Below are 70,488 nucleotides of genomic sequence, written 5' to 3'. Positions count from 1 at the left end.
CTGATAAGCTAACAAGTGTTTTACGACGAAGATAGGAAGATTGCCATTTTGATCATCGTTGCTCGCCCACGATCGTTGGCCACTTTGTTTTGATTGGCAAGGGTTTTCGCACTGTGTTGCATCACGCAATGCGCTGTGTTGCAGCTTTCCAATGCAGAGTGATGATTTGCAAAAATCAACTTTACCGTCAGATCATCGCAGAATAATTAATTTTTCATTAATTGTTGTTCCAATCATAACCACTTCCTGCAGTGGCCATGTGACTTAACGCTTTTGCTGATATTGGAGTGTAAGTTTACAAAATATTTAAATTACAAAACAATTCATTCTGAAAATAAAAATATTTTTTTTTATTAACAACAGTTAATAGTTACCCACAGTGATGCGTTTCGGATGCTTCAGTGTCATAAACTAAATAGAAAAGACAAAGTTCAATGCTATCCGAAGTCACAATACGCAGCAAAATACGCACATACGCACTGTATGTACTCTATTGTCTAAATATCATGTCGGATGATGGCAATTACAGAAACCAGAAACGACAGAAAGGTTGAGTGAACCGCTGTTGCCCTAAAAAAATTGAACCAAAACGATAGTAAACCATTACCGTATGTAAGGCACTTCGACCGTTTTGGTTCACAACGAGTGCAATGATTGTTGTGGCACCTCTGCAGTTTTTAGATCTTGTAAAAACAATAAGCACCAAAAAACATGTTAAATCTCGGTGATTGATTGGCCAACCAAAATAACATTGATTAGAATACAAGTTCCGGAAAATATTATGGAATTTTAACATTGCCTCTAATTATACCGAATAGGTTCGGTATTCGGTATTCATTTATGCCGTTTGCTCAGTGCTCAGACACCTAATTATAACAATTGATACAAAATTTGATCTATACTATTAATGGGGTAAATTGTCGTGATTAGGACTATTCACATTGTATTGTTATGAACAAAAATGCTAGAACAAAAATTTAAATCAAACATTTATTCGTGCATTCGTACAAAATGGGCTGAAGGGTCAGAGATTTCCATGAAATTTAAACCAAACATCGTACAAAAATCTGAAATTAAAGAAAAGAAAAAAAACATTTTCCAATATAAATTCTACTAGGGTAACCAACCTATTTTGGACCCCACCAGCAGCTGTACACAATTTGGACACTACCATTTGATTTTTTTACTGTAAGTGTCCAAATTATGTACAGCCGCTGGTGGGGTCCAAAATACGCTGGTTACCCTACCTATTAATATTTATTCACAACAGATACGTATTTCGCCTACGACTTGCAGACTTCATCAATACCTGATCTGCATGAGTATTAGTATGCTCTCCAAAATTCCGTATTGGTGTTTAATCTGAATATGTTAGCAAGGCAGGATGAATATTAGCACTTACTCACACAGATGCATCCGGGGAGCACCTTGGCCGGCAGAGCGATCTACCATCAGTGTCTCCCGAATATTGGCAGAGTTGCTAGTCTTCTAGTTATGGGGTCTTCGCTACAAGTGTAGAGACAAGAAGGTGTAGCAATACAATTGCGTACCAATCCAAATTTATTCTTATTGTGGTTGCCTATCAAACCGCAATAACTCTATAATACCCTGACCAAACAGATTTATTGCTGCTACAATGCAGTATACTCAGTTAACATTTTCGTACGTATATCAAAGAAAAAAATGAGAAATATGTACCGATATATATCTTGAAAATTCCTACTGGATGCACGAAACCAGCATGTATCCGTATACGATCGAGTATCCGACTCAACATGATTAGTTCCTTAATGCTATACAATTCTGTGAAGAAAATCGTATGTAAATCAGTCGTCATCATTTTGTACGATTAAATATAAACTAGGGCGCGATTTAATAAGCTTTGTGTACGATTTCGATTTGGTTTAGAGACATTTACGATTATTATCATATATTGATATACGACTTGTGGTTTGCTGGGTATTAGTGTTGAAACCCGAAAACATTTTAGAGAAAGTTTAATCAGGGAAGGAAAGAGAAGGATTAATCAGGGGTCACCTATTTAATCAGTTGAACATAAATAACCTTAAAATGCAGTATTTTGTACATATTTTCAGAATCTTATGATAAGTATATCATCTTAATCATAGATCATTTAACCATAGATGTTATTCATACAAACACAATTTACTGTGTTTTCGATAAGAAATATGATGAACTTGCATTTTTTCAGCTGCTGCAGAGAATCGCCGCCTCACTACCGCTGAAAAGGATCTCCACCTCGCTACTTTGAGTACTGGTGACAGCATGTATGAAAGTTAAGCACTCAATTTTCATATGCCACATTGTAGTTAGACATGTGCGCGCTTGCGTCATTTGACGGTATGGTCACAAATTTACAACAGTAATAATTTAGGACAAGTCAGCAAAATTCTGGACTGCTTGAAATGCGTTCGGACTGATTAAAATTAGTTCCAGCGCCTCAATTTTTAATGTAAAATAATAGAAGTTTAGCTTGATAGTGACTTTAAGAGGTGTAACAGCTTGAGCAATTAAAGTGAATTCTAGTAAGAAAGTTATTATCAATCGATTTTCATGTCACCGAATGCAACTAGAATTGTTTAAACAATTGGTTTTCAAAAATTGCGAAATTTAATCGAGTCAACGTATCCTCCCTCATGCAACTTCAACTTTCCAGTTTTGCTTTATTCTCAACTAGCTGACCCGACAAACTTCGTATTGCCACAAATTAACCTGTGTTGTACATAAATCATGAATCTCGGATGATCTTTGTCACAATCTCGAGTTTTGCAAGCCCCCCAGTGGGCGGCGCTTCCGACGGCGAGTCACCGGCAACACTCGCGACCGTCTCGTCCTGAATGATCTAGTATTACTATAGATAGTTTTTGTGGTCTTGTATTGACTAATGTTTTATGGAAGAGTCTCGAATTTCTCGAGTTCGATTAGTTTTTGAGTTTTGCAAAAATTTCTGTTTTATTTGTATGAGAGTCCATATCCCCCTACCACAGGGGTGAGAGGTCTCTAACTATCGTAAAATAAATTCAAGACTCCAAAATCTCCCACATGCCAAATTTGGTTCCATTTGCTTGATTAGTTCTCAAGTTATAAGGAAATTTGAATTTCATTTGAATGGGAGCTCCCCTCTTAAAAGGGGAAGGGGTCGTAATTCACCATAGAAAAAATTTCTGCCATCTAAAACTCCCACATGCCAAATTTGGTTCCATTTGATTGATTAGTTCTCGAGATAAGAAGAAAATTTGCATTTCATTTGTATGGAAGCCCACCCTCTTAAAGGGGAGATGGGCCATAACTCGCTTTCTAAAGAAGAGAGGGGTCTCAATTCACCATAGAAAAAAATCTTGCGTCCAAAACCACTTACATGTCAAATTTGGTTCCATTTGCTTGATTAGTTCTCGAGTTATGAGGAAATTTGTTTTTCATTTGTATAGGAGCCCCCCCCTCTTAAAGTGGGGAAATCCATAGAAAATATACCATAGAAAATATTCTTGCCTACAAAAACACCCACATGATAAATTTGGTTCCATTTGCTTGATTAGTTCTAGAGTTATGAGGAAATTTGTATTTCGTTTGTATGAGAACTCCCCCTCTTAAAAAGGTAAGGGGTCCTAATTCATCATAGAAAAAATTTTTGTCTCCAAAAATACTCACGTGCCAAATTTGGTTCCATTTGCTTGATTAGTTCTCGAGTTATGAGGAAATTTGTATTTCGTTTGTATAGGAGCCCCCCCTCTTAAAGTTGAGAGGGGTCCTAATTCACCATAGAAAATATTCTTGCCCTCGAAAACTTTCACATGCCAAATTTGGTTTCATTTGCTTGATTAGCTCTCGAGTTATAAGGAAATTTGTATTTCATTTGTATAGGAGCCCTCCCTCCTAAAGTGAGGAGGGGTCCCAGTTCATCATAGAAAAAAAATTTGTTTCCAAAAACACCCACGTGTCAAATTTGGTTTTATTTGCTTGATTAGTTCTGGAGTTATGAGGAAATTTGTATTTCGTTTGTATAGGAGCCCCCCCTCTTAAAGTTGGGAGGGGTTCTAATTCACCATAGAAAATATTCATGCCCTAGAAAACTTTCACATGCCAAATTTGGTTCCATTTGCTTGATTAATTCTCGAGTTATGAGGAAATTTGCATTTCATTTGTACAGGAGCCCCCCTTCCTAAAGTGGGGAGGGGTCCCAATTCATCATAAAAAAAATTTTGTCTCCAAAAACACCCACGTGCCAAATTTGGTTCCATTTGCTTGATTAGTTCTCGAGTTATGAGGAAATTTGTATTTCATGTGTATAGGATCCCCCCTCCTAAAACGGGGAGGGGTCCCAATTCATCATAGAAAAAATTTTTGTCTCCAAAAACATCAACATGCCAAATTTGGTTCCAGTTGCTTAATTACTTCTCGAGTTATGAGGAAAATTGTGTTTCTTTGGTACAGGAGCCCCCCCTCTTAAAGTGGGGAGGGGTCCTAATTTACTATAGAAAATATTCTTGCCCTCGAAAACCTTCACATGCCAAATTTGGTTCCATTTGCTTGATTAGTTCTCGAGTTATGAGGAAATTTGTATGGAAGCCCCCCCTTTTAAAGAGGAGAGGAGTTATAATTCCCCTTATAAAGAGGGGAGGGGTCTCAATTTACCATAGAATAAATTCTTGTCACCGAAAACACCCACATGCCAAATTTTGTTCTATTTGCTTGATTAGTTGTCGAGTTATGCAGAAATTTGTGTTTCATTTGTATGGGAGCCCCCCCTCTTAGTGGGGGGAGGGGTTTCTAACCATCACTAAAAGCTTTCCTGGCCCCAAAAAACCTCTACATGCATATTTTCATGCCGATTGGTTCAGTAGTTTTCGATTCTATAAGGAACATACGGACAGACAGACAGACAGACAGACAGACAGAAATCCTTCTTTATAGGTATAGATTACGAATAATCACACTTTTGCTTTCAAGTAAGGTTATGCCTCATTTTCTTTTAGACCAAAACTCGTGTTTGTAGTCTTTGACCTTGAAATGCGGTCAGGCATTAATATTAATATTTTTTGAAACGGTGGTTCTACAATTGATGGAGGGACGGTAGGGGAAAGTAATGATTTCGATTTTGGAGTGAAGGGGAGAGAGCGGGCAGGTAAAGCACTTCAAGGTCAAAAACTCAAAACACGAGTTTGGTCTATTTCATAGGAACTGAGCGTTTTCCCGAAAACCCGCGCTGAGAATCGCGGCTAACGCACTGACAGACGAACAACGTCACGTGCAGTACCTTGCAAGTCGTAAGGGCCTACATAATGTCGTCGTCCGGACAGTAAAAACAAGTTAGATTAAAACTTCTCGGTCGGTGGTTTCTACAGTTGACGGAGGAAGAGGCACAATTTGTGTCTATAAATATCCCAACCACATACGTCGCTACTTTAACAAGGGGGTTGCGCAGTCTCCTTTTGCCCAGCGCCCCTGCGGTTCATAGGTCCACGGGTACCACCGAGCCACATGCCGTGGCGGGTGTTGTGGGTTCAAATCCGGTTATAATCTTAGATTATAGCTTGGTCTGACCCGTGCACCTTCCAGCATTGGACAAAAGGTAGGAGTCACAACGACTACAGGGATACCTCGATATAAGACAATTTATAATTTCTAAAATTTGTCTTATATCGAAATTGTCTTATATCGAAACATGGCTTTTAAAAAAAATGCATTAGCGGTCGCCAGTTTTGCTCTATGTTATGTGTTTACGGTTTTTGAACTATTTATTATTGTTTGAACTATTAGTTTTTTACTATTTTTGGGGTTATTTTGAAATAATGAACATCTTCATGGCACCGATTTCAGAATGGAAAATCAGCTCTGGTATCGTTATCAGCTATGTCAAAGGGATTTGTTTCGATATAAGACAAAATTGTCTTATATCGAGTTGTCTTATATCGAGGTTGTTTCATAACGAGGCTGTATTATATCGAGGTATACCTGTACTTGTTAAACGTAGCTACCAAACCCCCCCCCCTCACCTTCCCGCTCTTTCCCCTCCACTCCAAAAAATTTTCATTACTTTCCCCTACCGTCCCTCTATCAATTGAAGAACCACCGTTTCAAAAATTATTAGCATTATCTTCTGTTTTTCTGAATATTTTCTGGCTACGCCCATGCTGTCCGATTATGCAGAAAATTCTCATGTCTCTTTTTAACGTATGTGTAAAATTCGAAATATAACGTTTTTGTCAAACTAATTATGATCTTAGTTTAGAAATATTGCTTCGAACTATAGATTTCAATTGCAACTAAATCTTAGTTGAAACCATGGACATTGTTACATTATGTTTGCACACTCTCTAATATTTCACCTGAGTAAAAAGTTTGTCCCATTTTAGCTTTGCTTCATGGTGACAAATAACCTACATTTGAATTTCTCTGCCGATTTTTTAACTCAACCTCAGTATACTTATCATTTGAGTTTAGATACTTTAGGAAAATTCTAAGTATTTTCAACTAATTCATAAGTGAAAATATTTCACAAGCCAGTCGTCGTGTGTTCGAATCTCGGCTAGGCGGTGCTGCTAGTTAGAGTCAATAGGATTGTTGCCCTAGCCCCGTAGCTGTCCTGTACTCTAACAGCCGGCTGCGAAGTCTGTCGATAAAGAAGGGTAATGTCTAAAGACGGTTATGCCCAAGGCTTTGCTTTAAGTGAAAATATTTACAAGCGAAGCATAAACTTTACATTATTATGCTCTTTTGTTTTTGTGTGAATAATATAGATGGATACTCCAGGAATTTATAGAGATATGGTGGGTGTATGAGTATGGGATGCTGAAGAAAACAAAAATAAATTAGTTCAAATTGGCGAACGAAATCTTACTTTTTTGTCGATGCCGTAACTGTAGCGATTAAGTATATAACAAATTAACAGTAATTATCAGTTTTCTTAGCGCTTTAGATGTTACAGAGCATATAAAAACAAAACAACAAAATTAAATTGTTGTTCCAAATCCGAGACAAACATAAACAACTTTATACGATAATAAATTCATTAGCGATGGCAGATAAAAATGTCACTAATGTCACTAAACGCAACTATGCATTATCTTTTCGCAAGATATTAAGTAACAGACTTCTAAGAAAGCGTAGTATAAATGTTGCAGATTGGACTTTTTAAAGTCATTCTTAGTTAGATGCATTGAACTTTGGGTGAAATGGTGCAGTAAAAGTGAAAGCCATAATTTATCATTAATGCTAAATGCTGCCCATAAAATAGTTGGTATGAAGTGATTGCCATCTAAACAAACATCAATAATACAAATTGACAAATTATAGGAAAAAGCAGGTTAATAAAAACAAAATTACTCAGGCGAGATTATAGATTATATAAATTATATTTTATAGTTAAATTGGTAAGGGAATGTCATCAGAATTGGCCCACCGTCAGCGTAGAGGCTTTGCGATCGTTCAGTTCAGTTTTAGTAATTCGTGTCATCAATGTACAAATATTATAGTCTTTACCTCTGTAACAGCCAACTTTAAATAACGTTGTGATTGTGACTTTGTGAGTTAAATGATAGAAAACTTTTTCACGATTAAATTCCAAAATTAATTTTATTCGTCTACAAAATGCAGGCTTCATCAGTGTCTGTTTCAAATTCTAAAGAGTTTCGAAAAGTTCTAAACAGATCTTGATGAAGTGATGAATCCTGCCATTCGTAGGGGAAACCCGTATCTATCTGAATAATAACATATCTAGAAGAGTTTAGCCGAAAAGAATTCCTCCTAATTTCTATAAGTTGAATCAATTGAGGCGAAAATATCTAAGAATACAAGTAATTTCAATTTCTAGAATACTATCTCGTATGAATGATTTCAGATCATTACATGCGGCGAGCATTTTATTGTAGTCGTGCCTTTTGGAATGCTTTACTTCGACAGATTTTTTCAACGGGTACTCATACGTTATGTCGACTATGTACGGATAGAAAGCTTTCGGCCGCCATGAATGAGGGGCGTTATGTTATGAAATAAAGCTTTTGATAACGCTCGTGGCACAGTCACAGCAGTGAGCAGCAGCGAGCTTAATGCCGACCTTTTGCATGTATACGTGCTTTGGCTTATCGTAACGTGCTTGAGAGTGCTCTGGGGCAGGTGCATCGTAATCAAGCTGGTTCACACGCTGTTCAGAAGATAGAAAAACTAATTTGTGTATGATTTGTTATCCTTACCTTATACATACTTGTTAAACCCGAACTCGAATTCTTATTTGTCGACGAATCAGAACCCGCCCTGAGCTTGAAATGTATTTTAATTTAGGCTATTGCAAACCATTTTAAAAGTTTTTGTCTTGACGTGGAATGACTCATTTAACAAAAATGAATGTCTGTCTATCTGCTGTATGTTCCTTACAGATTCGAAAACTCCAGAACCGATTAGCGTGAAAATTTATATGCAGCGGTTTTTGGGGCTGGGGAAGGTTCTTAAGATGGTTTGAGATTGTCTAAGAGGGGGGCTCCCATACAAATGAAATAAAATTTTTTCCATAACTCGAGAACTAATCAAGAAAATGGATCCAAATTTGGCATGTGGGGGTTTTTGGAGGTAAGATTTTTTTTCTATAGTAGTTTGAGACCCCTTCCCTCTCTAAGAGGGGGGATCCCATACAAATGAAACAAAAATTTCTGCATAACTCAAAAACCACAGACAAACAGACAAGACACTCGCGTTAATTCCATCGTCCAATCAAAAACTACTCATTTTTCAAAAAAGCGTGTTTCGCAACATGGCTACACCGCGGCGCGCGAGTGTTGCTTCGAGTTTTCAGTATAAAACCATTCAAATGTGAAAACCCTACAGCATAAAACTCTGCAAATGCAAACTACTCCGCGACATATAACAGAGGGTGCTACTGTGTTACCTGACTCACTGCGAAATGCGTTGTATTCGCGGGATCGTGTTGGTTCGAAAGGTTTCGAAAAATATCGCCTTTGTATCGAAAATATCGTTAATTTTGATCACTAAAAATCACGTACTAAACGTTATATTTCAAGTGCGAGTAGTACGCAATAATTGTATTGTGAAACTGAATTGTTATTTATGCAACTTTTTACAAATTAAATGCAATAACAAAAGCACAACTTACAAAAAATCGTTTGTTATCGATATTAACTGCATATGCGTTATAAACGAATGAAGCGTATGTTTTATTTCAATAATACGCATATTCGCAGTGAGTCATGTAAAACAGTAGTGTGCAAGCCAAATGTGTAGGACGATGGTTTTTAAAGGATTTTCTTCTATGTGTCATGTCAGTTCGTCAGTGCAAAAACTAATCGAACTCGAGAAATGTTAGACTCTTCCATAAAACATCTGTCAATAACAATAACACCAAAAACTACCTATAGTAACACTAGATGATTTAAAGCGAGATGGCCGCAAAAACCGCCTCTGTCTAGGACTACAGTGACCAGATATTTTTGGATTAATGTGGGATATATTGAATAGCTTATTTGCTAAATCGATTCGGTAGTAAAGATGGGGTCATTTAGAAATTGGGCACTTCATTTTGGCGATAACGGCGCTCTCAGTAGTCATGGATGCTAGCTTTTGGTAGCGTTGTGTTATTTGGAAACGGTTCTGGTCGGTATATTTTTTTCGCAGTATAAAAGTAACGTGGTTTGGAGATATTCATCGTGCAGGAGGTGAAATGAAAGTAATTGTGTGCGGTTTCCTGCAGAATCCATCATCTTCGACTCGGGAGCTGGCGGGACTGACAGATTATCCTAAAAGAGGTGTGGTGTGAGTAATTGAAGGGTGCAAGGAAACTCTCAGGACTGCCCGCAAGGTGTAGGCCAGACGTTGGAGTCGTTGGAGAATTCTTGATCGTCAACTGCGGTTGAGGGTCATTCGGAAAGCCAAGGCTGATCTCAGCACCACGGCATAGCGCTTTGGCGAAAAAAAACTGAATACTGACCGCTGTACTGTACGGCGAATCCGACTCGGAATGGCTACAAGCGTTAACGAGTAAATGAGGAGCCTCACATAAGCCTCAAACAATAAACAAAGGCTAGAATGCGGTCTCGTGGGCTGTGCGGTCGGATGGTGACGAAACGCGATGCATGTGTCTGACTCGATGATGAATAAGCTTTAGAGAAGACCGATTTCAGCTAAATCCAGGGGTGCTCTGACTCGCTCGATACACAGGTCACCAGGCGGATTTTGCTCTTCATTAAGTCCCATGATAGCCTGCCGCAGTTTCAGCATGCATGCTACAATGGACAATGGACTTCAGTTCATCTCAAAAGAGCTGAGTGCACCAAATTGTCCCCGAGTTTGTCCAGTATTGAAATACGGGGGGATAATGAAGCGAAAGCTGAAGATGAAGAGAACAGTCGCCAGCGACATTGGTCATATGAGGAGTTCGAGGTGCCGGCTGGTCGGGGCCGTGACTGGGGAGGCTGTGCACCAGCTGACAAGCGGTGTCAGCAGTAGGTTTTTTTCATGCAATGTAACATTATTTCCTATGTTTCATCCTAAAACTGTTTCGATTGAAAAAATAATCAATGCGGGACACTTTCCGGGACATTTAGTAATCCGGGACAAGTTATCCGAATAATCCGGGACGTCTGGTCAACCTAGTCTAGATTTATTTGTTTTATTAGATCTACTGACCTCTATTACTTTCCTTAAGTTGGGTCTGAACGAGCGAAAGCGAGTAAGAAGAAGACCACACCCGCAAAATAATACTTTCCGAAAGAGATTTTCCGCGAAATGGTGCTTTCCGTGAAGTGGTACTTTCTGCGAAAAGGTCTTTCGCGAAATGGTATTCCGAGAAACACTATATTTCGCGTTATGGTCAACCGAGAACGAGAATCGAGAATTTCCACGAAATGTTATGCAATCACGGCGGATAATTTAATGCTATAAGATTTATTTTATCTAGCCTAGCAATGAGGAGAATTGTTTTCTACTTCACTGTGAAGAAAAATTGAAAATTTGTATATTAAACTACCCATGGTTTCATAGTTGCGATGATGTCAAAATGAATCATCTAAAATTCTCCTCAAAAATTTGTAAAATTCGAAATCGTGGCAAAGGTCTTCCGAGATTTACAATTTATATACAGCACAATTTAATTTGTAGCAATACGAAGTTTTCCGGGTTAGCTAGTTAATTATAACAGCATAGGGCAAAAGATTTTTTACTAATTAGAAACGAAATGACAAAAAAAAGAAACCGAATAACCAAATATCGTTGAGTATTTGACACCTAATGATTTCAGATAAAAATCTAAGAAGCTATCGGCTTCCGGCATATAAGGGTTTACAATTTTGGAATTCTAAATGTAAAGCGTTTGTTTCGAGCAAGCACCGAAGCCTGCAGGTCGGACGCGAAATACATACTTATCTACCAAATTAAAAAAACACTTGTAGAAATAAATGGTGTCATTTCAACGTGCTCTATCGATATTTAGGTTGTTTTCGAAAGTAGTTCTATGGCAAAAATAGGTGTACAGCACCAATAGTCACCAGGGATGGTTCGATCACTTTGACTCAATTTTGATTCATTTAACAGTGCCGTCTCAACAGAGCTATATTTGGCAAAGTAGTATACGCGACATTTATAGAACAAGTTATCTATAATTTTGCTGAACTAAGTTTTGCTGTATCTTTTGTAGATACGGAGCTACAATGCTAGTAACTCATTAGTGACTAAATGAACGTTCACTTAGTTACTAAAGAGGTACTAGCATTGCAGCACCGTAGATACAGCAAAACTTTATTTAGAAAAATTGTAAATAATAGCTAGTTCTACAAATGTCCCATACATCACTTTGTCGAATTTTGGTCGGTTGAGACGCTACTGTCATATGAATCAAAATTGAGTCAAAGTGATCGAACCACCCCTGATAGTCACAACAAAATTGTTATATGTAATATTTTTAAGTGACTTATACCGGAATTATTAATAACAATTAATTCTTCACAAACATTGCATGGAAAAAAGATTTGTGATAAAAGAGCAAACAAAGAAAATTGGGTTGTACGAAAGGGTGACGTAGGACTATATCAGATCATCAGATCAAAGACTAATGTAAACTGCATTTCTGGCATATGTATGTTTATAAGAATCTGTGAGTGCCATTGTTTATGTGAATGTTTAAAAGGGAATAGCGAAATATTCAGATTCAATTCTTCATTGAATGCAATGGTGGCTTTGAAAATACACGGACGGGGTTTCATAAGTACAACGCTTGCAATCTTTCAGACACAGAGATTTCTTTTAAAAATCACTTGTGTGCATCATAAAGGTTGAAATGGTAATGATCACTGGTCACCACAGATTATTGTATTGAATATAATTATGCGTAGCTTGACATGTTTCAATAATCTTACTTAAACTCGCACGTGACCTTTAGAAGAGCCATTGGTTACAAATAACATTAAAGCCAAAGCACGTTCATCTCAAATATGACGTGCCATTGGAATGTTCTTCGTTTTTGACATGAATGGCAACAGGCACGTAAGTTAGCGGCGTCGATTCACTGTCTTTTGCTTCGAGAAGGTTTTACTAGTTTACTTTCACAGCTTACCGCTTGTTACATAGCAGAAAATATGGCACATACGCAAAAATTTCTGTTTTATTTGTATGAGAATCCTTATCCTCCTACCACTGGGGTGAGGGGTCTCAAACCATCATAAAATAAATAAATTCAAAATAAATTCATGCCTCCAAAAACCCCCACATGCCAAATTTGGTACCATTTTCTTGATTAGTTCTCGAATTATGAAGAAATTTGTATTTCATTTGTATGGGACCTCCCTTTCTTAAAGAAAGCAAAAGTCCTAATTCACCATAGAAAAAAATCCTGCCTCCAAAAATACCCACATGCCAAATTTTGGTTCCATTTGCTTAATTAGTCCTCGAGTAATGAGGAAATTTATGTTTCATTTGTATGGGAGCCCCCCCTTTTAGAAGAAGCAGTCTCAGTACACCATAGAAAAACATTTTTCCTCCAAAAACCCCCACATTCCAAATTTGGTTCCATTTGCTTGATTAGTTCTATAGTTATGAGGAAATCTGTAATTCATTTGTATGGGAGCCCCCTCTCTTAGAAGGGGAAGAGGTCTCAGTACACCGTAGAAAGAAATCCTGCCTTCTGAAACACCTACATGCCAAATTTGGGTCCATTTGCTTGATTAGTTCTCAAGTTTTGAGGAAATTTATGTTTCATTTGTATAGGAGCCCCCCTCTTATGCCCTCCTTAAAATTGCTCTCTTACCACTCTATAAAATTGCTGGTCATTTTATCTATCCAACGACATATAAATTGTTCAGTTTCGCTCAGTAGTTTAGTAGTTATTAGCATTTGAAATCTTTCATTCAAACGTTACACTTCTAATTTCAAAGTGCTACCCAGTCCCAGTATAGTAAACAAAGTCGTAGTCCTACGTCAAAACATCGTTTATCACCTAACAAATATCAATTTTTAATGTAGATACTTTACAGAAAATTAAAATCCCTCGAAGTAAATTTCACTAAGAAGGCGCTTCCACTTGGGCGTTACACCTTGAGGCCCTAGCCAAAAGGCTTGCCGCGCCGCCAACAATCAAACGGCAGCGTGTGAGTGTTGAAGCCTGCGACAGCAACCAGCAACGAGCAACAACGTGCATGCTGTTCACGGATCGCTGCTGGCTTCCTCCAGTTCCAACGTACGGGTACGACGGACGAGACGACCGGACCGACGCTACAACCAGCACACAGACGCGCATACGCATTCAGTCGATCTCAAACCGTGCTTGTGGGTGGATGTGCCTACTACCTACCTTCCGAAAGGTGTGCAATATTTCGCGTTATTCACGAGGTATGTTTCAAGTGATCGTCACCATTGGCAGAGCACTTAGATGAAGTGTGATCACCACCAGGTGATTCTAGTAGTCTATTCATTGCTCAGGTGACTTAAACGAGGTGTTTTGTTAAATGAAAAGATCGTTCGTCTGTGGCTGTTTTGACTATACAAGAGCACAGCCTTTGTAGCATTTTTATGGTGTTAGTTTAGGGGAAGACAAACTAAAGTGTCGAAAAAATACCTCGAAGAAGCGACGAAGTTGATTCAACCAATTTTGGGTGTTTCTGTTGTTATTGGTGTTTGCCAAAGATGATCGCAGCGTTGTTTTAGTAACGATCGAAGTGGTAGTATTAGTAGTAGCAGCAGCAGTAGTAATAAAAGTAGTTGTAGAACTACTGTTGCTGTCTCGTCTGGATGGGCATACTCGTGCCAGACGGCGTTAAAAATTAAAATCGAATTTACTATTGTGCAATGTTGTTGTTTGCTCCACTCGCCGTCGTCGTCGTTCAGTAGCGAGGGGCCTTCTTTTTATTGTTATTACAATCGTTTATACATTTACAATAAATTAATTCAACCGATCTGCGTTTATTGCTCAGCAAAGCGCCCATTTTAGCACGGGCACTTAGTTGAAGGCTGCGTTGATGCGTGTTGCTTTTTTTCTTCCGAATTGAAAACAAATTTGAATAATTTACCTACTATCAGCGTTCCATTCAGAGGAACGATTTTGCAATTAGCAGAAACAAAATAAAACCATTCGATGTACTGCACTATTAATAGTCGTTGGTAATTATTGCTATGCAAATTAAGTTACCACACATTTATCAGTGCAGTCGCTATTTAGAAGTGAAAATAATAAAAAGGTACTATACGGCTGTTTAGTTAATTTAGTGACTTCAGTGAGCGGATTGCTGTATAGAAAGCGAACTTGTCCTGAGTGAGGACGCATGACAGTATCTACTTGAATTGCAAAGGATCTTACGCCAACACAAACTGTGAGTGGTTTATATTACCAGTTGTTGTACACATTTCCCATCGAACAAGTGTGTTGGAGTGCAATAGCTGAAAAATACTACGCGAGGAACAACAGCGCCGACTGTCTGTATCAACATCTGTAGCCATAGCAGCAGCAAACCGAAGCTAAACCTTGGCTTGTAGATACTGGTAAGTGTTGATTCGCAATGTGTTTACATACAGTTACTATAGTGACAGAGGAATGTTTACGAGTAAATATAATTACGGGAAGGAAACTTAGCTCGTACAATGGTGTCAATAGGATCTTTTTAATGTCGAATGTATTAAATGTATTTAGTTGACTTGAAATGTGATTTCCTGATGTTCGATATTCTAAGCTACATTTACGTACATCATCATTTTATAATACAAATTGAAAGGTTTCTAAATTTCATTTTATTTCTAACGATCACAACGATTTTCTCAATTCGAATCTAAGACCCTAGTTGGTAACCTGCAATCTCAACCGGCAACACAATCCCGAAAATTGTACAATTGAAAACCGGTTTCCCGCTCAGACGAACCCAAATTTTCTCGTCCCTTAATGGACGGGTTCACCGCAATTTCTTTTCTAATTTGTTTCGCAAACCCAAGGAACCGAACAACCGGTTTCGGTCACCGAACCTGGTGCCCAGTTTTGATCTTATCGTGTGCCTGAATTCTGCACAGGAAGTATCGAGCTCACCAAAAAATTTAAAAGAGTTCAAGTTTCAGAAAGGAATACAGTCATGGGTCACACACAATTATGGGTCATTTTAGCTTTTTCTGCCGGTTAATGCGTGAATATTACACTAATTGATTGATGAAATCGTTAACAATTTGATCAATCATTAGGTGATATTCAAACGGAAGTTGGCTGTTAAAGCTAAAATGACCCGCAATTGTGTGTGACCCATGATTGTGGACTGACTGTATGTTTTGCTAGAATAGAGCACATTCAAATTCTTTTAGACAGGTACATTTTGCCAATAAAACACTAGAATGATGAAGAGTGAATTGGATTGATATATCAATATTAAACAAAGTTGTTGAAATTCCGGAAACTCAACACTCATCACATCGCTTCGCAGATGAATCATTTCATCCACCATGAACACATCTCAAAGCATACTCAAAGCCAGCATATAACCCGTGACTGGCGCGCACCGGTCGGTGTCAGACATTCATTAGCTGAACTCACTTTGTGCAACCTGGTCTGGCGGAGAGCCTACCTTCAATCTGTATGCACAAAATTACAAACTCACCACCGTGTGTCGCCACTGACTGCCGTCCCCGCTGCGGCATCGCAGTTTCGCGCGTCTCGTCGATCGGAATTGGCCTTGATCTGCGGCGCGGCGGACAGTTGAGCTGTAGTGGTGCTTTGTTCTCACACACCATGTGCTCGCGAGCCGCGTCCGATCGCAACCGATCCGACTCCGGACTTGATTGTTTCAAAACAATAATCGTTCCGAACGTTCTGGAGAGCGGTAATGATTTTTCCACGCTTCACAGTAATGACGGATCTTTGCCTGAGATTCCGATGAGCAAGTAAAATTGACCGGAAATTGGGATGTCTTGCGACATGCGCTCTCTACCCAAAAGCGATGAACCGTAGGATGAAATTTACTACACTTGCTCTTAAAAATTATTTCTATTAATTAGGTTGTCTTGCTACGGACTTGAAAGAATCTACCGCGACAATTAAAGCATCAAACCCAAGCAAGATGATGAACAGCTGTCTGTCTTAAAACCAGGGGCCAGCGCCTTCCACCTCTCAACTATCTTCAACTCTACACAGAGAAAGGCCTGAGAACATAATAAGCCATAATTCTAATCGAACAGGTTCCTGCATTCCGCGCCTGCAGCAGCAGCAACAGCCGAAAACAAAGAAGCATACTTTTATGACTCACTGCTGGCGCTCAATCAGTCTGGTAAACTCCAGGCAGGGGCGGGCGGTGCGATCACTTATGCGTGAAACAGTAAAAATGTTCTCCTACGCTAGGTATGTTTGTTAGCATGAAAAAAGAGAAAGGCGATAGTCCGGAACAGTTCTATCAAAAAGACATGCTGTAGAACTGGAATAGACGTAGCTGCAAGTTCGCTTCGTAACGTTCAAATTTTGACGAGTGAAAGGGGGAAACAGCTATTCTTGAAGCTAATCTGTGAAGTACACGTCGGTTGTGGCTTAAACACACGGGTTTGACTTTCCTGTTTTCTTGATGTTGTGACATTTATAATAATTAAAAATGAAATATGCTTACTTCACTTTTAATTACACTTATAAATTTTAGTTGTACAGTACATTCCACATGCTATGTTTGTTTCATTACTCATTGTTTCCCCTTTTTTGTGACAAACTAACTAACTAGCCAACTAACCAAAATTGTACAAAAATCAAACGTCTTTGTTGTGATATCTCATCCAGTTTTGATACATGTTATTTACTTCCATAGCGTCCACGTCCTTAGAGAGCGTTAAAAACTATATCACGTCAGCTAGTTTAATTTCTAAACGGCATGACAATAATTATTTCCGATTGACCTCTTACGCTTCCTAGGTAAAATATCCTCTGTAAAGATCATGCTGCGTAAGGGCGGAGCCGGCTTACTTATCACAAATTCCTTTCGCTGATTACCCTCATTCGTGTGGTATTGATTCGTTTTCATTAAGATGCCCAATTCAAAACCGACGACGGGACGGGCGTCGAGTAAAAGTAATAAATTATTTTGAGAGGTTTGTAGGTTAAAGGTTGCATGCTTAAGCAGTCTAACTGGGTTAATATGAATTAGCACTTTCCACCCTAATAATGAGATATTTGTATGCTCTAGAGAATGAAAGATTTGTTGTCCGCTTCGAAAATAAGGCACCAAAAGCAGTACAAAACTCGTTTATTAACCGGCTTTCCCAAGCAGCACTTGCAACATCTTCCATGTTGCTATTAGGTCTTGTTTAAATTGCAGAAAATTTCACCGGTTACAGTATTGAAACACGCAACAAATAAGCAACTTCATGTTATTAATACGTTGGATTCAGGTTATCCAATATTTATACTAGCTGTCACAAATATATTAGTCTATATCTAATAACATGAAACTTCATCGCAACATCGTGTTATTATAATGTCATTGCTAAACAATAATGTCACATGATATTGCATCATGTTGATTACGGCATATTTTTAAATAAAATGTAACCAAACAAATACAATCAATGTAACATCATATTCCGCCATATTTTTATGAAAAAATACTTTTCAACGAAGAAATGTTTTTATTTTAACAATAATTACACGAACATTCATCAGGAATCCATGCCATTTACTAAAATATTATTTGATTACAGTATCTAGTTCGATTTTACACCGCATTTTTCCATCGTAAACGAATTCTTAATCTGGCTGGTTTAATTCTTTAAGCTTGAAAATTAATAACTTTCACGAGGCGCATCAAATAATACAAAGCAAAATTATATTTTGCACGATAAATTTTGAATGTCATGAAGATTAGCTCATAATAGGCCCGGAAAACTTAAATTTTGTTTCGCATTAAGGATATTAATGTAAATAATTTTCGTCTTGGAGACCAGAGAGGAAATTTGTTTCCCGGTTCCCACTAAACATAATTCGCGATTACGAAGTTGGTCATAATTGCTTGGTTTTTGTGCGAGGAAAAAAGAGGAGAAAGTATTCTTGTTTTTGTTTTGACGCAAGTTTTGACAACGCGACACATAGCATTTCATGTGATTGTGAACAGACTTAAAAAATCTCTTTTAGTATCGTAGTCGCAAGTTTTGACAACGCGACATAGGATTTCGTGAGTGCAAACAGGCTTAAATTCTCTCTTAGTATCGTAGTCGCGAATACCTGCCTGTATTTAGATAACGCGCTTTGGGTTTTGTGCGAGAAAAAAAGAGAAGGAAGTATTTTTGTTTTTGTTTTCACGCAAGTTTTGACAACGCGGCATTGGATTTCATGGGAGTGCGAACAGGCTTAAAATCTCTTTTAGTATCGTAGTCGCGAATGGATAGATAACGCGCATAGATGTTCCATAAAACACCTGTGTAACAATTGGTTGTATATAGGCTCCACCTCCTGCGCTTTTTCAATCACATAACCTTTCGATAAAGGTTACTGATGCGAACTTTTACCATATTTGAATGTTTCAATTATAGTTGCGTAACCCTTCATGCAACAAATGGTGCTGCTTGGGTTGCTTAGGTTCACATCAGCCAAAGAGCTGCCTAAAGTTTTCAGATGGTGCTTACTTTAAAAGATTGTATAAATTGACAGTTGACGGTTGTACTTTGTAATAGCTCATTATTCTCAGACACGGAATTAGAACAGCCAGGCATACGAGGGAGTAGTTTACCCTGCCAGAATATCATCGCCCAATGCTGCTCGAATCGCTAACGCTACGATTATATCTTGAGTCGATGAAGCTTATAACTCTTGAGTGCCGATGCAAATGATAAAATATGCTGAAGAGAGCTATCATAAAAATGTAGTTAAGACTAAGAACAACAGTCGACTCGGGGATTGGAATGAAGTAAAGGGTTATTCTATCACATCATCACATCAAACACTGAAGGAAAGGGTCACAATACTGAGCATCATTAGGTCGAACAATGTATGAATCTACTCCTTAAATATTTTGAATAACGGAACACAATTCACCCAACTTTAAAAATACATTCGTGATTCAAGGAGCTCAAGACTATAGTTACTATATATATAGTTCGGCGGATACAAAAATCGGCAGCCAAATAAACGTCAAAAGCGGAGCCAAACGTTTTTCAAAATTCGAACTGTGGGACTAATGTTAATAAACACACTTTATTTTCATAGAACTAGTCATTTTCAACACCCACTAGCCATTATTTTCCGTAAAAATCTGCACATTTCTCTATAATTTCAAATTTAATTTCAAAAATCGGAGTTGCCAATTCGCCTGGTTTTCAATCCGCCGAACTATGTATATAGTAACTATACTCAAGACGGGGAAGTTCTATGAGAAGTTGAACCAATTTCGTAAAAGACATACACCGAAGCTTGATATGTATGGGGATGAGGAAGGAAATCTGGTCATACACGAGCGCGAGCAGCCACGTAGCCAGAGGTGGGGGCCAGGAGCCCTATCTTGGCTCCTAATACATTATATGCATATCTTACTACTTATAAATAAAATACATCACAATACATTTAATGTATTGTAGTTCTAAACGCAACAATATGCATATAAAACAGTTAAAATCAAAATTGGGCCCCCGCCCCCCCCCCTTCTGGCTACGTGGCTGAGCGCGAGGTAGACAACAGGTGGAAGCAGTTCTTCGATGAGCATCTCAACGGCGATTTAACAGACTAATGTGCAACAGAAGTTGATCTAGTAGTGCCTACAAACGAATACAACATGCTGGCTCCGGATCTCGAAGAGACCCGATGAGAAATCGGTCAGCTGAAGAATAATAGAGCCACCGGAAAGGACCGACTCCCGGTAGAGTTCTATAAAAAAGGCCAAGAACCGCTAGCGCTTCACTGGATGATTTCAAGGATTTGGGAGGAGAAATGGTAAAGGGAAGTGATGGATGGAGTGATTTGTCCCATCTACAAATGGGACGATCAGCTAGATTACTGTAATTATAACGGCATTACGCTGGTCAGTACCAGACTTGTTATAAACACCGTCCAGTGCGACTCGGCTGCTACCCGTCCAGATATGCACCGCAACGGGTACTTTTGATAACAGAACGCACTGGCGTTGCTACCTATTGGCATGCTCCCCTCAAACACAAAAACCCGATCGAAGTGCTTTGTCTTCGGCTAAGCACCGGTGAACACCGTACCAACGACGGCTGGCATGATTTCGTTCTTTGCTTTCTTTCTTATTCGTTCATATTCGGTGTACGTGACTGAGTTGTCAGGACGTTCGGGCTCCGTTCTCTGGCCGTGCACTAGCAGGTGCCGGCTGGTGTAAGCTGGCACGGTTTCACTCGCAAACTAAAAGAACCGATATAACTGCGTGGTGCGATACGGTAAAAACTTATGAACGATAGCGGGTGCCTTCCACAATGCCGTGTTTATGCCATATCATCTGCTGCTGCTCAGTAAAAATTATCGAATTTTTGGCCCAGAGCTGCCCGGAGCGCACCGAACACGCATAATACTGAACTGAACAGAAAAAATCGGCACTGAGGTGCAGTATCACATTACTTCGAACGAAAACAAGCTAAATACACCGAAACCGGGAGCGTGTGACTTATGAACGGAGGGGAATGTTTTAGCACGGTTATCTACGCCAGACTAAAAACGGAGGCTAGGAGGGTTGGGTTACAAATTAATATGTCGAAACCCAAATATATTTCCCTGGGAGGGGCCTGGAGGGTGCTGTTTGTGTTCGTTGACTTCGAAAAGGCGTTCGACCGAATCAGCCATGAAAACATCTGGGGCGCACTAAGGCGTAGAGGAGTTCCAGATAAGCTAGTCCATCTCATCGAGGCTCAGTACGAGGCGTTCTCGTGCAAGGTTTTGCACGACGGCGTCTTGTCCGACCACCATAAGGGTTACTGCAAACCAGATCACTCTACGTACAAAAACCCGAATCTTTAATTCAAATGTGAAATCCGTATTGCTATATGCCTGCGAAACGTGGTGCGTCTCAGCGGAGACAACGCAACAATTGCAGGTATTCAATAACCGGTGCCTGCGATACATCATTCGTGCCTGGTGGCCTGATAACTGGATATCCAATGAGGAACTCCATCGTCGGTGTCATCAACGGCCGATAGCCATAGAAATTCGTGAATGTAGGTGGAAGTGGATCGGACACACCTTGAGGAAAGGAGCGAACGAAGTTTGCAGAGAAGCTCTCGACTGGAATCCATAACGTAGAAGAGGCAGACCCAGAGGCTCATGGCGACGGAGCTTAGCCAACGACATCCGGGCTGTAGACGAGAACCTGTCCTGGCGACAGGTAAAAGCCATGGCGGGTAACCGTCAGCAGTGGAGATCTCTGACTTCATCCCTTTGTTTTGCCAGACCGGCGGACGTGGACACATAAGTAAGTAAGTAAGGCTTGGAGGGTGCCTTCTAAAAAAATTTCACTATGTATGAAAATAACGATCTACCAGTAATTACACATATATAATGTTCTCAGCATGAATATTTTATATTGTCGTCGTGTCGTTGTAAACTGTCGCGCAAAACTTAAGCGCCATTTTCGACGTTGTCGTCAACAGCATAGAGCTGGGGCTGAATTCAACACGATCTTGGGCCATTCATCGCCAATTTTCCAGTCGTCTCAGAAGTCGCAAATCATTTTCGACCTCGTCAAGCCATTCTGCACGCTGGGCCCCCCTCGTTTCTGGTGCCAGTGAGGTTATAGAAGAGAACTATTTTCTGTGGTTGGGTTTAGTTGATTTTTTACGATGAAGGAATGAAACAGTTTCAGATTTTCTGCGTTACGCGTTTCAGCCTACTATATTTCATTCAGCCATCTTCGGACGCCTATTTAGAGGTAGAATTACAGAAATTATAAATCGTCAAGTATAAGTAACACAAGCTTTAGATTTAACAAGAAACATTTAACATTAAATTTTGAACTTTTTCTTAACGAAAACTCTAGTTGGAACTCGAGTTGGAACTATTTTCGTTGCATTGTCGTCCGGCTTCCTTACCACATGTTCGGCCCACCGTAATCTACCGACTTCCGTCAAATATATATTGGGAATCTCTCTAAGTAGTGCCTGCAGCACGTGATTCATACGCCTCCAACACTCTCCACTTCAGTTTCGTCCGCAGCACTTTCCGCGAGCAGCGTCATTGTTTCAAGTTCATGAACTATCGGTCCAATAACGGTTTTGTACATTGTCAGCTTGTATGTGCCGCTGGATCTCCTTACCAGAGATCCCAAATACACGAACTCATCTACCATTTCTAGTTCGTCGCTGTCAACGGTTACCGTCCGTAGAAGGCGTGCGTCGGTTTCCTTTGAGCCTCTTCCTTTCATCTTCCTTTCTCTTAGACTCAGCTTTCAGTCCGGCGTAGATTGCTTCCGCCGTCGCAAAGTTCCTGTTGATGAGATCAAAGTCATCTGCAAAGCCTAGGAGTTGACTGAGAGCTGAGCTGTGGGCTTAAACGCCTTTCTAAGACTTGACCCTTTTTTATCGACAGACATCGCGGCCGGCTATTAGAGTACAGGACAGTTACGGGGCTAGTTCAAAAATCCTACTGACTCTATCTTGCAACACCGCCTTGCCGAGATTCAAACATACGACGACTGGCTTGTTAGATCAGCATCGTACCTCGAAGCTAACTGGGCGGAGGAATTGGCCACCCTTGGTGACAATCGTGCCTTATTTCGGTACTCACTCGTCGGTTTGCCTCCTTAAAGGCGATGTTAAACAGCATACCGGATGAGCCGTTACCTTACCTCAACCTCGCCGCGTCTCGAGAGTGTCCCCGATATGCGCATGAAACACATCACTCGGTCCAATGTAGCTTTGACCAGTCGCGTCAGTTTATCCGGAAAATCGAGTTCATGCATTATCTGCCATTGCTGGTCTCGATCGACTGTATCGTATGCTGCTTTGAAATCAATTAGGATGTGATGCGTGGGCACGTTGTACTCCCGATATTTCCACAAAATCTGTTGGATTGCAAATATATGGTCCATAGTCGCGCGAATTTCCAGTAATTTCCAACGAAACCATGTGCTATCGGTGAGGGCCGGCGTAACAGAATCTGAAAAAGTTCCTTGTAGGCGGCGTTTACCAGCGTTATGCCGCAGCAATCGAACCAATCACCCTTTTTTTGTAGATGGGACAAACACTCCTTGCATCCATTAATCCGGTGGCTTCTCCGCCTCCCAAATATTGAAAATAATCCAGTGTAGAGCCATTGCCAGCGTTTCTCGGCCATGTTTATAAAGCTCTGCCAGTTGACGGTCCTTACCAGCGGCTTTGTTGGTATTAAGCAACCCAATTTCTCGTTTGACTTGTTGAAGATCAGGTGCAGGGACATTGCTATCTTCCATGGACACTCCTTGGTTAATTTCCTTTCCGCATCTTACTGCAACTTCGCCATTGTGGTGTTCATTGAAAAACTGTAATATCGCAACTAGAAATACAAAGCTGTTGACATTCAGACGCGTTTGTGACGTTAGATGGTCTCATCCACATGCTCACATGCTCCTAGGGTTCGCGAACGATATCGATATCATCAGTGTCAATCGTAGAATGCGCATACCCGCATCTTAAGGAGGAAGTGGCGAGGATAGGACTTATCATAAACTCTGCCAAAACGATATATATGGTGGCAGGTAGAGAACGTGGTAGCCCTTCGCTGCGATGATGATAGATGAAGATACTTTTGCAGTGGTCGACGGTTTTGTCTATCTTGGTACATTAGTGACATGTGAGAACGATGTGAATCGAGAAGTGAACAGGTGGATAGAGGCCGCAAATTCTACGGATTACGTAGCTAGCTGAGGTCTCGTAACCTGTAACTCCGTATGCATGAATCATGGAATATATCCAGTATATATAGTTGCGGATAGTATGAAGCGAATAAAACACGGCAGGCTATAGTGGGCTGGAATTCTTTTTGCATACATATTCGCCGAATTGTACTGTGCGCTGCAGTAAACCTTTTCGCCAAATCACGTGTGGAGATCGCAGGATGGTTTCGGATTGTCCTGATGATCTTCGCTCATAATTTCCGGTCATACGTTTCAGTTCTACGTTTGGTTTGCTTTGCGCGATCCAACGTCAATATTTCCCGGTAACATTTGAGAACGGTACTTACATGTGATTTTGGAAAAAGAGCCTTGAGGATTCCTTCCGAACACGTTGGGTTTTTAACGTGCCAAATTTTTTCACGTCTCTCGCATTCCATCTTTCATCATTACTTTCTTGATACGACAACTAGAGCCGCTGGAGTAACTAGAAAGAAGCGGCCAAATAGTAGCTGGGACACACTTTATATAATGGTTTTGATTCCAAACAAAACGAAAGGGATATACAACCATACTGAAAATAAAGTATAATTCCAAAGAACGTACAAATTTATTAGATTAGAATATTTAGATAATTTGTAATAATTTGTTGCTTATTAAGTATAATCACCCCATCGGCAGACAACCATGTTTTCGCCGCCAACATCTCGTGTGTGCGAAAATGAGATAGCATGTCAGCACTGCGTTTCACTCAACTGCCAGCAGTCTGATTTGGGCCCGCTGTCAAATTTTGAGCCCCGGACATGCTGTCGCTGACGTTTACTGCAGTTCGATATAGAGATGTCGATGGGTTGAGTATAATACTAGTTTCTGAAAAAACAAACTGCATTTTTAATTGGATTGCCGCTGCTATTGAATTAGGTGTAATAATTTGTTGCATATTATTGAGCTATTTTTCACTTGTGTCGTCTCTTGTATGCTAAATACAGGCGCCCTCATGTTGAAACATAACTCTCTCAAACCCGTACACGACAGAGAGAAATGTGCATATTTTATGTCAGTGTTGATATCAAATTTCATTTGATGAACTCACTACCAATAACAATAATTTCCCACTGATATATTGTCCATTTACTGTTGGTAGATTAGTTAGGTAGCAAAGGCAAACTAGGAAATATGCTTCACCCCTCACTAGGCTGTTGTTGGCTGGCGGTGATCAATTTACGAAAGACCCGTGATGTGTCCTATGTTAATTAAATATATCTAGTCTAACCTGCTGCAGACAACTCGACACTCTGCTTGACCAGCACAGGTATATGGTTTCGATGGACCGCGTGAAGTGCAAGATTTTCGAAATCCGATGCAACAGTGACAAACAAAAAAGCATAACATACGATCGGTATTTTTGATCTTCAATGTTACCATAGAAAGTTTTTGTTCGAGACTGTTCTTCTCGGTCGAGGCTCGTGTCAATACATACAGAACAGAAATTGATTTTTGTATGTTAATCTTCACGGCATTTATTTGGACCTTTGGATACACCTCTAGAGGGGGATTCCGTTATGATACTCACAGGGTTTTGATAGCACTAATTTAGGCTCCATATGTTCAACACACTGGAAGCATAAAACTACGAAATGATTGCCCAATTCCAACACAATCAAGCAGACCATAAACCCAGCATGTGGTGAGAACAAGAAATCAATTATTTTTAATAAACAACACGATTAGGATTTAAGTACGTTCGAAATCATTTTTATATAAGCAAAATTAGTGTTGGTTTTTCTATTAAGAGCTGGTGACGGTAAACATATCACCGATGTTTAATAATTTATCCGGATACTAAAACTGATACTAAAACGAATCGTTTGACTAAACTTTTGTAAAACTGTTGAGTCACAAGAATATGGTAATGACAAAACAAATTTTTTTTATTGCCACTCGCTGAGTCTCTGGTGTGTGGTTCAGGTTGATCCAGTCCTGCTCGCGACCATCTGAATGAAAGTAATCACACTCGAGTGGATTTTTACGACTATGAAAAAGTGTCTGCATGCAGGAGCTGCATTTATTACAATCGAACTGGTTCAGACGTGGTGCCCATGTGGTGATAAAATTAAAATTCTCATTGAATCATTTCCATATGATTTACGATCCCGACGATAAAACGGTAAAGTCGTACTCATATATGTGTACGGTCGAAATCAATGGTCAATTAGTCCCCGATTCAAGTGAATTCCCTGATCGATCTATTAATATGCACGCTTGAATGCTATCCATCATAATTGGTTACCATCGGGTGTGTAAGTCAGCGGAACTGGTTGCTTCCCGTTCGCACCGCTCTCGTTAACCGGAAATATATGATTCCCATTGATGTCGATTAGTTTCAGTGGTGCTCAGCATTTTTGTTTTTTTTGCCTGCATTAGGTACAATGTATGAAGTACCTCCTGGTGCTTGTGGTTGACTAAATGGCAGTTGGTGACACACGGAAGCGGGACAGAATGAATTATTAATATCCCACACAGAGTTTACGTAGCCTAAAGCAGAAAACCAGCTGCGCTAGGCTAGGAACCAAAACCAGCAAGGTATCTCCAGTTATTTTATAGTTTTGTTTTTAGTTTGCCATATCTTTTAACATAGTTTAAGGTGTCACATGGCTATCCCAAAAAAATACAGATATATTATTTTATTCACCCACTGATTTGAATCCGGTTATGCTTTCCATAATTGCATTTATTTCTGCTTGGAAATCTGTTAACCAATTTTCCAACAGATAGATCAGCTTCGTCTCGATCAAAGATCTCTTTCGATGTCTCAAGTTTTAGCGTATTTCATTTAGTAATGTCAGAAGCCGGATAATGGCTTCTAATACTTTTACCTTTAACACCTTTTGCTTTAGTTATAAACTAACAAGCAAACGATGCAGTTTACCTGACTTTCATTGTAGTGGGTCCATTTGTTTTGAGCCACCAAACCAGCAGCGTATGTAAGTAATTCTTGATCACACTATGGCAGATCATATGTTTTTCAACTTTTCTGGAACATACCCACTCTGGTATCCTTGTTGGTTACAGTGTCTCAGCGCGCATTCCAAGTTAGTTTTCCATCTAGGATTACTTCCAGATATTCAACTTTGTCGCTGGTCTTTCATCTTTTCAAGCTTCCAGCTGTCGCAGCTACACGCCGAAGCAGGCGTATCCGAAAAACGTATTCGTGACGTTAGTTCTACTGAAAGGAATTCACTTCCAATTAGTTTGCGTTAATTCGTGAGTTTTATTAATACGTTCGAAGATAATTTGGAATTATTCCAAATATTTTCTTGCTGTTTTGGATTATTCCCTGGAGTTGCAGCATCCCAGCGGTATTCTATTGCCACTCTGCTACCACTTACCACTATTGATTGACAAAGACGGCAGCTGCTTTGTATCCTTCATATTCAATTAATTCACACATACCAGCTGTAGATAAACGTTGTACCGAAGACCCACCCAACGTCCTCCAGTTCCGGCCGACAGAAAATTTTTGAGCAAACTTCAGACAGAGGATCTAACCCAATAATTTTGTGGCAAAAACGAAGCAGCAGTTCCGTAATTAGCCCATTTTTTTAATGGATACGCTACCAATACCCGAATTTACTTATAATTCTAAAGCATACCGGTTCCGTGCGATCTAGCCCCTATCACTGACTTTCCTGGAATACTCCGTGCAGGTAACGCGGACCAACTTTTAAGTATCGCTCGGCGCTGGAACAACTTAGTTGACATGGTTTATGGTACATAGTGACTCTCTGCTTTATGACAACCCTGTTCGGAGCTTCTTGGAATATTTAGTGGTTCGACCAATTCTGTACCACCAATCCAAGCTGTCCGTCGTAACCATCAGAGTAAAGGTTGCGGCGTTGCTTGGAAATTTCTTTTCTCAGTCGTATTCCACCAAATCGGAAGTTTGTGATAAAGATTCTACTTGAAAAATTGAGCCCAGAAACTTAATAAACGATTAGCCAATCAGCATGAATACCGCTAAGCCCAGATCACTGTAGTATGCGCCACTTATCGATAGTGATATCTCATTTCGACACTTAATAAGTATTATAATCCTCTCGTTATCGAAAGATGTGCATTATGGGAAGAATGTATGTCACCAGATGTACGATGAGAATTTCTCCAAGCGATGCCTGTAGGTCGTGATTCATATACTCCTCCGCTTCTTTCTGTTTTCAGTTTGTACTCCACGAAATAACATTCGCACCACCTTCCGCTCGAACACGGCAATGGCGCGGCTGTTCTTCGTGAGCAGCGTCAAAGCTTCATGTCCATAAAGAACTATCGGTCTAACGATGGTTTGTCAACTTCGTGCGGCAGCGTATGCTTTTTGATCGTAGTGGATTGCCAAGGGCAAGATAGGACCGAACTTCTGCTAGAATGCGCTGATTGATCTCCTTACTAGTGATGTTATCCGCGATCACCAACAAATACACGAACTCATCTACCACTTATAGTTAGTCGCTGTCAACGATAACCGTTCATCTTCTATCAGTCTCTTCCTTTCATGTATTTGGTCTTCGTTGCATTTATTTTTAGTCCAAGTCCTATTAGATTTCACTTTCAGTCTGGCTTTCGCCATCGCAAAGTTCCTGGCCTTGATATCAAACTCATCTGCAAAGCCTAGGAGTTGCGGATCACCCTTTTAAGACCGATGTATGCACCTCCTCGTAGTACATGCCGAGATGCGAGCAACCTTGATGGAGATCGGGTAACCAACTCCGATGGAAGCAAAGGTCATATACTGACAGGGAAAGAGGGCTCTTTCGAGATGCGTCAGCCCTCCGGCTAGATAGGAGGCTGGTGCCGCAGGCCTTACAAACGAAAAACTGTTAAACAATGAATGAGAAACAAAGAAATTCGGACAGGAACAATCGGAATAGGCCCATGTGATGAAAAAGGACTACGGATTGGAAACTCGGGCCGTGCGACTGCCGATCTCTCAGCTTCCAGGGTAGCACCCGAGCTCTCTCCGACGTATTGAAGAACCGCAAGTTCGACGTCGTAGCGCTACAGGAGCAAGATGGTTCGACCAGGTGAAGCGAGAGCTGGCGGTATACTCTGTACGGTGTCCAAGGAATTAGAGAGCGGTAACCCACAACTAAGTAAATTAGCGAAACTGCCATAGTTGGTCTCAGACGACTGTATCGTATCGTATGCTGCTTTGAAACAAGCAAAGATATGAAGTATGTGCTCTGTCGTTCTCCTGACATATCTGCTAGATATCTGTGCAGAACACCTTGTAGTCATGGAAGTCATCTTCTGACAAAGTGAGGCTTCCGGAGCCGATTATTTTCTTTTGGCCATTCATGATCTAATCCCACGAATCGCTGGGGAAATGATAATTTCTTGCGTCAGACCCTTGCATTAAAGCAACAATGGCAAAATACTGTAAAGGGTGTTTTGATTTCCCACACAGGTACCGTTTGTGGTTGGGTATTTATTGAATAGCGGAAAAACTAGAGAATTTTATATTAAGGGTTTATATACAGTTAGAATTTTCTAAAAATCAATTTCAATTTTTATTTCATGTTCGTAGTGTAATTATTTAAGCACACACACACACACACACACACACACACACTCACACAGAAAATTTCTCAACTGATCCACCTCAAATTTCAATACAAAAAAAACATTTTTTAGTAATTAAACGAAGGTTTTTTTCTCACTGATTAATATATTTCATTTCATGGATAATTTAAGAGCAAAATTTATGCCAATGTGTTTGAGAAGCCGCAATTTGGTCGAATATAATTTTTTCGCTTATACCTTCGATTATTTTCAAGATATTGTATTGTGTTATCGAATTTATTTTGATTTATAATTTCTGATTATTTAGTTCATAGATATCGTGCTCTCTCCGTAAGACACCTCAGATTAGAAGGGTTCAAGTTGATTAATTGTAGCAGCTATTCCAATAACTATTTTTACAAATTAAATCTGTATCTATAAAAATGGATTTCTGTCTGTCTGTCCGTATGTCCCTTATAGAATCGAAAACTGCTTAACCGATCAGCGTGAAAATTTGCATGTAGGGTTTTTTGGGGCCAGGGAAGGTTCTTATGATGGTTAGAGACCCCTCCCCCCACTAAGAGGGGGGGGAACCCATACAAATAAAACACAAATTTCTGCATAACTCGAGAACTAATCAAGCAAATGGAATTTGACGTATGGTTATTTTTGGAGACAAGAATTTTTTCTATGGTGAATTAAGACCCCTCCCCTCTTTGGGAGGGGAATTATGACCCCTCTCACCTTTAAGAGAGGGGGCTTCCATACAAATGAAATGTAAATTTCCTCATAACTCGAGAACTAAGCAAGCAAATAGAACCAAATTTGGCATGTGGGGGGTTTTGGAGGCAGGAATTTTTTTATGATTGTTTGAGACCCCTAACCCTGTGGTAGGGGGATAAAGACTCTCATACAAATAAAACAGAAATTTTTGCGTAACTCAAAAACTAATCGAACTCGACGAATTTCAAACTCTTTCATAAGACATTAGTCAATAACTTTTGTCCAGTGCCTCTATGGTTCAAAGGTACACGGGTACCAGCGAGCCACACGCCCTGGCATGTGTGGGTTCCGATCCGGTTATAATCTCTGATCCTCTCCAGCGTTGGACAAAAGATAGAAGTCACAACGACAACTTGTTAAGCGTAGCTACCTATTACCCCCACCCCCTTCCTTTCCGCTCTTTCCCCTCCTTTCCCAAAAAAATTTCATTACTTTCCCCTACCGTTCCTCCATCAATTGTAAAGCCATCGTTTCAAAAAATATTAATATTAATGCCTGACGGCATTTCACGGTCAAAGACTAAAACACGAGTTTGGTCAATGTCATTAACTCATTTTTTTAAATTTTGCGACTTGGTCCGGTCTGATTTAACACCGACCATATAATATCGCGACAAGCAATCGAGTTGAGCAGGCGAGTCGAGCAGTCTAGTCGAACAGCTGAGTCGAGCAGTCAAATCGAGCAGTTGAATCAAGCTGTTCAGTCAAGCAGTCTAGTCGAGCAGTTGAATGGAGTAGTCCAGCCGAGCAGTTGAATCGAGCACTCGAATCGAACAGTTTAGCTAGTTGAATCGAGCAGTCCAGTCGAACAGTTTAATCGAGTAGTTGAGTTGAGTAGTCCAGTCGAGCAGTCGAGTCGAGTCGAGCTGTTGAATCAAGCTGTCCAGTCGTCAGTTGAGTCGAGCTGCCACCAGTTGGACAGTTGAGCAGTTGGGCAGCCGTCTCGAATAGTCCAATCAAATAGTTGAGTCAAGCAGTTGAGTCCAGTAGTTTAGTTGAACAGTTGAGTCAAGTCAAGCAGTTGAGTCGAGCAGTCTAGTCGAGTAGTTGAATCAAGCTGTCCAGTCAAGCAGTCTAGTAGAGCAGTCGAATCGAACAGTCCAGTCGAGCAGTTCTATCGTGTAATTAAGTCGAGCAGTTGGGACGAGTAGTAAGTCGAGCAGTCGGGTCGAGTAGTAAGTCGAACAAATGTGTCAAGTAGTCTAATCAACTAGTTAAGTCGAGCAGCTCAGTTGAGCAGTCTAATCGACTAGTCCAGTCGAGCAGTCTAGTCAACCAGTTGACCAATCGAGCAGTCCAGCAGTCAACCAGTGACTGTGGTGACTGACAATACAACCCATTGCACTATGGGCAAAAACGAGCGAAAAAACAGACGCAATTAAGATATGGCCTGCATGCCGATAAAATGTAGGTGATCTTAAGAAAAATTTTCCGCTAGCTTGGTATAGTCCAATAAGTATGAAAAAATGTCAAAAATAGGGGAAAATGAGCAAAATGGGGAACTTCCCGATGGCAAACAGGAAAGGGGTGGGCACCACGAGATTCTCCGAAAATTACATAAGATCACCTATATTTTATCAGCCTGCAGGCCATATCTTAATTGCGTCTGTTTTTTCGCTCGTTTATGCCCATGGTGCATTGCTACGAAAGCATGATGTGCTGTCAGGGGCCTCTTTTAGTTACCGATAAACTTTTTATAATGTCCTGTCAGAGTCCTGGTTTTTGGTACAGACATAAACCTCTTATATAAATAGATTATACCTCACAAAAGAAAAGCAGTTGGTCGATCTAAACTCAACCACGAAGAAAATATCATTCGGACTTCAAGTAATTCAATAGTTTAAAAGACCAATAGGGCAGGGGGTCTCAATCTTATGTACCAATCATAGTCTTACAAGGCTGTTTTAAAAGTAGAACAAGTTCGAAAAAGATCCAAAAAGGTAGCTAAAAATATTAGTGAGCTTAAACCAAATCTCTATTATTAAAAGTATAGTAACACGCCAAATTCGGTCAGTGAAGGTTTTTGCTCCACATTTTCATTATTTTAACCTCACCGGTTCTGTTTGTACAACCAACAGGGTGTACAGAAAATAGAACAATAAAAACACACGAACCTTTTTATGATTCATTTGCGTGTTTCGAGACAATTTATTAGTCAAATTCATTCATGCATTGTGCCACTCTATTTCGAACCCCCCGTTTTTGTGTGTCGAAGTAAGTTGAGTCCAGCCAGTCATGGTCGTGTGGCGGACAATAAACATATGTATATGCGACAATTTTTTTCTAATTGTAGGCCGTCCCCGTGTGAGGTCAGGTTAATGCACTTCGCACTTGGAGGGCAATGACACCCGCGGCGAGCCTCATGTTTGTCTTCCGGTGTTTGTTTTAGTAATGATTGCCTACATTCCCGGTTTACGGGTGGGAATAGAAACTTCAGGGGAATTGCTGATGTACCGGGGTTTTAACTGAAATTGGGTCATTAATTAAACCTTAAACAAAACATAAAAATGTTATTAAATAAAAACCATAGTTAAGCAATTTCTGTGATTAAAAACAACGCCCATTTGTCGAGTTCTACACTGAATAATCAACTGATTGTGAGATAATTCATAACAAACCCACAACTCCTAGCCAGGCTTAAGGCAAACCGTGCTGGTTATATATGTCAGTTGGTGTTGTTGTTGTTCGCAAGTCATACACTCTGTTTGGCCTCCTCGCATGGAGCAGGGTGTGGTACGTTATTGGCATTCGCGTTAGCTAGCGACGGCCGCAGTCGCAATCGGGGTTGTATTTTGCCACTCTTCATCAGTCCAGTCACAAAACATCCCGAGCAACTTCTGGTTTGCGACTCGGCATCTCGTTATGCAATTGTGCAACTTTATTGGCGAGGCGCGCGCACGAGGGAAAACCCGGCCGATAATAGTTTGAAACTAATCACTTAAAATCCACGCCGATATCATTACGTTACGTACGAGCAGCAGCATCGATGACCTGACCTTTGGCGCTCGACGCGAAGAAACTTATAATTGCAACATTTTCTCGCGGCCCGATCGTACGCCGGGTCGGCACATGAACCTGCCTTACTGTTGCAATTTATCAGTCGGTCGGTTGAGCTAAAAGCCGGTCGATCTCCTCATCAATTCCCATTAGCAAACCGTTCAAATCTATCGCTGCGCGGTAGATCCAAGATCAACACGGCTTGGCGCGGTCCTGCATAAGCAGTCACCCAAACCCAAAGCGCTTAGCTTGCAGGAAGTACACCCAATCCGGTCGAGTATGCCCATAAAAAAAGCTTACCCAAGCCCAAGTCCTTAACGTAAGTTTGCTTGCTACAACCCTATTGCGCAACCGGTTGATCGTACAAAACACGTTCACGACAGCCGCCGCGATAGACGCCTGCCGAACCTTCTTTTCGCGGTTTCGGAATGCTGCAGCGGTGCAGTGGACTGAAAGTCTGAGATTAACTTCTGAACTGTTGAACCTACTTGAACCTTTAATCGAAAAACAGAAACATAAAAAGATAAATTTTAATGCGATCGCTATCTGCCCATGTTTGGAGATCGGAAGTGAAAATTGAATTACTTGCCAGAAGTCAAGCCCCAACGGTAAAAAGGGTTAGGCAAAGAAATATCTTTCATAAATTACTATTGCACTGCTTTTTCAACCGTGCGCAACAGGAACGTAAGCAACGAAAGCAAAAGTACACCCGTCGGAATAACTTAACCACCAGAGGGAAGTGTTCGGCGTGGAAACGGATGAAATCGAAAGTCACTCGATAACTGGTTTAATTCTGCATCTTTCCTCTCCGCTCGGTAATAGCGATCCGATGAAATATTGCAAATATCCAACATCCGAAATCGAGCAAAGTTAGCAGAATTCAGTCCATGCGCTCACAAATATGTATAAGTATACAAGAGGCTGAACGATCAGGAAATGATCGTGATCCCCGAGGCCATTATCAAGTGCAACTGCGTATCTACCTAATTGTTGTCTCGGTTGTGTGTCAGTACAAGTTTACCGCAACGACCGCACTTACCAGCAGCACAGCGTCTGGCCGGGTTGTGTTTAGCAATGTCTAGCAAGTAAACGGAATAATTTACTCCAATTACAATCAATTACGTCTACAAACGGGTGTCAGAGGGATGAACAACAGTGTGAGAAGCGTGTTTCACTATCAATGGACCGTAACCTGCTCATGAAGCATGTAACGAGGTCACGGTCAATTTCTTGTGCAATCGCATCCAATCCACAAAAATAAAAAGAATTTTTCCGCTGATCAAAACGATTTAAAATAAACATGGCTTTTTTGAACTTATACCATTAACGCCGACTGATGGATATCGCCAATCAAAAATTAGTACCAGCACACGAGCGGATCGGCAAAAAAACATTTTCATCAACGCTACACCAAAAACTGAACTACAAGCCCGAAAAAAAACAACGAATCACCTCGTTCAAGGCTTCCGGCGGCGGTCGGCACAGTTCGATGCCGTTGTTGTTTACGCGCATTTGCTGCTTATTTCGTAGCTCGGTCATCGCTCAAACAACAGTCGCTTCAAGACTCGAGAGTCCTTGGCATTGGGCAGCTGCCACATAGTTCGCAGTCACCACTATCGCCAGCCACAATGGACGACGATGTCCCTTCACTTTTCCAGTTACTCACGGAAAGGGATATGGCTCTTCCAGCTTGACGAAATGACGATCGACACCGAGCTGGAAGTGGACCCGATGGAGTGACCTCTGCCTCTGGTTTAGACACGGTTGTCGATCGCCGCAACCTTTGCTTGCCCGCCGGTCATGACTCTTTGAACTGCGTTGTTATGAATGAGCAGACACATTCGAATGGAATGTTTCTACTACACAAAAGGAAGCCACCAGCACACGTGCGGTTTCAATCGCGGAAACCCGATCAGTCACCTATACCGGACCACTGGCTGTCAAGTGGTGTCAGGTGATGGTGGTGACTTCAATGAGCGCGCCGTTTTATGGTAGACCACGAACGTGCTTCAGCATCTGGTCAAGTTACGGCACGTTGTTGATTTAATTGCCATAGAGTAGTCTCTAATCGAATCTAATAAATTTACTCGTAGGCAAATTAACCCTGGCATGAGTAGGTAATGCATTGAAAGTAACATTAAATAATAGCACGTGTCACCATTTGAATCAATAGAATTCTAATCGTATGTTTTCAACGTATGCTATCATTTCAGTGATTGTCAGCGGACTTGAAATCACAGCGTCACGATGGGATCCGGCGGTAGAATGGACTGCTGCGGGCAGTGTGTCAAGTATAGCATGTTCATCTCCAATTTCATAATTTTCGTAAGTACCTGTTCTGTCTGTCAGCCGTTACGGCGCGCAGCAGGCGATAACCGAGTGATCCGGTCACGCAATGCAATTGCCAACTAGTCTGCGTGCCGTGCATGTCTCCTCCAAATACCGATTCTAATGCTCTCCTCTGTTGTGTTGCAATTTTTTCCCCTCGCATGCAGATCGGCGGTGCCATCGTGTTCGGCCTCGGTGTCTGGACACTGGTGGATAAAAACTTCATCAACGAGCTGCTGGGGACGAATCTATTTTCCGGTGCGGTTTACGTGCTCATAGCGACCTCGGCGCTCGTTTGCCTGCTGTCCTTCTTCGGATGCATCGGTGCGGCCAAGGAGTACAAGTGTATGCTGCTGACGGTAAGTTGTTTTAGATGCAGACAAGAGGTATACTCACCGACAACGACAGCACGTGTGTAGTGTGTGGAACCGGACAGATTAGTCATGCTGACAGTAGTAATCTCTCGTAGTAACCAGACGAGGTGCAATCGTCGTTGTGACACTTCTAGTTTTCTGCAAGAACAGTAGTAATAGTAGTAACGTTCCTTAAATTCTGCACATATCATAGCTGGCACGACAAGACAACCATCAAACTTTAAATACTGCAAAACTGATAGATTTTTACTCTTGCTTTTAATTTAATTCTATGCCTTTTTTAGATTGAAATTATGATCTCCTAGCAATCGATTTTACTCAAAAGCTAATTTTAGGACTTAAAAAAGATAGGTCCAACTCATGTTTTTGTGTTGACTTATAAATGAAGTCAGAAATTTGAATAATTTTTAGTATTAGAAAGTAAAGAAACATAGGTGGTTATCAGAGGGTTCTAGCAGCCCTCTTTCGAGGAACCTTAATCTTTTATTGAGAATTGCCGGACATCGGCATAACCGAATCTTCTTTTTCTATGCTACAGAAGCGACATATATCACCATGAAGTTTTCTCATTAGCTTCAGATGATAGCGGCTCGGACAATGTCCTGTTATAAGACCAGTATAAATGCTTAGATCTTTCTTCGAACGCTCCTGGATTTTGCGAGTCATTGAAACGTTTGGAGAGATAAAACGTTTCGACTGCCTAGCATTGAAAGTGTTATTCCAATTTGATTCCACTTTCGTACATTCCCATGCCTTTAGCTCCATTTTTAAAGCAGAAGCAGATAAGCAACAGAAGGGCTCAGGTCCTACAAATTGATGAGATGATCCGAGTCTTGCTAGCGCATCAGCTCTTTCATTTCCATCAATTCCACAGTGACCTGGCACCCAGTACAAGTTGACTTGGTTACAAGACAATTTTTGGAGTGATAGAATACATTCCCAGACAAGTTTTGATGTGCATGTCGCCGACTTTAGAGCGTTTAGAGCTGCTTGACCGACATGGACATGATGCATATATTTGAATGTCTATAGTTCCTGCGCAAGCACACAGTCGTACATTCTAGAATTGCTTGTATTTCAACTTAGAATACAGTTGGCCATCTGCCCATAGAAATTGACATGTCTATTTCTGGGCCAGTTACTCCTGCTCCCACTTGATTGTCCATTTTGGAACCATCTGTATAGAAAACTGTCGAGCCTGGACGAAGATCGGGACCACCATCTTCCCAGGAATTACGTCTAGGCTCAAATACACGAAATAGTCGATTGAAGTTGTATTTTTTCTCCATCCAATCTTTACTGGTTACATTACTGGTTACAAGAGGATTAATACCGCCATCCGGGGTGAGATTGTGCCAAAAACCAAAAAATGTTTATTTGTGAAAATTTATTATATCTATAGAAACTGGTGACCTAAATTCAAAATGATGATGAATATAACATATTTATTCATAACTTAGAGTAGAATACAGATAATATTAGCAAACAATTTAGCCTAAACAGGGTTTCAAAGTTCGTGATCAAAAATACTCGGAAATAACGCTTGTAAAAAATGTCCCACATAAATCAACCCAAACAAGAAATCGCATCAACTTGCTATTTTGAAGGTATATAAACTAATCATTTACAATGTATTGAAAGGTTATTATGCGTTGGATAACTTTTGATTACGAAAATAATATTTTTCGAAACTTTGTACTTTTCGAGCTTTCAAAGTTCATGCACTTCCAGTAAAATTAGTTTTCATTGTAACTATACCAACTCTACGGTAGTTGTTAATTGAACAATTTAGTATGTATTGACTGATTTGAAATCAACTTAGTTCCTAAATTGTGTGTATACTGAGCTAAAGAACAAAAACATATGCTTTTTGGCACAATCTCGCCCCGGATGACGGTACTAATAGTTTTTAGAATACTGAGATGGCCTGTTAAGTCTCCTTCGAAAAGGTCCATTGATCTTTCATTCTCAGAGCACTTTTTCAGCTTCTAATTGTATAAACTGATGCAATGAAAGTATATTGAGTAAAGCATCCAATGCCTTCGATGGTGTACTTCTCATTGCACCTGTTATTGAGAGAGTGGCTAGGCCTTTGAAGTTTTTCCAAATTTTATTTGGGTAGTTTTCTCTTTCGTTTTTGGCCACCAGACCAACGAAGCATAGGTAATCCTGGGTCTGACAATGGCCGAATAGATCCAATGGATCATCTTCGGTTTCAGTCCCCATTGCTTACCAAAAGTTCTTTTACATATCCAAAGAGCATTTGTTGCTTTATTTACTGCTTGCTCTAGATGTGTGTTCCAATTAAGTTTTCTGTCAAGAAATACTCCAAGATATTTGACAGTGTCTGAAAGTTTTAAGTGTTCCCTTTAATCTGATGTTATTTAATGTAAATTTTTTCCTTCTCGTAAATGGTATGATAGTAGTTTTATTGGCATTTATGCTGAGGCCCTGCCTATCACACCATGATGAAATCAAACTTAAAGCCATTTGCATTCGGTCCGCGATAATAGAATCAAATTTTCCTCGAACATTTATGACTATATCATCTGCGAAGCCAATTATTTCAAAGCCTAGCGCCGTCAACTTTTGAAGAAGATCATCAACCATTAAAGACCACAATAGAGGTGATATTACGCCTCCTTGTGGGCAACCTTTTACTGCTCTAATGCTTCTAGATGAGCTTCCAAGGCTTGCTGATATCTCCCTTTTTGATAGCATTTCGCTAATCCAGTCGATAATGGATATATCGAAACCACGTTTCGTCATAGCCGTAATCATTGAATTATGAGATGAATTATCAAATGCGCTTTCTATGTCAAGGAAGGCACCTAGTGAAATTTCTTTCGCTTCAAAGGATTTTTCTTGTTTTTTTACAACAGTTTGTACTGCTGTTATTGAAGATTTGCCTTCTTGATATGCGAATTAATATTTGCTCAAAGGATCTTTGGCTAAATATGATGACTTTATATGCTCATCAATTATTTTTTCCATTGTTTTTAACACAACAGACGATAAGCTTATCTGCCGGAAGGATTTTGGTGAAGTCTTATCTTTCTTATTAGCCTTCGGAATGACCGTGACCCGTACTTGTTGCCATACTGCTGGTATATGACCTAGTATCAGGCTTGATTGAAAAAGGTTTGTTAGAATAGGTGTTGAAAACGCCTTGCCCTTCTGTAGTAGTACAGGAAAAATTCCATCCCTACCCGGTGATTTCAAGGGTTCAAAAGTGTCAATCGCCCATTCAACCTTGCTTCTTGTAAAAATTTTTTTGGCCAAGGTACAAGCATCATTCCTGTTTCTATCTAACCCAGTCATTTCACTCGCCTTTTCGTGAATGTCTGTCCTGGTTTCAAGATTTACAGTTCTCAATGCCGGTGCACTTTGGTCTCCGCATGTATTAATGATTGAACAGGGAAAATGTGTTCTCATCATTAACTCTAATGTTTCCTTAGTTGAGTTAGTAAAAGAGCCATCCTCTTTTTTCAAAGTACCTAACCCATTAGAATGATCTTTAGCGAGGATTTTCTGCAATCTAGCAGTTGCTGGAGTATTTTCAATGTTTTCACATGTGTGCCTCCAATGAATCCTCTTTGATCTTTATATTTCTCTATTATAGGCAGTGAGAGTTTGTTTATACTCCTCCCACTGTTGTCTTTTTGCCCGGTTAAATAATTTCCGAGTTTTCTTTCTAAATTTCTCCAAAGTTTTGTTCCACCAAGGTACATCTCTATTCGTAGACCGTTCCTTTGCAGGACAGCTTTCGTGATAAGCTTGTTGGATCAGGTTTGAAAGTTGTTTTGAGTTGTCCTCAAGTTCTTTACATGTCCTTGAGCAGCCTTTCAAGTTCTTGACTCCAATCTTCAGTTTCAAATTATGCTGATCCCAGTTTGTTTTCCTGGGATCTCTAATAATTTGCTTAAGTTGCTGATTGGCTTCGTAATCAAATATAATTTGCTTGTGGTCGGACAAGGATTCTTCATTCGATACGTGCCAATTTTTTATTTTATCAGTCATCGTTGGACTGCACAGTGTTAAGTCAAGTACTTCTTGCCTTATTGCGTTTACAAAAGTTGGCTCTTCCGCTTTATTGCATATATCTATATCATTTGATGATATAAAGTCCAAAAAGAGTTCACCTCTGTTATTGGTATCTGTTCTGGCAAAAAAAGTGTGATGGGCATTTGCATCACATCCAATTACAATTCTTTGTTTTGTTTCTTGCAGTAAGAAACCAAATTTACCACTTCTGATGGAGGTACTTCACCCACATCTCCTGGAAAATATGCCGATGCTACGCAAATTTCAGTCGTACCATGGGTCGTTCGAACCTCCATCATTATTGCTGTGAGATCTTTTGTAATCAATTCTGTAATTGGAAAACTTTTTATGTTTTCACTTACTAAAATGGCAACTCTTGGCGTAAATCAATTTACACGACTTTGTAGGAATTCCTTCCTTCCAAACCTTTATCAGTGCTACATCCAGGTTGCTTTCTGTGAATCTTCTACAAAGTACAGTAGGGAGCAATTTACATGGTGAAGATTTACCTGGACAAATTTAACATTTTTTCTTTGTAATTTTGTATGATTTGTGGTACGACCGGGCTGTTTTAGATTTAGTATTGCACCGTTGACACCACTGGGTCCTGGGATTTGACTGATTATATCAGCATCGCCAGTTTCCTCTTGGGTCTTATCGATGTCAGGGTCACTCCTGAGCGCTGATCCCCCACTTGATTTGTTATTGTATGTATATTGTATGTATGTATATTAAAACTTTCATTAATTGTTTCCATCTCGATGGTCTTAATTTGCTGGGAGAAAGAATCAGCTGTCCTTTACCAGCTTAGAACAGAGGGAGCAAATTACTGCACGAGATTCCCTGGTACCATTGAGGCTCCGTTCGACCTTGGGAGACTAATTAGACCCCCCAAGCATTCATCCTTAGGCACGGGTCGCGTTACACCGAGGATTGGGGTCCTCCTCCGCAATTTACTCAGAATGCAGCATGCTCCAATGTTGCTTGCTACATTGGGAGCAAAAGTTTTTTTACAAGATTTGCCGCGGAAGAGACTCTGTGTGCAGATCTAGATGGATCCATCACATGTCTGTCATGGACCCATCCAGCGCTGCACACCGAAAGACAAATCTCAACACTCGTCCTTTATCCTGACTTGTGACAGATAGTTCGGGTCCCGATCCAATTTTCCCATCACTTGTTCACTCTTTTTATGGAGTCACACGTGTTAGTTCATCAGCGAGGTCCCTCACTGGCGGAGTTGACCAGTAGTTCCTTAGGATACCAGAGTTCATTAGGATAGAATTTAAACAAACAAACCGACAGACAGATAAACGAATAGTATAATGAAACAACTTTTGTAGACCGCATTAATCATTCTTTTCACCAATAACGCATTTACTTGCATCCGTCTTATGCACCATATGTAAAAACAACCACTCACCACACCCAATTATTTTTCTCGCTTGTTTCCTTTCGTTTGCAGTACTTTATTTTGATTTTCCTGATTTTCGTCACCATGCTGATCGGTGGCATTCTGGGCTACGTGTTCCGCGAGAAGGTTTCCCAAACGATGCAGCAGGAGATGAAATCGTCGATGAACTTCTACGGTGCGTACGGTAAGCGCTCGATCACCCAAGCGTGGGACATCACCCAGGAGCGGCTGAAGTGCTGCGGCGTTAAGCACTACAACGATTGGCGTGGATCCATTCCGCAGTCCTGCTGTCAGAAGACGTTCACCGATTTCAAACCCTGCCAGGACCATCCGACGCCGGAGAACATCCACATCCAGGGATGTCTGGATATAACGTCCAACTTGATCCGGGACAACGCGGCCATCATCGGTGCTTCCGGAATTATAGTGGCCATTTTGCTGATATTTGGGATGATCTTCTCCTGCTCGTTATTCCGAATGATAGAATAGCTGACCCGGTTGTGCCTTATACGATTCGCAATTTTTTTATTTAGCCTAGCAAGCAGCAAGTGGAGTTTCACGGCAAACCGTGACAGTCAAGTTTTTTTTTTATTTTAAGATTTTCAAATTCAAATTGCCTACCAGTTGTTCTGATTACCTGAGAGCAAAAAAAAGTACAACAATGATAGGCAAGCTTAAGTTACGTTTGCGGATTGATTTACGAAATGATTTTATCTTGTTAGTGGTAGGTTTTAGCTTATTACAAGTAAAGGCTATTGGCAGCAGAATCTCACGGTATAATTCATCAAAACAGGATGAGATGTAAATATAAAACAGTGCATGATGCATTTAAAACGATCGACATCACAATCAGCTTTCTTCTCATGCCTTATTCGCCACCGCTTCGATTTTAAGTTATTTCCATTGTTTCAGTAGTAGCACAGTTTGGAGTACGATGTGTTAGAAATCCAAAAAAGTCGATCAATCATAGGACATTCATTCCATACTACTGTCAAATAGTTGTCTGTCATACATGTGTCATTGTAAAATCTAACTGATACAATAGTTAATAAAGATTTAAAAAGAACGTCCAATCTTTGGTTTCTTAAATCGTCTAACCACTTGTACCCCTATACTTGCAGTATTTTCTTTCACTCTTCTTGCTGTTCGTGCTACTCTTTCTCGGATGTATCTTAGGGTACGCATTTCGAAGTCGCGCCATCGATTCGCTACAGGACAAAATGCACGAAACGATGACACTGTACGGACGACGTCGCATGACTACGATATCTTGGGACATCACCCAGGAGGACCTACAGTGCTGCGGAGTGACCGACTTTAACGACTGGCACGAACGGATTCCAGAGTCGTGCTGTATGGAAGAATTTGCCGGACGCAAGCGACCCTGTCAGGAGCTGCAAACTGAATTGACCATCTTTCAGCAAGGCTGTTACCATGCAGTTACGAAGGAACTGTTCCGAAATGGTAGCATTTTGGGTGGCGCTGGATTGGTACTGGCTTTCGTGATGATCCCTGGAATTGTGCTTGCTTACTACATATTAACGTCACTATAGATTGGGCTACACGCCGAGGACGGTGATATTCGCAAATAAAACAGTACAGCGTTTACGGGCATTGCATTAAAGCTTAAATTCGTTGTTAACAACGAGTAAAGTATTTGTAGCTTATACTAGATCGGTTGCATGAGAAAGGACTAACTGTTCAAAGCCCATTCCGTAATAATATCAGAATTCCAGATAAGCTTCTTATAGTAAAATGCGATCAAAAGTGTTTGCATATTGTGGTAGCGGATTATCAATAACTTGGTTGAAGGTAGTTTAAAAGTTGAGGCACCGTTGAATGTTATAAATACTGAATATGGAAAGATGTATAAATGTATGTAGTTTGCTCACTTCAATAATAAAAACTAGTCATGCTTATCGGTTGGTTCTACTTTCTACGCAGAATGAAGTAAACTACAGTAACATCCAAAGTTTTAGCAATAAATTACATACACCAATTTTTTTCTTCTTTTTTGACTTTTAGAAAGCGCTTTGTATTAATACATCTAATAAGTTTGGCGAAAATATCACATATTTAGCTATGAAAACGGTAACACTTAATTTGTCTTTGGACATTTTCTATCAAAAGATGGGTAAACTGTGGAGGGTTTAAGAGATCAATGTCAGAATTCCTAATCAATTGGAGATCACTTATCAAATACAAGGTGGGCAATGAAAAAGCAAATGGTTTATGAAATCCCATGAAATTTTCTGTAAAACTACTACAGGAGGATTCCAACAACCATTACGCAGATTCATCGGCATTGTGCCAGAGCGAGAAAAAACCGATAACGGTTCCAAGAATAGCCACTCCCACCAAAATAAATGTCACTACTCCCAATGCAATATAAATCGACGACAGCAACCAAAACGAGAATAGGTACAACGTTTTGTTGCAATAGCCATTTTTGCTAGCGGGATCGTAACTTGGCTCGTAGATTCCGTACACCCAAAAGGATCCGATGACGAACCAACCGAGCAGGAAACAGTTGATCATGGTTTGCGTTGGGTATTGCCGCAGCCGCTCCAGTTCCTGATCCTCTACTCTGCTTCGCACTCGTGTAGATAGATGCAACAGCTGCTTGATAATTCCCAAGCCACCGCCGACCATGAGAAAAACAGGAATATACTCACTTTTAGGACACTGACGCATGAACATCATACCAAAGGCAAGCATACAAAGAGGAATGACAATCGTAATCCCAAGAATAATGGTGCAGCCCACTAAAAAAACATAACTCAACATAATTTACCATTGCTTATAATAGCGAACCTAAAACTTACAAGTTCCCAACAGCAGCGTGACAACGTTCTTCACAAAATCCAACGTCCCGTTCGAAGCTTTGTGAACTTCTCGGACGCGACCAAACAGTGACTCGTACGGTGGAGGCGGAGCCTCCGGTGTAACCACATCATCATACCCTGGTGGATCCTCCCAGTATTCGCTGCTGAAGGCCGGTGCTACTCTACTTGTATTACCACTACGATTCATATCTACGACTAGAGTTTGATTGTGCGAGGGCAAATGTGCCGTGGTTGTACTCATTTTTGTTTTTTGTATTACTATCTAATAGTGGTAACTCTATCAAATACCTATCGTAGCTCTAGAAAACAAACCCATTCGGGGCTCGGACGTATTCGTTCCGAATTGATACAATATTTCGAGGTGTATCGGTCTCGACGTCGTTGAACAGGCCGGCAGGTTGAGTCATTGATTTATCTAGTTTTTTATGTTGTACGCATTTTAGATTACACGTTATAGACTTTTTACATCGTAACTACCTAATTATGCTCTGTTCATAAGTAGCAAACTAAAATTTAACACACTTCACTAGTAGAACCACTAAAAGCATAAATGCAAATTTTTCTTTCTGTCAATGTTTTTGCTAGTAAATTTTATTCGGAAAATCAAAACATATCAGAATGAAATATTTCGTCACATGCACGGAAATAAATGTGTCTGAAAAATTGAGTAAATTTTTTTGATAGCAGAAATGTTATTTACGGAAAATGTGAGTGTTTGGACACTCACAGCAAAATCAAATAGAAGTGTCCAATCCAAATTATGTACATCTGCTGATGGGATCCAAAATAGGTTGGTTACCCTAATATTACCGAGTCCTGCTTGGATAAGCGAATGATCGTAGTAGATTCGAATCTTATTACTCTTTTTTATACTGAATTCTGTATTATACCGACGAAGCCTCATGACAGTGCCAAAAATGTCTCTCTTATAGTTGAGTCTAGTGGAACCTGGAGGAGGAATGCAATGAGTCCTCGCCAGGGACGGCTGTACTATGTGATGATAATATTGGCGGTGAGGAACGAGCGGTGTAAGTAAGCGCTTGACTTACGTTGATTTGAGCATGCCAACTTTTACCAGCTTAATCCGAGCGGGCTACCTCAATAATCTAGCTATTTTAGACGGTACGTAGTACTTTCCCGGACGCACGTCAACTACTCGGCTTGGTGTGGGACCGTTGTTATGCGGGAAGATGATTCTCGGTCATGGGAGTCATGGGAGCGGCATAGGACAATCTCGGTGCAAATCACTTTTCCAGTGGGTGCGACAAGTTAACGCACAGATTAATATTTCAGCTTCAATCACATTAGGTGAATTTGCTGGCTGCTAGACACATCGCAGTCGTTCGATTGTACATGTAAATAAATACTGGACCATCCTCTGGATTTCCAGAAACTATAAGTAAATATTTAGAGATTGCTTGCCAAGTCGCTACCTAAAACGGAACAGTTGAAACTGATCATAATTTTCCAAGATCGGAGAATTAGTGGAAGGTTTGCAATTCCTGCCGGGAGTGCCGGCTTAAGTCTCCTAAAGCCTGTCCACACGGACATATGCGGATCAATGGAAGAGGAGTCGATCGGTAAAAGCCGGTATTCCGTGTCGTTCATGGATGACTGAACGACTGGAAATTTGAAGTTGAGATCCTCCACGCATTCGGCCAGTTTCGAGCGCTATTTAACTGAGAAACAGACTGGGTCAAAGCTGAAGGTTCTTCGCAGCGATAATGGTAACGAGTACTCTAACCGATCGTTACAGAAACGCATTGACGACGCAGAAATTGCGCACCTAATTTCCACCGAGTACACTTCTGAGAAAGATGAGATTACCAAGCGTGTCAATAAAACTAACGTTGAGCGAGCGAGATGCACGCTGTTTGAGACAAAGTTACCAAAGTCCTTCTGGGTGGAAGCAGTAGCAACTTCGGCATACATCATCAACCGTTCCCTTATAGAAGAATGTCTTCGAGAACCATCATTTGGTTTTTCTCAACAAGTCATCCCAAGTCGACGAGCAACCTCCAGCTGCTACGAGCAGTCAGCAATTCCAAGTTCGGACTTTCCTAAGGCTGGATTTCCTGGACGACATAATTCCCCAGTCCAGCTTGACGAGGCTGGTCCGAATACCATGTAGCAAGCACAGGGCTATAGACAGGCGATTCCAGTGGCTTTTCAGGATCAGAAGGACGAGAAAGGCAACGTAATACGATACAAGGCGAGAATCGCTTGGACATGTTCGTCATAATGGAATGGAATGGAGGTAGAGATAAATGCATTCGGATTCAAGTTCAATCATGCCTCGTACATTAGAAAATTTGCGCAACGCTTGGACTCGACTTGGACAATCGAAACCGGCGAAAATTCCCCTCGACATCAGCTACTTACAGTAGAAAGAGGAGATGGATACACAGTGGATAGATGTTCCTAGAAGTGGATTTGGGCCACAGATTCTCGCGACAGGAAGTTAATCTCGGGTATCCTTATTATGTTCAGAGGTGGACCAATTGTGTGGGCTGGTGTGTGTCGCATTAAGGTCGACCGAAGTGAAGCTCGCGGCGCTTACTGAGGGGTGCAGACTCATCTGGAGTAAACGGTTTTTGGACCAAACGACGAACGCATCGGTAATACCACCACCGTGTTTTCGGACAACCGAATCGAACGACGCATCAAGCACATCGATACAGAGTTCTTCGTCCTCGACCTGCAAGAGGTCATCAAAATGGAAAATTGCCTAGTATAGTCCATGTTGGCCGATGTACTCATGAAGCCAGTTCAACGGATTCATCTATAGAAGGTATGCTTACTTATTTTACTTCACTTTTTCGGCGACAATCCGCTTATCGAATCTGTGCTGGGGTCAGGAGCCGTCTCCACGTTTCTCGGTCTTGGGCTGCCGCTCTCCAATCGCCCCAAACGCCCGCTGCTCTTGCATCTACGTCAACAGCAGGGATGCCACATATAATTCTGTGTTTTTTGTTGGAAAAATCTGACAATCTGTACGGCGAGGAAAAATATCTGTGCAAAAATCTGTCCAATGCAAAACAATGAGAGTGAAAGAGATAGAGAGTCATTTTGCTGACTATTTCCATCTCTTTCACTCTCATGTAAAAGCTCAAAAATCTGTTTAATCTGTGTAATTTGGCGAAAATCTGTATTCTATGCATACAGATTCTGTACAGGCGATTTCTTTCAAATATCTGTTAAACACAGAATAATCTGTGCATGTGGCAACCCTGGTCAACAGCGCTCATCCAACGAGTACAGGGATTGCCTCGAAGTGGTCGGCTTCTATCGGTCGCTCTCTTTCAACGTCCACACCTCCATCGGTCCAACGTCCGTAGAGTACCACCTGGATAACTAGCGTCTTATAGAGCATGAGTTTTGTAGCTACAGGACCTTAGCTGGCTACGTAATCCGTAGAAAGCCCTGTTGGCAGCCGCTATCCGCCTTTTCACTTCACGACTCATATCGTTGTCACATGTCACTAACGTACCAAGGTAAACAAATTCGTCGACCATTTCAAAAGTAAAACTTGCTTCAGAGAATATTGAAACAAACACAATTTCGAATATTTCAATTATTTATTATTGAATTCAAGATCTTTTTTTACACAAATGTAGCATTATCTTTATATTGTTAAGAAAAACTACGGATAAAATTATCCGTCACGGTTTCGAAGAAATTCCCGAGCTTTTCCTATAATATGGCTCATTAGGCGGCGCACACTTTCTTCGTCCATCGTTTTGGCTATCATATTCCACCACGTCTTCATCTGACTGATGTCTTTGACAACTTTTCCCTTTGCCTTGAGTCTCCTCTTCATGATTGCCCAGCATTTCTCAATAGGGCGGAACGGGGGGCAATGGGGTGGGTTAAGGTCTTTCGGAACAAACTGGACCCCTTTCTCTGCATACCGTTTTTGAACGACTTTGCTATAATGACAGCTTGCCAAATATGGCCAAAACATCACGGGATGGTGGTGGAATCGAATGAAAATTTGTTTTTGGAGACACTCCTTTTGGTACAGTTCTGACATCATTGTCTTATTTGTAACGAAAACTTTCGTTTTTCTGCCACAGCTGCAAATGCCCTGCCTGCCAAATCAAAAAATTTCGTGCAAATTTGTCTGTAAAAACAAATTTTAATTTGCTTGGAACATCCCCCCGAGCCATTGCCAAGTAAAATTTTTGACCTGGCATTTGCCCGAAGTCAGCCTTGACCACGGCCTCGACATAGGTTTCATCGTCCATCAGAAGACATCCGTCGAACTTGGTTAGCACCCGGTCGTATAGCTTTCGAGCACGGATTTTGGCCACACTATTCCGTTTTATGGTTCGGTTTGGCTGTTTGCTAGCTCGACACGACTTGATTCCTTCCCGGAGTCGAATTCTCCTCACGGTACTATGGGCAGCACCGAATTTTTCGGCCAAATCACGGTCTGACAGATGGGATTCGTCTTAATGGTTTTCAAAATCTTACCATGCAGTTTCCGGTCGACAATTCCACTCCGATGACTAGCTTGAGGCTTCCGAATCGTCGTTAATGTTTCCTAATACCGTTTGATAACGCGCCATACGGTATTTCTGGACAATTTCAGCTGTTTAGCTAGCCTAGATGCAGACCACAATGGATTTTCCAAATAACTGCACAATTTTTTCCCTTCTTTCGGCTTCCATGTTGTTTGTTTACAAAATATAGTCGTTTTGCGGAGTGTTAAAAATATATAGGTGAAGCTAACAAAATTTCCGACACGTGGGCGCTAAGAACTTCCAAATCCGTCCACCAAGAGCCCCACAATATGAGCAAAAGATTGTTCCAATTCTAAATGAAGCAAGTTAACAGCTAACTATCACCACCGCAGTTCCAACACCCGGCTACTACGCTCTCTACCAGCCACCATGTACTTTATTTTGGTAGAATGTATGATAGGTCCTATCCTCGCAGCTATCTCCTTAAGATGCGTGTACGCTTCATACATACGATTAACACCGATGACATCCATGTTGTCCGCAAACCCTAGGAGCATATGAGATTTCGTGATGATAGTACTGCTTCTTTGCACACCTACTCTTCGAATAGAACAGCAAATTCAATAGTCCGTCGCCATGCTTCAAATCATCTAACGGCACACCCGCGATCCTGATGCTTGATTTCTAACTATCAAGCATAGCACGTATCAACCTAATCAGTTTTGTTGGAAAACCATCTTCAAGCATAATCTGAAACAGGTCATTTCGTTTAACTGAATCGTACGCCGCCTTGAAGTATATAAACAAATGAATATGCAAGTTGAATTCCCGAAATTTATCGAGGATTTGTTGCAAGGTGAACATTTGAGCCGTCGTGGAGCGTACCTCTCGAAAACCGCACTGGTATTCGCCAATAAAGGTTTCCTGCAACGGCCTCAGTCTGAGAAACAGGATCCGGGAAAGAATTTTTTATGCAGAATTGAGAAAAAGTAATGCCTCGGTAATTGCTGCATTCGAGTTAATGGCCCTTTTTCTAGATAGGGCATATAAGACCTTCCAATAGAAGTTATGCTAGGAAGCAGAATCACTATTCTTACAAAATAAATTTAAAAGCAGTGCTCTTTTTAATTTTAACATACACAACTTTTAGCAGTAGAAAATGTTTAATAAATTTTTCTAGCAAATAGAAGTATATGATTGGCATTGACACGATTGGGAATCAACGGCTATTTTGCATTTAACAATTTTGTTGGAGTTAACAAATTTGTACAAAACATTCTACAAAAACTAGAAGGTTTTGTCCTAGTTTTGCACTTTACAACCCTACTATGCAACGTCACCATGAAATATCTCTCGTAAAGTTGCTAATTAGCATTGGTTGAATTCCCAGAAGCGTCTATCTTTTAATATTTGTTCTGGTTACAACACCTTGCTGTCATCCTTTCCGGTTAACCTTTCTTATCGCGTTGATTAGGTTTCATAAAATTTCTTTCTAAAATGCACCATGTAACACAGTTTCGAAATATGTAGATTATATATTGATTATATAAACCTGATTAAAGTCTTTCGTCATACAAACCACTTAACGTAGTTCCATCCGAAAATCGAGCTCAATTGTCAGTGAAAAAATTGTGATCAATCTCAAATCGTTCTTAGTCGAAAAACACTAGCAAAAATTATTCTCATATCTAGATTTCAGTTCAGGCTAGCTAAAATTTGTATTGTTACTTCTCATCAGAGAGCTTTCATGCATTTTGGTCGGTTAGGTGATGAGAATAGTTGACGATTTATATTTTAATTAAATAATAATCTGTTTTTTCTCTGTGTGATTCAATATATGGCACAACTGTACGCCACGTCCAGTCCGGCTTCTCAACATACCTCACGTTTAAGTTCACACTCACTTTCGAAGCAGTTTCTTCTGTAACCGAGAACAGAAGACATTTTGATTTATTTGGTGTACAGCGACTTGTTCAGATATGTTCAGATGCCAGCGGTCAAATTTTTAACAACGATAAAAACGTTCAATTTCCTGCCTAGTTACTGCGGCGTACAACCAAATTCGGTTCAAGACATTTGCCAAAAGAACAGTTTTAACTTCCTTCATACACTTCCGCTCTACATCTATCCGTTAGAATGTTGAATGATGTCCATAGTGAACGTGGAGCGCCAGCTCAAATTTCGAACAAAACGTTCAACTGTTATGTTCTCCGATGGATGGCAATGCTAACCATACTGACACCACACAGAACCACGGTGATAATACCCAACGTCATGTAGACAGAAGTAATCAGCCAAAAAGTGAACAAATACAGCGACTTGTTGCAGTATTTACCCAAAGCTGGATCATAGTTCGGTTCATAGATACGATAAATCCAGAACGAACCGATGATAAACCATCCGAGCATGAAGCAGTTGATGAGCGTCTGAGTGGGTGATTGCCGCAGTCGTTCCAATTCTCGCTCCTCGCGGCTGCGAACGCGCGTCGACAGATGCAACAGCTGTTTGATTACACTAAACCCACCGGCAACCAGCAAGAACACCGGAATATAGTCGTTTTGGGGACAATCGTAAAGGTAAATTGCTCCGAAAACTATCATACACACTGGAATGACTATTGTGATTCCCAAAATGATGGTGCAACCCACTGAAATGATGAGCAATAATAGAAATTGAGCACAAATAAAACTCTAGTAATGAACTTACGGGTTCCTAGTAACAAAATTGTGACGTTTTTTAAGAAGTCTAATATTCCTGTTGATGATTTGTGCGCTTCCCGAACGCGACCAAACAGCGAATCGTAAGATGGAGGCGGTGCATCCGGGTTAATTGCTTCTTCGTAACTGGGCGGATCCCCTCGGCGATTACCTCCGGAACAGTTGACGTGAACTATGATCACATTGCTAGGGGCAGTACTTTGGTTTGGTTGCTGATAATACTGACCACTGGCGGCTACTCTACTGTTCCCGGTGCTTTCCGCTTCGGTTGGAATCTGATTGTAGGAAGGCGGTGATGTTGGATTTGTGTTCATTGTTTCTATCCTATCTAGTTCACTTTGGTTGCTACCGGTCTGAAACATTTGAGACGAGAAGAACCGAACCATTATTCGACAGTATGAAACTGGAAAAGCGACGAACGGCGAAAAACTATTAAAACGATTAGTCAAGCACACTATAAGTCAACAATCTGAAGCACGTCTAATCAATCAAGGTCAAAACTCGCAACCCGATTCGGAGCGTACTACTGAAGCGATATAACAACTAATACCAGCAGATGCCGAGTTTCAATTAATCAAACGCAAAAGCAATATATCGCTCTAGAGTGTTATAATATTAGATTGAAAATGCCGAGATCAATCCTAATTGATCTTTTCACCTATCGTAACGCTAAAAACAAAACAAATATGCGACCACCACACCACCAGACAAAGGAATCCTCCCTGGCACACCTCTCGCTTACCTGTTGAACGCGTTGAACGTAAATGTCGTGATAGTTGACGATAGTTGCACCGTTGTCGTCTTCGTGATAGTTTCCGCCTGCGTTTGAATTTGTCGCCATTTGTACAAACTCAGGATGTGGTTCTCATATTACAACAGCCAAAACTACGTTCTACGTCTTGTGTCGCACTATTTCGATCTACAAACAACACTCGCGCGACGAAAACAGTAGCGGCAATGCTGCTGCTGACGAATCAAAACATTGATTTGATTGTCCGTTTTCTGATGTATTACGTTCTCGAGTAATGTTTCTGTAGGTTCTGTAGCTAGCTCAGAATTTCAGATTCCAAAGGTTTGACTCGATTTCGGCAATGGTTTTGTTAACTGCACATATTTTTATGTCGAACCTTGAACGTTTCACGACACGATGATGTCATCTTGGGTTTTACGAGCGCAAAGATGCCAGAAATTTTGAAAAAGTGTATTCATCCAACAATGAAGCATTAATAAAAATAAAAGTTTGTATGCTTTTTATGTTACAAATAAGCTTAGATTTAAAAGAATATGTTAGAATAAACAAATAAAATATTTTCACAGAATCAAGAGAAGCTGAAGGTTGAAACGATGCAGAATGCTTTAACTTCACCGTGAACACCAAGGTTTTGGACATCTGCCGGTAATCGGATATATTTACTTATCCGGCGGCTCTGCTGTTACCAATTTGCCCAATCTGCACTTTTATTTTTCGGTGCAGAAAGGAAATATTTCAATGCTGTCAAACGTGGAAATGCCATTACAGTGATGTCGGATCTGTCGAATGCAAAAAAAAAGTCTGCAATTTCCGTGGCATTTAAAATTTATATGCAAACATTTACGGCCTTTAGATCCAGCTTTTTACGAGCCATAATGGCGGACGTGTTCGTAATATTTAGGCAGTATTTGTGACATTTCCCTAATACATCGCACGTTTTCTTTCCGCGCGTTCACGGTAAAACTAAAGGAATGTACGGAAAGAAAACGTGCGATGCATTAGGGAAATGTCAAAGATGCTGTTTAAATATTACGAACACGTCCGCCATTATGGCTCGTAAAAAGCTGGATATTTAATGCAGTTTTATCAGTTTTATGCTTGAATCATTTAGAAATTTTAACAGATTTCTTTAAAATGTGTGTAGACCATGTAGACTTCCACAGATTATACTTCTCGAGTTAAAATTGCTGCGATTGCTGCACATAGTTTTAAAAATATTTGGCAGCACAGCAGCGAGAGTTGATAATAAAAAACAAAATTAAAACCTTGTGCGCTAGTGCGGTTCTACGTAACTACAGTTCTTACTTTTAATAATTATATCGTGTAAAAAGAACTATGTTGCCGCTACAAATTCTTGGCACCGCCCGGCTAAATCAAAAAACAGTTTTCGCTAGTTTACGGCCTGCGTTGGTGCGTTTCTATTCGTCTAAGACAGCAGCCAGTGGTAACAAAAGCACCACCGACGAGAAGATTGCTCCTTTAGATCCAGCTGAAGACGAAGTACCAGTAACCTTTGTTGACGATGAAAATCTGCAGGAAGCACGGGAAGCCAGGATCGAGATGCTTCGTAATAAATCGGCTTTATTGCCGCAGCATCGTAATATGTTGATCGGAAGACTACCGTACGAGGAATCCCAGTCGTGGATTCACGAAACGGTTAAGTACAAGCGCATGATGTTAGGCAGATACGGGCTGGAAAGCAGCGGTGTTGATCCTCGTGAGAAAGCTTGTTAATTATTTGAGTTTGCATTGAAATAACTATTCTTTTCCTTGTAGGAGTTGCTTTCCCCACTAAGCGGGAAGCGATTGAGAAAGCGGAATACGAACGAGTTGCTTTCCCTCACACCCTGAAGGATATGATGGAGTCTAACCGGAAAGCCAAAGAACAACGCAAAGCGGTTATACAGGCCCGAGAGAATGAAATTGCCAAGAAACTGGAGAAGCTAGACCAGTGGACAGCGGATTTGAATGCACGTATTGCTAAAAAGGAGGCGGACGCACGTGCGGCCAAAGATCGTAAGGATCGATTGGTGGAGGAAGTCCGACGTCACTTCGGGTTTAAAATCGATCCGCGAGATGAACGCTTCCAAGAGATGTTGGCTCAAAAAGAGAAAGAGGACCGTAAAAAGGTTAAAGAAGCAAAGCGAAAGGAGAAGGAAGTTCTAATGCTGGAGAAGTTGAAAAAGAAAACAGAACAAATGGAGGAGATTGTTCCTGTGGAAGAAAACGACGATAAAAAGTGAAAATACATGTTATTAGGGTTTGAAAATGTATTGAAGGAAGAAACACTACATTTTCCTTAGAATAAATTAGAATTGAAATTGGTCTAATTTACTAACGTTGTCCTCCCGCATCTGGATTTGTAGCTCCCGATATGAGAACTAGAATAACCACTGGTACTATGTACATCCACTGGAAAAAAAAACAGTTCCCATTATAAAGTACGTTTCCAAAATTGCCTTTTACAAATACTTACATATTTTGCAAAAAATCCTCGATTGTCTTTGGTTTCGCCACGTTCGCGGGCTTCACGATCACGTTCCATTTTTTGAATGAAGCTTGCGGTGTCCGGTATCGGAGCATTTTCCATGGCCTTAACGTACACATCGGTGTTAAACTCGTCCAGGACATCGGTATCGCGATTGGTCAAATCACGACAATCGCCGGTATTACCATTGTTCACCGATTGTGTAATTCCAACAACTGACCCGCTGTGATCGAGAGACACCCACAGCGCATCGGTGAGCTGCGATTTTACTAGAGCGCACTGGAAACTTGACATTAATTGCGGTTCATAACTTAAGACTTAAAACACTTACCGCCTTTGATGAAGTTAGAAGTTTAGCCCGAGATCCGTCTTCCGCCACTACATGCGCTTCCAATCGGTACAGGCGATTCTCTTCGGCTAACTGGCGCAATTGATGGCGATCCTGAGGTGATAGTGCTTCTTGAGAAACGCTAACCGCTCCAGTGTTTAGACTAGTGATAGTCACGTTACCCCGGGGGGTAAATTTGTGCGGCTCGTGCAGATCCAATGCATGGTATAGCTCAATGTTCAACCAGCCATCATATTCGAGGTGTGATTGCTGAAGGAGGTAATTCATTTCAATAGACGTTAAAATGACGGATTGGTACTTACCGCATTCAAAAATAATGCCAAATTTAGAATAAATAATAAAACTAATTGCTTCATAGTGGACTATTATTATTAGCAAGCGAAAAATCAAGTCAATGCGCTTAAAAAGTTACTTATCGATCGTCACACCACATAATAAACTCGACCGCTGAATTTTTTTTCTTGAGATAATGACAGTTCTTTTCAGTGAGGCCAATATTTTTGATCTGAGTGCAATTCTAATTTAAAAACTTGTATGCAAGTCTTCAAAAATTCAATATTTCAATTTCTGTTACCGTTACAGCACAGATAAACAAACGCGACTCTCGTTAATTTCATTGTCAATGCAAAAAACACTGACTTTCCCTAGATTTTTTCAAGGTAGACATCGTGCGGAGTAGCTTTTTGTAATTTCTGCTTGCCGAGTAAGAGCATGAATCCAGCTTTTTACGAGCCATAATGGCGGACGCGTTCGTAATATTTTAACAGCATTTTGAACATTTCTCTAATACATCGCACGTTTTCTTTCCGTACATTCCTTTAGTTTTACCGTGAACGCACGGAAAGCAAACGTGCGATGTATTAGGGAAATGTCAAAAATGCTGTTCAAATATTACGAACACGTCCGCCATTATGGCTCGTAAAAAGCTGGATATTCGGTGCTTTTCAGTATTGTACCAAAGAAGAAGCGGAATAAGCTGGAGTCTAGAAGCTAGAGCTGTTATTTCGTCGGATACCGTGTAAACGGTTCTCGTCTGTGGAATGGTTATAGAGTCTCCATCGCTCGGGATGTGGTATTAGCGGAGGTATCATTGGTGTCTAGCGAAGCGGAATTAAGATACCTGTTTCGAAATACAGTGGTTCCAGTGTTGAACTGGCCGGTTCTTTGATGGATCCTTCGACAACTGGCTCGGGTGATTCTTCAATGTAACCTTCATCTGATTCTTCGGCCGAGTGTTTGTTAACATCATCGACGTCGGTGGTTCCTGAGGCGGAGCCGTTGGATGCGGTTGACGTGTATGATGAAGAAGAATTCAATGAATGTAAGAATTCTAGAGATCTCTAGAGATTTGTCGAAGTCACGAAATTCGTCGTGTTCGAAATCCACCGACCAAAATGAGTGATTATTCTTAGGTTGCCTTTGCGCTCATTGCAGATTACGAAGGTAACATTTCGCAGGTCATCGATGAGTTGGAGTTTGAAGGCTCCTGTCTTCTGAGACCAACGGTCGAGTTTGGAGTCACATAACTCAAGAAGTTGGACTGTCAGGACTATCGTCACCAAAGGGTAGCGACGGCACATGGTGAGGACTGAGGAGTGTTTGTCGATAAATCTCGGTTTTATTCGTTGTTTAATACATATCCGGTTTGTCCAAGACGTTGCATGGGGATCCAGCGTCGCAAACAGGAAATCGAGCTTTGGCAAAGAGGCTACAATCGAAAAGTGGGCAATGTATAAAACCCTTATTAGACCGGTAGTTTTTATGGGCTTAAAACTGTGATGCAGCTCATGAAAGACAGATTTGCCGTGTTTAGCGGCGGTACTGCGGAGGATATTTGGCAGAGTACAAACTAAAAGCGGAGAGTAGCGGAGGCGGATGAATCACGATCTATGATTGCGATTTATGCCTCGATTCTGCATTCCGATCGGGCTCGTTCCGATCAGAAACGTCCCGATCGACGTGTATTATAGCATACGATGTATTCCGATCGAAGAGCAATTTCTGATCGGATCCGGCTCCGATCGGTATGTGGAATAGAGGCGAATGTTGAAACGGTTTAACTCTAAGAGGCTGCACCGCTAAATACGTAAGCCGGTGATAAACACTGCAACTATGGTAGTGCCACACAAGCGATAGAATGAAATAATTGAGAAAAATGCGATGCTCTCATTCCCGTTTAACAAAAGCGACGGAATTATCGTTTGTGTCACGTAGCTTCCTTTGCACGTGATTAGTCGAAGTTTGTTTAAGTTCACAAGAGAATTCTACTTATCGACAGATAAGGCTGGAATTATTTATAGCAATCGAGAAACATGAAATAAATCAACAATTCCGAACTAGAATTTAAGAAACCCCTGCAATCGTTGCATCGTCCATTATTGCACGTTAATTTACTGCGGCAAAGTAGTAAACATCAAAAATGGTTACATCATACATATTATAGAAGGTGTTAATGAAATATGAACAATCTCTGGTTTGAAATTTCGTCTGTCAATAATAATTGAGTCAAACCAGACATTTTGTTTGTCTCCACAATTTGCGCATGTGCAATTCACTATTTTTTTGACAGGCCAAGTTTTCTTTATGATTTACACTCGAATACCTGCCGGTGAATTTCGATTTGCAATTCCTTTGTTCAATCATGATTTGGAGGGATTATATTCGGTTGTTTTAGTGTTAATTGAGTTTTTCGAAAGATTATTGCCAAGTCTTCTTATCTCTTTTTCGCTCAACCGTTTTATGTACACAAGATATCGATTAAGCCAAATTAGTAGCTCAGCTATTCCCGTAGAGTGGGTTTCATAGTTTTGACCAAGTCCACTAATCGCTTGCTTATGACAACGCTACATCTGCGATCATCTTTGGTTTACTTACTTACGTATCACGAACTAACGTATTCTATTAATAGCTAAAACCAAGTGCTTGGTAATGAGTTTAAAACCATTGCACAATATCGTACGCGTTGCAAATTCGGTTGGTATTTCTGTTTTTTTTTCGGTTTTAGCTTCTCCCAGTTAAAATGGGCTGAAGCCTATTGATTAAGGTGAACCTCATTGAGAAGTTGATCACTGCCGATGGAACAGAAATAATGGTTTCCTAATCATCTTAAGCTAATTGCAAGTGAGAAGATCTCCTGTAACTTCAGAAGCTTCAAAGCTATTGGCTGGATAAGATGAGCAGTACAATGCAAATGGAAAGAAATTCGATACACTCAATTCTTTTTATGTCATATGTACAGCGAGATCCATTTATACAAAACATTTCTGCAAAACCCTGTAAGTAAAGTTTTCAATTACTTAATGATTTTACCTAGCAGATTCCGTAATTGATTCACATTTAACAGAGAAGGTAAATATACCATGTATACGTTGATAATTGCTAGCTTATTAAGCACAAATAAGAAGAAACTTAATCATAGTCAAAATTAAGTAGAATGGTAACACATGAAATGCTATTTTCTCCTGCATAGAGTGGTTCAGGTACCTGCAAGATTGCCCGTACTGCATTAAGTTGTTAGTCATATTTGCAGCATAGTTTTCGAACCTTATGCTTTAGCTGGTAACAAGTGGGTTAGTAAACGCCTAACGATTACAATAAAACAATAATTAGATCAGTACCTTTCTAAATTATCCCTGATTCGGTAAGCTTTCGAAGCGATTTGCGCCGTCGATGAATTTTCACAACCATCCGACAGTTTACCATCGCCGCTGTGGTTACTGATCGAAGGTAACGTGCACTTTGCGTCATTTGCAGGTTTCTCGCCGTTAGCAAGCCCGCTTTCTACCGATTTGTCCCCCTTACAGGTTCGAAGCAGATTTTTGTTCGACAGATATATGAGAGCTCCCATCACGAACAGTACACCGACGACGATGATCGAGATGATCACGGTTAGTCGGACATTCTCCGGCAGGCTGGAGTGTGGCGGAGGAATTTCCAGCTGATGCAGCCACGGATAATCTTCACCGATTTCCGGTGAAAAATCACGTTCTTCCGAAGAACCGTCATCCGTTCGCCACCAGGTCCAAATACCACCGAAATTGGCTGGATTCGCAGCTGGATCGTCCGGCTGGTTTCGTGGCTTAGCAGCAGATCGTTGGTAGATGTTTAGTTTATACTGCATTTCCGCTAATTTTTCTGGATATTTGTGGGAAATGTCGTTCAGTTCACAGGGGTCATTTATGATATCGAACAAACAAGGTCGGATCAGCGGATTGCAGAAGTTGATATCTTCTGGCATTCCGCAGTGGATTCGCGCGTGTTTCCGAAGATGTTTGATCGTATCCTTCGTCAGTGATTCATTCGACCATTTGGCGATGTCAGTTTCTAGGATTTTAGTCAAATATTCTTCGTCAGTAGGGATTATATCATTGGAGTCCAAAAGACCGAACCATTTGTCAAGATAACCATGCCTGGTAGATCCGTTTACGTACTTAAATCCGTTTTCCATGTAACTGGTGAAGCCGAAAATTTCATCGATTACGTGAAGAATTGCTCTGCGTGGGTTTCCGGTGTCGTAGGATAGCGCTTCCCACTGATCGATGCCATCGATTTCCGAATGTAGGTTGGTAAAAGGAATTTCTATGCCAGCTGCCGACGCCAGCGTCGGGAGCCAATCGGTAATGTGGACGAATTGATTCGAAACTCGCTGCCGTTCTCGCAACAAAGGACTCCAGAGAGCGGCCATAGTACGTGTCGCCCCTTCCCACGGAGAGTTCTTTTGCTGTTGAAAGAGAAAAAGTACAATGCTGAAATGGTCTATGAATAAGGACTGGTATGAAAACTTACTCCTTTCATAGGATAATTTGATCCGGTGTTGCTGTGCAACCCAACGGATGGTGCTCCGTTGTCTGACATAACAAGAATGATTGAGTTGTCCAGCATTTGTTTTTCTCGCAAGCTATTGAAGATTTCGCCAACACTGTCGTCCAGTTTAGAAATCATTGCTGTACAGATAAAATCCATTATGATTTATTCGGTTGTGATTAACTAGAAATGCTGAATTTCATTGCTTACCCGCATAGGTCCGCCTGTCGACGTCAGAAATGTACTCAAACTTCCTGATTGTTTCTTCTGGCGCTTGCAGAGGATCGTCTTCATTGCCGGAATGCGGGGCCAAATGGCTTAGAACCAAAAACAGTGGTTCTTCCGCATTATGATCCGAGATGATAGACTTAGCTGCGTCGGTAAAATGATCCGTGGCATAGGTTCCATTGGATTGCGCGTCGACGGTGGTATTTCGTCGCATGTCATAACCGACGTATTGCTTCTACTCGAAAACGTAAACTCAATATAAGTTTTTCAACATTCGAAGGAAATAGGTACTTACCTCAGGAGCGAGCATCTTCATAGTATGATTCCAGTAATCGATAAATGGCCCCAAATAACCAACATGGCTGTCGAAACCACGGTTCGTCGGTATGTACGACTCCGCAAAGAATCCCAGATGCCACTTGCCGACTAAGTGCGTTTTGTAACCCGCTTCCTTAAAATATTGCGGCATAATTTTCTGATCCAATCCCAAGCCCCACGGTTCGTCGGTGTCGATTACGTAATGCTGCATCCCGGTGTTGATCGAATTACGTCCCGTCATCAGCGACGCCCGCGAAGGCGTACACATTGGTGCCGCATAGTGCCGATTCAAGAGGATGCCATCGTAGGCCAGTGCATCTATGTTTGGGGTCGGAATCTGGTTTGAACCGTGATGTCCCACATCGTTCCAGCCCATGTCATCCGCAAGGATAATGACTATGTGTGGCCGCTTGGTGCTGTTTCCTGCCTTGGTTAGCTGTGGCCCCAGGAGCAGCACACTCGCCAGAATGGCACTCAGTGCAAACGTGGCTGGCATTGTTAACGGGTCTGTCGGTGGCGCGATATTACTCCGTCCTTTAGAGTAAGTAGCTGAAAAAGAGACGCGAATTGAGTATATACTATTTTATTGTACTCCAGTTCAAAGTGGATACAATGTTTCCCCATTAAAATTGTCTAGTCTTCGAGAGCCACTTGACGCAACATGTTCCAGATCGGAAACACCTTTTAATTGTTTTCTATAACACATACTACCTACATGTTTACCCGCTGAAATTACTGTCCACTTTACAGATTGAACTGGACTATAATAAGCATGGCTTCTTAAAGGATTTAATCGTTGGTTTATGGCTCGGATTAATTTATGACGAAGAAGATACTAAAGTTTCTCACACTTTAATGGATCAGAGATATTTTTAGAGTCATCACCCACCTATTAGAGTTATTACAGAATTCATTCGTAGCCTCTATCATCTATAAAATTATTATTGACAGAGGTGATGCCAAATTTGTAAAATATTTTTATTAGTTCAATCTAAAGATAAACTCTAGGTTCCACTGAAGCAACTATTATTTATGGTTTCAATCATCCCAACCCGGAAAAAAGTGAGCAAGACCAGTGGAAAAATCTGCTGAGAATTGCTAACTCAAACCTCAACACATTAACACTAGACATATTGCACGAGGAGCAATAGTGCCGACTAGTGAACTGCTGAAATTTGGGTAAGGTCGGCAATGGCAAATGCAAATAAAAGCTAAAATAAGATCGGCTGTTTATTTATAGCAAATTAACATTAATTAACAAAAGAATTAGCTTATGGTGAATATTGACTTTTTACGACATTTGGTTGTAACCGAAATGCCAGAAACTGTTTAAATCTGGTGTGATTTATTTAATGGACTGATAACCACTGAGTACCAGAATATCAAAAGTCAAACGTTTGCAAATTGTACACCAGGGAATAAACTACATTAAGTGAGGCAAAGTCAATGAATGCTGGGAAACTGGATAAAGAAAACAAAAACAATAAAATAAAGGGAAGACGGAAAATTATTTAAAAATATGTAAACAAAATAACAACATAGGTCAATTCAAATGAGATAAAACTGATACAAAAGCAAGACAACGCTAATGTTCTAATGCGCGACTATGGTCTACATACCTATGCCAATGGGGGCAACAAAGATCGGACGATCTTGAACTATAACGACGTGTATTGATTGAGTTATAACTAAGAACTGATTTATTCAGATTGTCATCTGGCTTACATAAGAAATCTAACAAAAGTATAAGCTTAGCTTTGTCATTACAATACATTATTGTCCAATAAAAGAAAGCTATCAGTATTCAATGTCTTGCATTTTGCTTTGCGCTTTTTATTGTCGCAAGCGAATTGTATCATTGCACGTAACGTTACCACTATTGTCCATGTTTCATTGTTGGCATTGGTGTTGATGATGATCGAGAGATGATTGTCGGTAGATCTCATCTTTCATATCTAACGCTTAACTCGTTAAATTATTTCAAGTCAGATATATTACATATTACCTCAAATTAATCATATAAAATGCTTAGAATAAAATTAGAACGTCGATCATTAAATTCTGTGTCCTTTTCCTTTTAACAATTGGAAAAACGAATTCACGGAATTATTTTCGACAAAATTGTTTGACGCAATCATGATGATGAGGATGCGTGAACGTATATTCAGAACTTTGTTATCTTGCTGCATACCAAAAATGTCAGGTAAACTGGTTTGAACACTTGTTTTACATTCTTGTGCAAAAAATATTCATAAATGACTTTAGGAGCGAATGACGCATGGAGGATTTTTTTCTGTTTAAAGGTTAAGACAGAGAAACTTTAGCTAATATCAGAATGATACTTTCAATGATTGTTCTTCCATAATTTGCCTGAAGAGTATCCAAGCTAAGATTACATTACAAAAAGTATTCTTCGAAATCCAACAACTCCTCTGATTGATTCAGGAAATTAAGTGAAATAACAGCATTTATTTGCTGTGTTGGTTCCACCCTATCTTCCAGCTTCCAGCTTCATAATCGATCAATATTCTTCAATCGGTCCCAACACCATAGGGTATTGACCGAATCCCGCTTTTTTTTTCAAACCACAATGACGCCATTGTGGTGCTAGCTTTTTATTTTGCAGTCTTGCTGGACACTCTGCCAATCGGACGAGGTATTCTCGTCCTTAATCCTCGTTCAGTAATTTCCTCGAAAACGATCTTGCAGTACATTTCATCATCCATAACGATGCAATCGTATTTTGTCAACAAATTTCTGTAAAGTTCTCGTTTGCCTTCAGATATTACTTTGCTTCACGGCCTGCTTTGTAAGTTCCTAAATCGGCCGTCTTCTTTACTTTCTGGACATATTAGGGTAGTTGATCCAATAGTTGTGGTAGTACCAATAGTTGCGCTATTATTCATTATTAATGCATATTTTCGTCACCGTAGCATTTTAAATAAAACAATTACATTCATTATATAAAACAGGTTTTTAGAAGTATTGGTAGTTAGACTACACCATTTAAAATTAAAGCATTATTTGCTAAAATGCCAATTTTCCAAAATCCAACGCACAGTTGGAGCGCACAACTATAGGCGCTCATCTATAGTTTTGCTACGATGTTTTTTCACTTAGCAACCTACCAATGTATATGGAATACCACAATTAAAGGAACATCAAACTTAATTAAGGAAACATTAGCGCAACTGTTGGCACAATATAATTGAATCGGAAAATTCATTTTTTCTTTATAAAGCTTCTCGTACAACGAAAGCAATTGTCTTGCCTTGTGACAAATACCTTGTATTTGATAAATTTATATCCCACAAGCATTAACTGAAGCATATACCTCAATAAACAAGCAAAATGAAGTTATATTGTGCTTAGTGGCGCAACTAATGGATCATCTACCCTATAGCAAAACACCTGGCATTTACGTCACGTTTCTCGATGATACGGTTTGTTTGAAAAGAACCATCACTTTCAAAATAGCTTATGGGATTAGCAGCTTTTACTTTTCTTCCATTTCCAGGTTTCTTTATTTATTTATTTGGGATAATTCATCTGACCTTTAATTTGTCTACATGAATAAAATTTAACTTAAATAAAATCCAAACTACGTAGCTTGTGCGCAAACAAGTGCGTTGGTTCACCGAAATTGAACAAATTCTTGTCGGTGGTCAGATGTTCTCCAAATTGTGTCAGGAATAATACGAGAGTACACGCGCTTGCTCCGACGACGCCACTTCACTTCTTCACTTTTACCAGCAGAGAGCCGGGTAGCTCTTGCTGCATCAAAAATTACTCTCTACTGTACTCGGTCCTTGACTACTCGTCACCAATTGCCTGTGAGCGTCTCGACACACGCAAGTCGGCTTCAACCTGGTCGAACCAGCACGATGGGCCCCACTATTCCTGGTGCCCCGCCAGTGGGATTCTTGAAGAGAACGGATTTTCAGCACAGTCGTCCGGCATTTTCGCGACGTGGCCGTCCAAGTGGTGCCTGAAGTTCGCGGTTCATACGACTGCGCGCCACTCTGATGCTTTTGTTCATGGTTCATCTGATGCCCTGTTCATGGTAGTAGTGAGGTTGTTGAAGAGAACCGGCGCACTGTCGTTCGGCATCCTCACGACTTGATCGGCCTACCGTAGCCTACCGATTTTCGCCAGATGTAGAGTAGGAATCTCTCCAAACAGTGCCATAGCTCGTGGTTCATACGTCTGCGCCACTCTTCGCTTTTAAGGTTGTAACCCATCAAATATCATGCGCAAAACTTTTCGCTCGAATATGCAAGGGCGCGTATATCCTCCGTGAGCAGCGTCACAGCTTCAAGTCCATGAAGAACTACCGGGCTTATAAGGGATTTGTACATTGCGAGCTTCGTACGGCGGCGGATGCTTTTTAATCTTAGTGTTTTACGAAGGGCAACGTAATTTCGCTTTAATGATCAGCAGTACGCCAGAAACATCACCGCGGTTTCAAGCGATCCCAAATACAGGAGTTCATCTACCACTTCTAGTTCGTCGCCGTTTGAGCTAGTGATGTCCGAAATTTTCAATTATTCGATTACCGATTAATCGGCGAGCGTTGTCTGCACTAATCGATTAATTCAACTATTCGTGCTAGTGGTATTCGATTAGAAATATTCGAATATTTTTTTCATTTATTCGATTAATCGAACGATTATGAACGATTAGCGGGCATTATTCGGGGATTATTCGCATTCATATTATTTCCTTTGAACTATTCGATTAATTCAACTACTCGTGCTGGCAGTATTCGATTAAAAATTATTCGAATATTTTTATAGTTATTCGATTAGTTGAATTAATCGAGCGATTAACGGACATCACTAGTTTGAGCATCTTCTTCTTATGTATCGAATATAAACGACCAATTGATTTTTAGCTTTTCTTTTCTCCGTCTAACGCAGATTGTCTTCGCTGTCCCGCTTTCATCTAGAAAATATAGGATCACCTTAGTCTCAACCGATCAAGTTGTGGTTGCTAAAAAATATTCCAGCGTCTGAAGTTGTATTCAAAAGTGTTGATTACGCCACTGATAAAATTATTTAAAAGGTCACTACAAAAGCGCAATATCCCTAAATTGTGGAAATACTTCCTGTTCCCTGTCCACAGGAGAGATGTCCAGAATTATAGAGCTCTGTCACTAACGTGTGGTGCTGTTCCAAAGCTTTTGAGATCATCATCAATGTGGTACTTTTTCTTCTTCTTCTTCCTCTTCTTTAGTAGAGCCAGGAAAGTTCATCCTGTATCAATAACTCGTCTCAATTCCACTCCGGCTTGCTTCCTGAGCTGCTCGTCGTCTTCGACCGCTGCGACACACGCACGTTAGCTGGTCGAGGTCGTTGAGCCTCTCTATTCCTTATGGCGGTGGAGTCCTTGAAGAGAACACATTTCGTCGCACGTCCGATATGCTCGCACAGTTGCCGGCCCACCGTAGCCTCCTAGCTTACGCAAGGTGTACGAAGGGAATCTCTCCAAGGAATGCCTGCAGCTCGTGGTTCATAGGCCTGCGCTACTCTTCACTTTGCACAAAAGTAGTTTGCAACACTTTTCGCTAAATACGGCAAGTGCACGTATGTGTTTCGTAAAGACCCTCGCAGAATTGGTACTTTACGGTTGCGTTGGCGTTAATCTGACAGTTCTCCCATACAATTTGACAGATTATCTGTCAAATCTTCGCAGACGCCACCATAAAGTACTAATTCTGCGCGGGCCTTAAGCCTTGTTACAAGTCCGTAAATTATCAGCATCGTACGGTGGCGTATGGTCCTTAAGGTCCAGACATAATGCATACGGATTTTACTACGTTGCGAAAATTTGACAGAAAACCCATGTAAAAACTGTCAAATTGCCGCAACGTAGTAAATCCGTATGCATTGTGTTTGGGGCTTTAATCGGGACGTCTTGCGGCTCCAATTTCCAGCTTGAATGCATCAGTGGTTCGTCCCAATTAGCTTCTAGGTACGATGCTAGTCTAACAAGCCAGTTATCGTATGTTCGAATTTCGGCTTGGAGCTAGTAAGATAGTTGCACTAGCCCGTAATTACCTTGTACTCTAAAAGCCCGTTGCAACATCTGGTGATAAAGAAGGATCAAGTTCAAGTTGCTTTTTTGCATGGTAGAATTTCCATACTCATATATTTGATTTTTGAAGCATGGATGCTTAGCCCGATCCTCATAACTTTCGTTTTAAATCTGGCGTATATTGCTTCTACCGTCGTAAATATTTTAGCGATCCGAGGAGTTGCCTATTCTTGCTGTTGCTACAGCACTATAGCTATAGCTATAGCTCACTCGCCGAAACACACAGACATAAGCAATTAAGCATGAGCGATGCACTACCGTACACTTACTTCAGCTGTTTATCCAGTGTAGATACCTAGGATCAGTATTGCGAAGCCCGCACTCGTGTGGTTTAATTTTCTTACACACGCGTGCTCGTTTTAAGGAACACGCCCGCATAAGTATCGCTTTCGAATTCTCGCTCTTATTTCTTCGTGCACTGCGACGAGTTTTTGCGAGTGTTTATTTAGCTAACAGCCACGGTCGTCACTCTTGCTCGTTATTGCAGCCCGAGCTCGCCCCGAGGGCTCGCACTCGCGTGTAGATCTGAGCGTGAGATGAAGAAGAAAAGGAAAATCTGTATCCCAGTGTATCGCTAGCCCTTACGGGGAGCTGGCTGCTCACGAGTTGTTTGCCTCGTGAGTGGGCTATGCAGAAAGACGCTACGAGGTTGTACGTTCTCCATAGTGTAGGTAGCAGAATGCCTAGCATAGCAACGGCGGCTGTTTGGAGCTGATGTTTATCTACATTACATATTACAAATTTATAGGTTCATTTTTTATATAAATAAAGCTGTAATAATACAATGGAGACACATAATGCTTTGTTTTTCTTTGCATGGTAACAAAGATTTTCGGCAAAGAAAGACCAGAAAAACCGCTGACTCTACCAGTGATGTCCATTTTCTCCATTGTAGGCTTCAAGCTAATATTTTTTTCTAAAAATACTTTCAAATACCTTTTATTTAATACATGGACATTTTTAGAAATTATCACACAGGCTAAATCCAAGTGTTGGGGTCAATCCCGGTATATTAACGCCTCTCAGACCGAGTAACCGGATTCAATTACCAACCCCGCAGAAGTCACGAGTTAAAGTGACTATAATCAAACAAAAAAGCCCAAGTGTTGCCGTCATTCAAGAGATTTTCTATACGGGCATAGATAGACGACTTATAACTGAAAACAATAATCCAAGATTCAGGAAAAATATTTTCTGCAAAAAGTTTTTCACAAAATGAAAGTGAAAATTTTCCAAAACTATTTGGCGTTCCATAAGTTCCAAAAGTCCAAAACACTATTTTCTATTTTTGAAAAAAAAAATTAATCCAAAATCACCAAAATCATTCAAATCTGACGGTAAAAATGACCTATTCGAACTATCATAACTCAGAAGAGGGCATCTCAAACGCCAAATGAAAAAAATCAGATCTAAAATTTTTCGAAAACACAAGATTTAAGCAAAATCGGGACACTTTTAAATTTCGTTAGTACATTTTTGAGGGTAATTCTGATATAAGATATGCACTTGTATCCAATTTCCATTTTTATCCCAATTCCATTTCTATAAAATGTTTTGTTTATTAAACTGGAACCAATTCATTTTGCTTATTCCACATTCCGTTATAATTTTGAATAAATAATAAATTGAATAGAGTGTTGGACAAATTTTTTGGTTTGTTTTGATATATAAAAGCATTTTAATTTGTTTGAAAACAACAAGACAAACAATAAAAAAAATCGGTAATAACAGCAGTCAAGCGGCAACATTACCAACTGCATGGCATTTACCTTCACTTTCCGCTTCATTCACTGTCTGTGCTGTGCCGTAGTTCCAGGTACGTAGTCAGAATTTTTTTACAAGGAAAACCAAAAGTTCTGCACCATGTTACTAACTACTACGCCGTGAAAACCTGCGCCATTAACTTCATTTGTATCTTTAGCGTAAATGCAGCTTCGAACGTTAATGATTGATATTCGCGTTTCAAGTAAACTGCCTCGATTCTGCTTCCAATGATTTAACGCATTTTAAAAATCTCAGTGAAAAAATGTACAGTCCGTAATTTCTCTAACTTTTTTATACTCCCTCGTTTGAAAATTCCTGAATATGCAATAGAAGCTACGAGCCATCTTCTCACAGATTACATTTTTAAATTGATAGGTAGACCTCGGTCAATAACTACAAAAACCAACAGAAAACTGTACACACTTAAAAAAAAGCGCCGAAGTCGGCTAAATTTTGCCGAGATTTGGACAGCCGAGCGTTCGGTAAATTTTTTTATGATGCCAAACGTTAGTAAAGATCCGTAAACGTCGATTTGCAAAACCGAAATTTTTACCGAACGCTCGGCTGTCCAAATCTCGGCAAAATTTAGCCGACTTCGGCGCTTTTTTTTAAGTGTGTAGGAAAACGTTAATCTTGGTTGAAGGTGATTTTGAAAGCCATCAGTAGATATATCCCAGAGAAGTTTATCCTTAATTTTCATACGCTACACTAATATTTCATCACAACGTACTGGCTATCTACAGAAATGAAAGCACAACAGCCAGCTGGTAAAACGCTTCCAAAAACAGAGTGCTGAAGAAAACGTGCTTCACTGCACAAAATCTCTTTCCGTTCTGTCGAATGTTATGTTAATCACTTTGCTAAATACATTTAGCACCTTCTAGCGTCCGATCTCGAATGAGTTAATCAAACAACAATCAGCTCTACTGCCCGTGAAACGGACCTTCAAATTTCGCGGCTATTTTTCCTAAATTAGTGCTTTCGGTCAATGATTTCGTGTGCAAATGTAAATAAACAGATTGATACCTTATTGTCGGTTTAGGTACAAACAATGAACAATTCTAATGAATTTGTAGGTCGCGTTACCCTACAGTGCTGGAGGGTACGACTTCCAACGACTTTTATCATCAAATCACTTTACATCATTGCTATAGAGTAGACACATTTTAAATTCTATCATTGGTGTGCCCTATTTTCACCCCAAATAATATATTTGATATTAAGCTAAGGGTGTCCCTGCGACTCAATCTAAACCAAGTTCAACGAACCCCATGTTTACTCTTTTACTACTGGCACGGTTCACTAACGGGCGTACTACTCACTGTGTCAAATTCCGCGTATACTTCTGAGTCTCCCTTCTGAACAACTCTAGTTTGTTCCACGTTCTTCCGCGCGATCGTCCTGGTCAGTTTCACTTTCAATATCTCGTGCCGCTCGCGTGCCTGTCGTGAACCTCTAGCATCTAGCTAACCCCAAAGTGTCTATCGCAAGAGGCTTCACCGGACACAATCAACCAACCAGACCGCAGACAAACCGCGAACTGAATCAGCATCTTCAATGGGACACTTTAAATAAATCTTTACTAACGGCTGGAACGATACAATTTAATTAGCTTCTCGATAAGTATTGGTCGCAGTCATGCCTCCACGTGTGCCTTCAAAATTCTGCCGCCCATCGTTGCTATTGGTTATCACACACTCATTAACACACCGGCTGTTTGTGGATAAGAAAAGTAAACTGTACCTGGCCGCGTCAGATGTTTTCGTCTGTCTCCTCGCTGCCAAGATCGTTGGCTCCTGGTCAAGGAAGCACGCGCGAACCGATGTCGCTCTATTTAGCAACCTCAACAACCGCCAAACCACCGAACACGACCACTGCACAATTTAAATTAATAAATTTATTAT

General features: G+C 40.6%; 7 protein-coding genes across 18 annotated transcripts in view; 3 read left to right on the top strand and 4 right to left on the bottom strand.

The window, feature by feature from the left end:
• Nucleotides 1-13,728: 13,728 nt before the first annotated feature.
• Nucleotides 13,729-42,816, top strand: LOC128734274 (tetraspanin-4-like). 11 transcript variants are annotated; one of them, XM_053828363.1, is made up of 5 exons: nucleotides 13,729-13,845; nucleotides 14,710-14,991; nucleotides 35,812-35,923; nucleotides 36,094-36,285; nucleotides 41,810-42,816. In XM_053828363.1, exons 3-5 carry the CDS (start codon nucleotides 35,846-35,848, stop codon nucleotides 42,245-42,247), a joined length of 708 nt encoding a protein of 235 aa, XP_053684338.1. In that variant the 5' UTR covers nucleotides 13,729-13,845; nucleotides 14,710-14,991; nucleotides 35,812-35,845; the 3' UTR covers nucleotides 42,248-42,816. The 11 variants fall into 11 exon arrangements, with proteins under 11 accessions (XP_053684338.1, XP_053684346.1, XP_053684335.1 ...); XM_053828371.1 differs by having other exon boundaries at nucleotides 13,733-13,845; nucleotides 14,844-14,991; XM_053828360.1 differs by having other exon boundaries at nucleotides 13,744-13,845; nucleotides 14,533-14,991.
• Nucleotides 42,817-42,978: 162 nt separating this feature from the next.
• On the top strand, nucleotides 42,979-43,311 carry LOC128735140 (tetraspanin-9-like). Its single transcript, XM_053829637.1, has one exon. The coding sequence runs from the start codon at nucleotides 42,979-42,981 to the stop codon at nucleotides 43,309-43,311; it is 333 nt and encodes a 110-aa protein (XP_053685612.1).
• A 112-nt stretch (nucleotides 43,312-43,423) lies between these two features.
• Nucleotides 43,424-45,114, bottom strand: LOC128737390 (transmembrane protein 272-like). The gene is made up of 2 exons (XM_053832016.1): nucleotides 44,584-45,114; nucleotides 43,424-44,523 (listed from the first exon to the last, which is right to left on the bottom strand). Exons 1-2 carry the CDS (start codon nucleotides 44,843-44,845, stop codon nucleotides 44,045-44,047), a joined length of 741 nt encoding a protein of 246 aa, XP_053687991.1. The 5' UTR covers nucleotides 44,846-45,114; the 3' UTR covers nucleotides 43,424-44,044.
• Nucleotides 45,115-50,594: 5,480 nt separating this feature from the next.
• On the bottom strand, nucleotides 50,595-52,939 carry LOC128736949 (uncharacterized). Its single transcript, XM_053831464.1, has 3 exons — nucleotides 52,530-52,939; nucleotides 51,777-52,140; nucleotides 50,595-51,717 (listed from the first exon to the last, which is right to left on the bottom strand). The coding sequence occupies exons 1-3, from the start codon at nucleotides 52,626-52,628 to the stop codon at nucleotides 51,272-51,274; spliced, it is 909 nt and encodes a 302-aa protein (XP_053687439.1). The 5' UTR covers nucleotides 52,629-52,939; the 3' UTR covers nucleotides 50,595-51,271.
• A 906-nt stretch (nucleotides 52,940-53,845) lies between these two features.
• LOC128734612 (growth arrest and DNA damage-inducible proteins-interacting protein 1) lies at nucleotides 53,846-54,858 on the top strand. Its single transcript, XM_053828893.1, has 2 exons — nucleotides 53,846-54,255; nucleotides 54,315-54,858. Exons 1-2 carry the CDS (start codon nucleotides 53,874-53,876, stop codon nucleotides 54,779-54,781), a joined length of 849 nt encoding a protein of 282 aa, XP_053684868.1. The 5' UTR covers nucleotides 53,846-53,873; the 3' UTR covers nucleotides 54,782-54,858.
• Nucleotides 54,788-55,799, bottom strand: LOC128734613 (ER membrane protein complex subunit 10). The gene is made up of 4 exons (XM_053828894.1): nucleotides 55,678-55,799; nucleotides 55,358-55,624; nucleotides 55,015-55,305; nucleotides 54,788-54,950 (listed from the first exon to the last, which is right to left on the bottom strand). The coding sequence occupies exons 1-4, from the start codon at nucleotides 55,729-55,731 to the stop codon at nucleotides 54,873-54,875; spliced, it is 690 nt and encodes a 229-aa protein (XP_053684869.1). The 5' UTR covers nucleotides 55,732-55,799; the 3' UTR covers nucleotides 54,788-54,872.
• A 2,284-nt stretch (nucleotides 55,800-58,083) lies between these two features.
• The window catches only part of LOC128738883 (arylsulfatase B-like), a 12,780-nt gene continuing 375 nt past the window's right edge, over nucleotides 58,084-70,488 (bottom strand). The window contains exons 1-7 of one of the 2 annotated variants that reach the window (XM_053834340.1): nucleotides 70,328-70,488; nucleotides 69,907-70,173; nucleotides 60,702-61,273; nucleotides 60,389-60,641; nucleotides 60,161-60,318; nucleotides 58,993-60,095; nucleotides 58,084-58,648 (exon numbers count right to left, since the gene is read on the bottom strand). The exon at nucleotides 70,328-70,488 is cut by the window's right edge and continues 375 nt beyond it. In XM_053834340.1, coding sequence (XP_053690315.1) covers nucleotides 58,624-58,648; nucleotides 58,993-60,095; nucleotides 60,161-60,318; nucleotides 60,389-60,641; nucleotides 60,702-61,220 — 2,058 coding nt within the window. In that variant the 5' untranslated portion in view covers nucleotides 61,221-61,273; nucleotides 69,907-70,173; nucleotides 70,328-70,488 and the 3' untranslated portion in view covers nucleotides 58,084-58,623. The remainder of the gene's footprint in view (nucleotides 58,649-58,992; nucleotides 60,096-60,160; nucleotides 60,319-60,388; nucleotides 60,642-60,701; nucleotides 61,274-69,906; nucleotides 70,174-70,327) is intronic. The other variant, XM_053834341.1, reaches the window with a different exon arrangement.

This window comes from Sabethes cyaneus, chromosome 2 (genome assembly GCF_943734655.1).
Source record: "Sabethes cyaneus chromosome 2, idSabCyanKW18_F2, whole genome shotgun sequence".
In the NCBI taxonomy this organism is placed as follows: Eukaryota; Metazoa; Arthropoda; class Insecta; order Diptera; family Culicidae; genus Sabethes; species Sabethes cyaneus.
This window is presented reverse-complemented; position numbering and strand designations above follow the sequence as displayed.

What these genes read in the sequence shown, in the direction of transcription:
- LOC128735140 (XM_053829637.1), top strand. Translation starts at nt 42,979, where the DNA reads ATGCACGAAACGATGACACTGTACGGACGACGTCGCATGACTACGATA.
- LOC128737390 (XM_053832016.1), bottom strand. Translation starts at nt 44,845, where the DNA reads ATGAGTACAACCACGGCACATTTGCCCTCGCACAATCAAACTCTAGTC. An exon ending in CACGCTGCTGTTGGGAACTT is followed by an intron (nt 44,524 to 44,583) that starts GTAAGTTTTAGG and finishes ATGTTTTTTTAG; the next exon opens with TGGGCTGCACCATTATTCTT.
- LOC128734613 (XM_053828894.1), bottom strand. Translation starts at nt 55,731, where the DNA reads ATGAAGCAATTAGTTTTATTATTTATTCTAAATTTGGCATTATTTTTG. An exon ending in TGGCATTATTTTTGAATGCG is followed by an intron (nt 55,625 to 55,677) that starts GTAAGTACCAAT and finishes TACCTCCTTCAG; the next exon opens with CAATCACACCTCGAATATGA. An exon ending in GAGGATTTTTTGCAAAATAT is followed by an intron (nt 54,951 to 55,014) that starts GTAAGTATTTGT and finishes TTTTTTTTCCAG; the next exon opens with TGGATGTACATAGTACCAGT.
- LOC128734612 (XM_053828893.1), top strand. Translation starts at nt 53,874, where the DNA reads ATGTTGCCGCTACAAATTCTTGGCACCGCCCGGCTAAATCAAAAAACA. An exon ending in AAGCAGCGGTGTTGATCCTC is followed by an intron (nt 54,256 to 54,314) that starts GTGAGAAAGCTT and finishes TTTTCCTTGTAG; the next exon opens with GAGTTGCTTTCCCCACTAAG.
- LOC128736949 (XM_053831464.1), bottom strand. Translation starts at nt 52,628, where the DNA reads ATGGCGACAAATTCAAACGCAGGCGGAAACTATCACGAAGACGACAAC. An exon ending in ACGTTCAACGCGTTCAACAG is followed by an intron (nt 52,141 to 52,529) that starts GTAAGCGAGAGG and finishes CAAATGTTTCAG; the next exon opens with ACCGGTAGCAACCAAAGTGA. An exon ending in AATTTTGTTACTAGGAACCC is followed by an intron (nt 51,718 to 51,776) that starts GTAAGTTCATTA and finishes TCATCATTTCAG; the next exon opens with TGGGTTGCACCATCATTTTG.
- LOC128734274 (XM_053828363.1), top strand. Translation starts at nt 35,846, where the DNA reads ATGGGATCCGGCGGTAGAATGGACTGCTGCGGGCAGTGTGTCAAGTAT. An exon ending in TCTCCAATTTCATAATTTTC is followed by an intron (nt 35,924 to 36,093) that starts GTAAGTACCTGT and finishes CCTCGCATGCAG; the next exon opens with ATCGGCGGTGCCATCGTGTT. An exon ending in ACAAGTGTATGCTGCTGACG is followed by an intron (nt 36,286 to 41,809) that starts GTAAGTTGTTTT and finishes TTTCGTTTGCAG; the next exon opens with TACTTTATTTTGATTTTCCT.